The 72,089-nt window shown below is 42.8% G+C and overlaps 4 protein-coding genes across 4 annotated transcripts; all 4 read left to right on the forward strand.

Moving 5' to 3' along the window:
* Window positions 1-1,169: 1,169 nt before the first annotated feature.
* Window positions 1,170-28,263, forward strand: LOC308299557 (uncharacterized protein). The gene is made up of 16 exons (XM_080743354.1): window positions 1,170-1,294; window positions 3,125-4,212; window positions 17,452-17,590; window positions 18,477-18,624; window positions 18,719-18,809; window positions 19,814-19,950; window positions 20,540-20,612; window positions 20,969-21,099; window positions 21,713-21,776; window positions 22,203-22,342; window positions 23,445-24,461; window positions 24,877-25,119; window positions 25,251-25,353; window positions 26,471-26,638; window positions 27,430-27,534; window positions 27,817-28,263. The coding sequence occupies exons 2-16, from the start codon at window positions 3,128-3,130 to the stop codon at window positions 27,944-27,946; spliced, it is 3,774 nt and encodes a 1,257-aa protein (XP_080599480.1). The 5' UTR covers window positions 1,170-1,294; window positions 3,125-3,127; the 3' UTR covers window positions 27,947-28,263.
* Window positions 28,264-29,743: 1,480 nt separating this feature from the next.
* Window positions 29,744-32,790, forward strand: LOC308299558 (G-protein coupled receptor 182-like; the record flags this gene model as incomplete). Its single annotated transcript, XM_080743355.1, has 2 exons — window positions 29,744-29,868; window positions 31,699-32,790. Exon 2 carries the CDS (start codon window positions 31,702-31,704, stop codon window positions 32,788-32,790), a length of 1,089 nt encoding a protein of 362 aa, XP_080599481.1. The 5' UTR covers window positions 29,744-29,868; window positions 31,699-31,701.
* Window positions 32,791-38,857: 6,067 nt separating this feature from the next.
* LOC308299560 (uncharacterized protein) lies at window positions 38,858-56,909 on the forward strand (the record flags this gene model as incomplete). Its single annotated transcript, XM_080743357.1, has 16 exons — window positions 38,858-38,879; window positions 44,415-44,481; window positions 45,990-46,128; window positions 47,023-47,170; window positions 47,265-47,355; window positions 48,353-48,489; window positions 49,095-49,167; window positions 49,524-49,654; window positions 50,206-50,269; window positions 50,696-50,835; window positions 51,939-52,928; window positions 53,148-53,495; window positions 53,685-53,787; window positions 54,431-54,598; window positions 55,390-55,494; window positions 56,576-56,909. 16 exons carry the CDS (start codon window positions 38,858-38,860, stop codon window positions 56,703-56,705), a joined length of 2,856 nt encoding a protein of 951 aa, XP_080599483.1. The 3' UTR covers window positions 56,706-56,909.
* A 3,687-nt stretch (window positions 56,910-60,596) lies between these two features.
* Window positions 60,597-61,685, forward strand: LOC308299561 (G-protein coupled receptor 182-like; the record flags this gene model as incomplete). Its single annotated transcript, XM_080743358.1, has 1 exon — window positions 60,597-61,685. The coding sequence occupies one exon, from the start codon at window positions 60,597-60,599 to the stop codon at window positions 61,683-61,685; it is 1,089 nt and encodes a 362-aa protein (XP_080599484.1).
* Between the last annotated feature and the right edge of the window lie 10,404 nt (window positions 61,686-72,089).

Consider the following 72,089-nt stretch of genomic DNA (forward strand, 5'->3'; position numbering starts at 1 on the left):
ATATTGCACAAAACAACATATCACACAGAAAACTAAATTGGGGGTGTTCAGTGTTTTTATATTATTAAAAAACACATTTGAAGGATCCGATGAAATGTACTAAGTAAACATGACTTGTACCAAATGGCATTAACTCCTGGTTTTAACCTTCTGACTGCAGCTGCATCTTTAGTATAATATCTACCCTAGCTTTAACTGCCTGACCCGTGCAACATCTTGCAGACATACTGTAGCGCAGAGCTATTTTCACTACTTTTTCATTAATATTTTTAAATTTATGGAATTTCTTAGATTTGTTTTTAGTTTTTAATCTTCTGAAATATATGTATATTTTTAATGTAGTAAAAAAAAGTTTTTGTTTGTTTGGGAAACAGTGCTGTAGTGTAGAGTGCAACAATATGAACGAATGGCCCTCTGTTTAGACTGAGGGAAACTTGTCTGCGAATATTTTGTGTGAGATCTAATCAGAAAATGGTAAAGGACACTAGACGTTTAACAAGTGAGGTGGCCTTGAAGGTTGAATTCATTGAGTCTAAGTCTACTCTTCAAACGTCACGTCCCCTGCCCTCCCTCTGGTCTGGTGACGCCAACATCCTTGAGGTCCCCAGGACAAAGTACTGTACCTGGGGCGATGGAGCTTTTGCTGCCCCAGCCCTGTGGAATGCACAATAGAGATTCTGCTCTGGTATCCAGGGAGAGTTTGTGCACAGCTTTTCACAGACCGATGGATGGATGGATGGACGGACGGACGGACGGACGGACGGACGGACGGATAATAATATAGAGATAATAATGTAGCATGCACTGAATGACCAAGCTCCATTTACCTCTTGTGACATGTAACAAAATATACACTGCCATCAAGTGGCTACTGGGTGTATGTGGGTTTAGAGTGGCTTGTGCTGTTTATGAATGTGGAGTGTACTACTCCATAAACAGAACCTATAGAAAAACAGTATAAACTCATGTCAACAATTCAACAGCCAGGAACTGTGTAGGTCAAGAAAGCAAAACCTAGACATGTATTTGTGTTGGCTTTCCTGCTGCTCTGTAGCACTCCCCCAAGTCACCGAGGATGTCCTGTTAGATCTTGTGTGTGTGTGTATGTGAGTGAGAGTGTCCGAATGTGTGCTAATGCGCAATAGGAGGGGAGAATCTCAGGCTGACTGCTCAGATTGTCCAGGACAGTAGAGTTGGTGGAATTGTGTAACTGTGACACAAAACCCGAGCTGCTCATTCTGAGACGAGCCCTCCCTCTTCATCGTTGATCCTCTCCACACACCAACTTATCAAGGTAATAATATGACCAATGCACTGCTTCAAATTCATACTTCGATACCTTTCTGAATGATACATTTGTTTGTGTAGACTTATATTGATTGTGTAAAGTGGGGACATTTCAGTCCTGTCACTGTGTTTTGCAACTGCTTTCATCCTCATGTAGAATGAATGATAAGAGATCACAAAGGAAATATACTCAACCCAGTAAAGCGAGCAATTCAAATTAGAATTATGATTACTATTTGAAGCATGCACTGACTAGGGCTGTCACGATATGACATTTTACATGACGATTAATTGTCACTCAAATAATTGGCGATTATCGATTTAATTGTGTTTTTGTCGTTGATGATTACATTTCTGTTTAGCTTTTAGGCGTTGAAGTTGTACATGGTAGATATGACACATAACCTAAATATACAAATAGATTACTGACATATTTGACAACCTACTACTTAAAACTTTGATAGTGGAAATAGCCGATCTACAAGCTCACAACGTGAGCTTGTAGATCTGCTATTTCCACTATTTCGGAAATTTTTCAACATTCACGATTATGACAAAATAATTGCGATAATGTCAAATAATCACGATTAGACGATTATGTAATAATTGTGACAGCCCTAGCACTTGACTCCACTGAGTTCCAAACAAGTCCACAGTAGATTCACACAATCTGCAAAACCACCCCTGGCGAAACAGGGCTCCATCTGCCTTTTTTAACTGCACTACTAGTATAAGCCACTATCCTGGAAACACTTTCAAATAGACTTAGATTTTAGAAAACAGAGAGTTAAGGAGTGCATCTGTTTGGCTGTAGAGTAAAACATCTCCCAGGAAAGGTGCTCTTTGGTAGTCCGGTGACAAAATTGATGCGAAAAAAGTTAGACCAAGGCACTCTTGAGGGACAGTTAAAAATCCTTTATTTTAGGGCTAATTCATGGAAAGAATAAAACATTCACACATAATGCCTTCTTCGGGGTGACCGAGTCACCCTTTAAAGGACAACTTTAGTTTTTTACAACAAGGGTTCATATTTTAGATTGTAATTAGAGAAAAGAAAAAGTGAGGGTTAAAATGTTTTCATTTGCTTCGTTCTATTGTTTTATCGCGTTTACCGTGTTAAAATGTGGGGCATGCGTACGCATTGGGGCATGTGTACAAGTGGCTAAATATGTCTTTTTAGAGACAATAAGCCAGCAGTTTCTCTATTGCCATTTACAGTAACACTTCTAGCCCCCATAAGTCACATCCAACCATGAAAGGTTGCGTTGTATCTTGGGAATGGACTTATTCTGTGTACAATGACATATTTAGCCACTTGTACGCATGCCCCCAACCACTGAAATAAGAATCTCTAAAACAATAGAAAGAAGTAAATGAAATAATTTGAACACTCATCTTTTATATTCTTTAATTACAATCTAAAATATGAACCCTTGTTGTAAAAAACTAAAGTTGTCCTTTAACTGTCCCTCAAGAGTGCCTTGGTCTAACTTTTTTTGCAGACTTAGATTTTATTTTATCTTCTACACTACAGGATTTAGCAGGTCACACAATGGACCATTGATATGCATCCAGGGTCATTCCTGTGTTAATTCATTCTTTTGACACCGGGCAGTGGGCAGCTTTTTTTTAGGTGTTTTAGGTTGTTTTTGATCGATGCACATGCGCGCATTGTGCTCCTGCTCAAAAGACTGCCCGTACCGCCGTGGCACCGTGTGCAATGAGCACTGCACCACTAGTCCTTGACCCTCCTATTGTGCTGTGCTTTTATTATGTAATGTTTGAAAACATAATCAACCACTTTGAGTCTGAAACAAAGTTTTGCTTTTAATTCCAGACCATGTCGCTTGAAGACCACAGCAACCACTCCATCCACAATGACACTCCGTGGTACACAGAGTGCACTCTCCACCTCAACACAGATGACCGGCGCATTGCACTCTTCCTCCTCTACCTGTTCATCTTCACGGTGGGCCTGTTGGCGAACACTGTGGTCGTCTGGGTCAACTGGCGCCGCCGCCACTCGGCCAACGGGGTCCTCTTCTGCATCATCAACATGAGCCTGTCGGACCTCATGGTGATCGTGGTTTTGCCCTTCTTCATGATGGAGGTGACCATGGACCATGTGTGGTTGTGGGGTCACTTCCTCTGCAAGGTCACCAACCTCATCTACCTGGTCAGTTCCTACAGCAGCTGTATCTTCCTGGCCTTCATGACCCTGGAGCGTTACTTGTCCCTGACCAGGCCTTCATCTGCCACCTGCTTCCCTGTGGTGGGCCGGCGCCGCTGGTTGCTCTGCGGAGGCCTGTGGCTGCTATCCTTCCTCCTGGCACTGTTGGAGAATGTTCATGTGGACCTCCTGGAATGGGACGAGCCAGGCTGTTACGTGATCCCGCAGCAAAATTACACAGCGTGGTACGCAGTGATTGATTTTTCCTTGTTGGTGTTCCAGTTCCTGGGCCCTGCGGCCGTCATCATCACCTTCAACATCCTCATAGCTCGTGCGGTTCGCACGGCTCCGGATGTGCAGGGCCGGCGAGAAGTGTGGCTGGTGCACGTTTACTCACTGGTGTTTTTGTTGTGTTGGCTGCCATTCCACCTGGTAAATATGATGATACTCATGGAATTCCTAAGTCTCTACGGAGACGACAATAACCCCTTTAGTCTTTTTAGCTGTAATACGTTTGAGGTGCTCCAATACTCACACACAGTGTTGCAGGGTTTGAACCTCTTCCACTGCATCGCCAACCCCATTCTCTACAACTTCCTTAGTAAGAGCTTCCGCTACAACCTGATCAATACAGTGATGAACTTCATACCCAGAGAGGAGGCTGGGGTTCCTAACATGGCTGACACAGGGGGGAAAGAGGCCGGGAAGCAGCAGAGGATAAGCGACGTGAGCACCAGTCACTCAGATGTTGAATCGTAAGAAGTCCAGTGATGTAATTGGTAGAATGGGACATCTGTCATATCTATGCAAAAATACAGTTCAAAGACTTTCTCTAAATGATAAAAACCTGTGGAAATGAAAGTAACATTCTGTGGTAATCTGAAGCCACGTTGTCTTTGATGCCTCGGAAATGCAGAGGCTGTAGATTATACACTGTATTATGACGTAGTAGTGTCTCCTTTCCAAGACTCATTGTACCGTTTGTTGTGTAAGAATGATGGGCTTACCATCAGCTTCCCCTTATAATACACATCATGTTTTGCTTTTCAAGACATCAGAATGTAGGAGGAAAGAAAACAATTATTTTCCCCCACTCCCACAGGAACTCACAACACCAGTGGGCCAGTGCAAGATAAGACCTTTTTACTATTTAGCCATTTGCAAATGTGGAAATGTTGTAATTAGTGGCCAAGGCCACGAAGTGGCAATGCCTTGGCCACTCATTGTTATTGGACTTCATCACTATTATTATTATTATTATTATTATTCCGCCACTTTTGCTCTAGCGGCTAGACCGTGCAGTCGCTTTTTACGAAACTCGGCAGTATGGCAGAGGCCTATGCCAAACGGCTAAAACGCGAAGCTCGCAACAATCGGCCAAAGGGTGGCGCTGTAGGAAGCCTTCGAAAGTGCAAACTTTGAACTGGTGTAGCTCATGCCCTGTTTCAGGTACAGCAATGAAACCTGTATACACTTATGCGTCTCCTCATGCCGAACAACTTTTACGCTCTGACTTTTGACCTCTGACCTTTACCTCTCTCACAATTTTGAATTATATGCAAAACAGTCAAAATCTATCTCCTCCTGGGATTTTCGCGTAATGTGCGCGAAACTTTTTTTACATGAACTTTGGACCAACACGGTCATCGCACAGCGGCCGGATTTTCTTTAAAGCGAAACATTATTTTTTAATAATTAACCGTATAATGCAGTTTCATGCAAATTATTCTTCTGCCTCTAAATCATACATGCAAAGTGACACGTTCATGGCAGTATGGCAGAGGACTATGCCAAACGGCTAAAACGCGAAGCTCGCAACAATCGGCCAAAGGGTGGCGCTGTAGGAAGCCTTCAAAAGTGCAAACTTTGAACTGGTGTAGCTCATGCCCTGTTTCAGGTACAGCAATGAAACCTGTATACACTTATGCGTCTCCTCATGCCGAACAACTTTTACGCTCTGACTTTTGACCTCTGACCTTTACCTCTCCCACAATTTTGAATTATATGAAAAACAGTCAAAATCTATGTCCTCCTGGGATTTTCGCATAACGTGCGCAAAACTTTTTTTACATGAACTTTGGACCAACACGGTCATCGCACAGCGGCCGGATTTTCTTTAAAGCGAAACATTATTTTTTAATAATTCACTGTATAATGCAGTTTCATGCAAATTATTCTTCTGCCTCTAAATCATACATGCAAAGTGACACATTCATGGCATTTGGAAAATATGTAGATGGTTAGTCCAAATATCACTGAAAGCAATCTTACTCCAATTGGCCAAAGGGGGGCGCTATACAAAGCGTTTGAAAACTCAAACTTTAAAGGGGCATAAGTCATGCCTCGTTTCGTTTGAAGACATGCAACTTGCTTACACGCGTGCCTTGACTCAAGCTGAAGACATCTGTGTCTTTGTTAAGTAAGCTCCGCCCTTCGATTTTCCGCCTTTTGGAGCAGTTCGTAAAACACTTAAACCATCTTTTATTCCGGAACTTTCGCGTCACGTGCACAGAACTTTTTTTACATGAACTTTGGACCAATATCTAAAGATCTGTCAGATCGGATTTTTTAAAAATTGAAACATGCTTTTTTAATAATTCTATCAACATTGCAAGTTTTATGCAAATTATTCTTCTGCTTCTAAAACAAACATTTAAAGTAATATTTTCTCACTGTGCAGAGCTGTGCATAGCTCACATGGTAAGGCCTTTGTCTATCATTCCAGAAGTCCCCTGTTCAAGCCTTACCTCATGCATTTAAAATACATTTTACAACATTTTGCCGTGAAAACCCTGGTACTGCAACTGAACATGGCAACCCGACCAAACATGGCAACCTTCTTAAGCAAGGGTATAAATAGTGGTTGAGTTGAGGCCACTCCCCCCCTCTCAGATTGTTTGAAGCCGCATGGTGCTGGTGGTTGCTGCTACTCACTGCTACATTATGCAGCAGCTGCAGGTCTGTACACTGTTCATTATTCCAACAACTATTCCAATTTCTAACAGTTTCATTCATTATACTTACCCATACTATAATTTGTCTTTTAGATTTACCTCACCTGAACATACCTACCTGATCCACTCGATACACTGGCTGTGTATGATGGAGGAACAATGTGTCACTTGGTAAGCTGACCATGTGCTCTGAAATGTTATGTTGTTTTTGGTTTTGGTATCTAAATGTTAAACGATTTCTTTTGGAATGTAATGCTTGTATGTTAGCTGCAACGTTGATTATTGAATTGATGTATTTTGAGTTTAATGCCAATGCCTAGTTGGGGAGATTAATGGAATTATTTTGTTTCAAGCCTGTAGTGCAGCAGATTATTTGAATTTGTTGTTTTTCTATTCATTTGGCCTTTTTCTTTGATCCAGGCCAGGTTTATTGCCTAGAACTGAATCTGAAAGATGGCGAGCCTGCAGAAAGACTGACACAATCCTGTCTGACCTATGGTTATGGGTAGGAAAAAGCAGCCGCAGTGACACTCATTCCTAGTTTGATTTGATTTTGAAGTAATGACTTTGAGTTTCTTTATAAAGTAATGATGTTTGAGTGCATTCATTTATTCGTTTATTGTTTCAAACCATGCAGGGGAAGCTCAGCCTCACACCTGAAGCCCATCTGACAATCAGCTGACAATCAGTACCAGCTCCCAGATTGCTTCATTGAAGCCAAAGAACGGCAGTGTAAGTGGGTTCATTATTCTGAATTGTGTGGAACGGGCAGATTGAACACCTCTTCTCTAACTTGTGGCTCAACTGTAATTATTCTGAAGCTCACCTCATTTCTCTCTCCCTCCCCCACCTAGGCTGGCTGGGTTCCAACACCCCCCAATTGGAATCCATAGTCTGCTCTGCCCACAGGACGGCAGCCCCATGTGAGCGTCTAAAGTTCCAAGTTTTGACCCCCAGCCGCCTTCCCCTCAACGTTTTTCAATAAAAACAATTTAAGTTTAGTTAAGTCTGACTCTGCTAGCCACTTACAGAAAATAATGCTGCCAAATATTTTGCAATTGCAAATCCTTTGTGTAAATAAACTGAAATTCATACTATTGCATGACTATTTCTTTATCATGTTTCACAAGCATCTGGGTCTACAATGCCAGGGGTGTAAAAGTGAGTACATTTACTCAAATACTATCCTTAGTATAATTTTGAGGTATTTTATACTTCACTTGTATAGTCTTACTTCTAGGCTACTCCAGTAAATGCTCATGCGTTGCATTGCATTGTGAGCTTGTAGATCTGCTATTTTCAAAAAAATTCAAGTTGATGCCAATACCTTCGTACTTTTATTCAGTATTACTATTTATCTCTATATATTCATGTTATTCCTGGCACCGCCCCTGTTATCCTGTTCATATCCTGAAAAAGGCGGGGGCTGAAAAAGCTGTCCTGAAAAACATCATTTGATTTCCTGTTGTCCTTGCATTAAAGTGTCAGTAGTTGGGTTCTGGGTTGCCATGTCTGCTTATAATAAGCAATTTGTGTCTCGTTAAGATTTTTATTTATCCAGCCCCCACCATGCAGTTGTACAGTGAAACCCAAAATTCAAAAATGGCAAAAATAAACTTTGCCAAAAATCTAAAAATGAAGAACTCGGGAACGGGAACAAAAGGCAAAACTCAAGAAAAAGGCAAAAATAACAAACACTGCACTAGGCTATGGGGCCCTTGCAACTCTCACTGAGATTTGTTCATCTCGCTCTGCAGCTATAGACAGAAAATCACACAAATCAGTACACAGTATCTCTACAGTGATGTGATCATGACGGATTTGTCCGATATCATATTCTATCTAATTGGCTAAAATTGAATTCCAAGGTTTGCAGGATTGCTCCTTTTTGAACAAATTGTCTCAAACGCAGCCTGCTATGTGTGTGAGATTTTGCACACACATTCCCACTAGGCCAAGGAACAGATGCCACCCTTCTCACATTGGCCTGTTATAGAGTCACCAGTGGGCCAAAAAAAACACCTGACCTGTTCGGAAGAACACTGCTTCTAGTTTCTCTTTGATGTCTTCTTTGCTTTCCCTTGATGCTTTTGCCTTGGCCACTTTATCGCTGCTTGCAGCTATATTTAATATTACTATTAGTATTTTAGACTACTTAACGTAAATCATTACGGGTGTGAATGCTGCTGTATAACACACAAGCTTGCCTGTATCATTCAATGAAATAACCTCAATGTGATCCAGTTTAACTGGGAAATGTAAGTAACTGTTGTAATTTGCTGTAGTTGCAGTACACTATCTCGCTTTGTGTTGCTTTGTGAGGAAGTCCAAGCTGATCCTGTGACTTCCATTTCAGCTGCCAGGGTGAGTTTCTTTCCACCTCTAATGACAATGTGGACTTGTTGATAAGAAGAGGGAGAACGAGGACGCAAGCTCATGTATCTGTCCACACCTGGGCTTAGAGAGGTCACAAACCTCTGGAAATGATGAGTGTAGAATACTTCAAATGCAAGGCATAAAGGGGACCAGAACTGATAGATACAGAGATCTCCATGGGCATAAAAGGGACAAACACTGACAGATACAGAGATCTCCATATATGGGCACATCAGTCAGATTGGTGGTGCGGACTGAGGACCGCCCTCACCTCTAGTAAAATAACACGGTGCAAGTTGGCACCTCGACAGATGTTTCCGGGCAACAGTACGCAGGGCCAATGAGGGAGCAGCGTACCTTACGGTTAAACATCTGCATGACTTAATTCACAAGAATCTACACAATTAGAGAAAGGAGAAATAATGTTACTTTGGTCAACGTTGGTCAACGTTTGCCTTTTATTTCTCCTATGTCTGTGGCTCAATTTTGTGTTGAAAATGAAATGTAGCCCAAGGAATGTTTTTTGTGCAAAACAAATGCTTGCAATGTATTCAGAATCATGAAGAACCCCTCGTTTGACCCCTCACATGCTGCTTAAAGCAGATTTCTTTCTTTTTTTAAATCTTTTTATTTTCCTGTAATAGTGGAGTCAATAGGACAGTGAATATACAAATGGCCATAACTTTTTTTCGCGATGTTTCCGGCAGAGCAGGCCTCTCATTCTGTGGACCTTAATGACCAAACTAATAGAAACAGAAACAGAAATAAAAAGTGCGGCATGGCATCACAGGTTCAACCCTATTCCTTGAGCTTTTGGGCCTGTCTGGCGGTAAACAGTCCATTCGTTTTGGAGAGCAGGACAGACAGACAAGCTGTGAACTGTCCTGGGCCAAAAATGTACGTACAGTAAATGGAATGCTTCTATCACTTTGAAATGTATATCTGTGCCATTCTGTCATACACAGAAGGAAACATTTTAAATGGTGCATTTATAGCCTATATACCGCCTTTATCCAAGGCACTTTACAGAGATTTTGCTGTGCATTAAACTCTGGGCAGGAATTTCAGGGAGGCCATGAAGGCCATGGCCGTCGTTGCCCCTCAGTTTGGCCTTGTGCCCCTCCAAAAAATGGCATGGCCTGTGGCCACAGTGGCCTTAATGCCCCAGCTGACTCTACCACTTTTTACTCTGTGTCTGTCTTGCCAACATGTAGACCAGTGTCTTTTGTTGAGTCCCCATTCTCAAACCAATCCAGTATCTTTGATTGGTGCAGGGCTGAGCATGGATCAGATTGTAAATACCAATTTATTTATTTCACAGCAGGTAGTCTTTCAAAGGACCAAAATCTTGTTTTATGTGATGGCCTTCCATCCCTGGCATTTGGCCTTTGTGCCCTCAAACAATGAACAACACCAAAGGCCAAGTGGCCTTGCCCCTAAAATGACGAAATTCCAGGCCTGCCACCCATTCACTTCACACACACATTCATACACCGATGGCAGAGGAAACCATGCAAGGTAACCTGCTCATCGGGTTCCAAGTCCCAAGGACACTTCAACAGTAACTCTGGGGGAGCCCGGGATTGAACTGGGAACCTTCCGTTGCCAAACGGCCACTCTGTATGACATTGTGACAAACTAACTATCTGAAGGTAGCAAAAAGGAACTAGAAAATATTGTTCCTTCGAAACAATTGTGGGCTCGCTTCAAGCCAGAAAACAATGTCTATAAAAGTACAAAATGTCAAGATCGCAGGCAGTGCTCTCTTTGACGTTACTGAAATTAGCTGCATGCATGATTTGAGGCATTTTGTTCCAAAAATGTGTTATGCAAAAGTTGACCCGCTGGTGGCGCTATAACAGGCCAATGTGAGAAGGGAGGCATCTGTTCCTTGACCTAGTGGGAATGTGCTTGCAAGATTTCACGCATATCGCAGGCTGTATTCATGAATTAATTAAAAAATAAAGTGTGCGTGCGTGCGTGCGTGCGTGCGTGCGTGCGTGCGTGCGTGCGTGCGTGCGTGCGTGAATGAATGAATGAATAAATAATAAAGTGTGCGTGCGTGCACGTGCGTTCGTTCGTTCGCTCGTTCGTTTGCACTTTATTTATTTATTCATTCATTCATTCATTCATTGAATGAATGCGTTCGTGGAACGAATGCTCACTACGGTCGTCTGTATTTTTTAAGCCCTGGGAAACCCACCTTAACGCCCTCATTAGCATAATGTATGCGAGCATAATCTATGCAAACCACGCCCACACGCATTTCCAAACCATGCCCCTCCCCCAATTTGCATATGTCGACTAAGCTCCTCCCCTTCATTTACATACGGTCGTCTGCATTTTTTACGCGCTGGGGAACCTACCTTAACACCCTCATTAGCATAATGTATGCGAGCATAATGTATGCAAACCACGCCCACACGCATTTCCAAACCATGCCCCGCCCCCAATTTGCATACTTCGACTAAGCTCCTCCCCTTCATTTACATACGGCCGTCTGCATTTTTTACGCGCTGGGAAACGCCACTTAACAGCCTCATTAGCATAATTTATGCGAACCACACCCACACACATTTCCAAACCATGCACCGCCCCCAATTTTCATACGTCGACTAAGCTCCTCCCCTTCATTTACATACGGTCGTCTGAATTTTTTACGCGCTGGGGAACCTACCTTAACACCCTCATTAGCATAATGTATGCGAGCATAATGTATGCGAACCACACCCAAACGCATTTCCAAACCATGCCCCGCCCCCAATTTGCATACTTCGACTAAGCTCCTCCCCTTCATTTACATACGGTCGTCTGAATTTTTTACGCGCTGGGAAACCTACCTTAACACCCTCATTAGCATAATGTATGCGAGCATAATGTATGCAAACCACGCCCACACGCATTTCCAAACCATGCCCCGCCCCCAATTTGCATACTTCGACTAAGCTCCTCCCCTTCATTTACATACGGCCGTCTGCATTTTTTACGCGCTGGGAAACGCCACTTAACAGCCTCATTAGCATAATTTATGCGAACCACACCCACACACATTTCCAAACCATGCACCGCCCCCAATTTTCATACGTCGACTAAGCTCCTCCCCTTCATTTACATACGGTCGTCTGAATTTTTTACGCGCTGGGGAACCTACCTTAACACCCTCATTAGCATAATGTATGCGAGCATAATGTATGCGAACCACACCCAAACGCATTTCCAAACCATGCCCCGCCCCCAATTTGCATACTTCGACTAAGCTCCTCCCCTTCATTTACATACGGTCGTCTGAATTTTTTACGCGCTGGGAAACCTACCTTAACACCCTCATTAGCATAATGTATGCGAGCATAATGTATGCAAACCACGCCCACACGCATTTCCAAACCATGCCCCGCCCCCAATTTGCATACTTCGACTAAGCTCCTCCCCTTCATTTACATACGGCCGTCTGCATTTTTTACGCGCTGGGAAACGCCACTTAACAGCCTCATTAGCATAATTTATGCGAACCACACCCACACACATTTCCAAACCATGCACCGCCCCCAATTTTCATACGTCGACTAAGCTCCTCCCCTTCATTTACATACGGTCGTCTGAATTTTTTACGCGCTGGGGAACCTACCTTAACACCCTCATTAGCATAATGTATGCGAGCATAATTTATGCGAACCACACCCACACACATTTCCAAACCATGCACCGCCCCCAATTTTCATACGTCGACTAAGCTCCTCCCCTTCATTTACATACGGTTGTCTGAATTTTTTACGCGCTGGGGAACCTACCTTAACACCCTCATTAGCATAATGTATGCGAGCATAATGTATGCGAACCACACCCAAACGCATTTCCAAACCATGCCCGCCCCCAATTTGCATACTTCGACTAAGCTCCTCCCCTTCATTTACATACGGTCGTCTGCATTTTTTACGCGCTGGGAAACCTACCTCAACACCCTCATTAGCATAATGTATGCGAGCATAATGTATGCGAACCACACCCAAACGCATTTCCAAACCATGCCCGCCCCCAATTTGCATACTTCGACTAAGCTCCCCTTCATTTACATACGGCCGTCTGCATTTTTTACGCGCTGGGAAACGCCACTTAACAGCCTCATTTACATAATTAATGCAGCCTCATTTACATAATTAATGCGGACCACGCCCCCAATTTCAATAATTACGCTAATTAGCTCCGCCCCCTGCATTCGCGTGTAATTAGCAACAAGACGCGCACGTCAAATGCATGTTGTGCAGTCTCATTTACATAATTAATGCAGACCACGCCCCAACCTCATTTGCATAATTAATGCAGACCACGCCCCCCAATTTAAATAATTACGCTAATTAGCTCCGCCCCCTGCATTCGCGTGTAATTAGCAACAAGACGCGCGCGTCAAATGCATGTTGTGCAGTCTCATTTACATAATTAATGCAGACCACGCCCCAACCTCATTTGCATAATTAATGCGGACCACGCCCCCAATTTCAATAATTACGCTAATTAGCTCCGCCCCCTGCATTCGCGTGTAATTAGCAACAAGACGCGCACGTCAAATGCATGTTGTGCAGTCTCATTTACATAATTAATGCAGACCACGCCCCAACCTCATTTGCATAATTAATGCAGACCACGCCCCCCAATTTAAATAATTACGCTAATTAGCTCCGCCCCCTGCATTCGCGTGTAATTAGCAACAAGACGCGCGCGTCAAATGCATGTTGTGCAGTCTCATTTACATAATTAATGCAGACCACGCCCCAACCTCATTTGCATAATTAATGCAGACCACGCCCCCCACTTTGAATAATTAGGCTAATTAGCTCCGCCCCCTGCATTCGTGTGTAATTAGCAACAAGACGCGCGCGTCAAATGCATGTTGTGCAGTCTCATTAACATAATTAACGCAGACCACTACTTTTCCTTTTTTTTGCTCATTAACATAATTAACGCAGACCACACCCCTCATTAACATAATTAACGCAGACCACGCCCCCAACCTCATTAACATAATTATTTATTTATTGAAGGAAGGAAGGAAGGAAGGAAGGAAGGAAGGAAGGAAGGAAAGGAAGGAAGGAAGGAAGGAAGGAAGGAAGGAAGGAAGGAAGGAAGGAAGGAAGGAAGGAAGGAAGGAAGGAAGGAAGGAAGGAAGGAAAGAAAGAATTTGCCTAAATTTACGGGGTTCTTAACGAGGAGGCAATTAATGAATGAATGAATTAATTAATTAATTAATTAATTGAGGCACGCACGCACGCACGCACCACGCCCACACGCATTTCCAAACCATGCCCTGCCCCCCCCATTTGCATAAGTCGGCTTAATTTACATAATTAATGCGTGCGACACCCACAAAACTCATTACGTTAGGCCCACTCGTTAAGTCAGACTCCTCCCTCTTGTTGAAACCACGCCCACTCGTTAAGTTCGACTCCACCCCTTGTATTTGCGTGTAATTAGCACGTCAGCGCGGTGACGAGAACGCTTGTCATGCGGCCTCATTTACAGGAAGGAAGGAAGGAAGGAAGGAAGGAAGGAAGGAAAGAAAGAATTTGCCTAAATGTGTGGGGTTCTTAACGAGGAGGCAGTAATTACGCACGCATGCATGCATGCATGCATGCACACACACTTTCTTTCTTTATTTATTTATTTATTTATTCATGTGTTCGTTCATTCATTATATATTTATTTATTTATTTATTTATTTATGTATTTATTTAAATAAATACTCTGTTGCTAGTATCCACAACTTTCCAACATCCCATAATGCATTGCGCAGAAGTTGGATGGAGCTTCCGTGAGCTTGTATGTGTTATTTAATTAAACCAGTAAGACTCCCTAATATATACTGACTGCGTAGCGATTTGCGTGATTTTAGGGCAAAATCTGGAGTAGTGTCCAAAAATGGGTTTTAAAAAATCGGCCTGAAGGTGGCGCTAAATGGGACAGATCCATGTTGATGACATGAGTGTAGAGCAAGTGTGTACCGATTTGTGTGATTTTAGACCAAGATTTGTAGGAGCAGTGTCCAGAAAGAGTTTCGGCCTCATGGTGGCGCTAGAAGAGGAGGGCCATGTGAGAATCGATGGGTGGAGGGCAAGGACTGTCTGTGCAAAATTTGGCACGGATCGGGTCAGACGGTTGCGGAGATATGAGCAGGGCAAAAGTGTGACGGACAGACAGACACCTGGTCGAGGTTTCGATAGTAACTGCGACCTGACGGTCGCAATTTATCAGTCAGTGGCGGCGCAGTTGGGCCTGGTGTGGAGACAGGGAAATAATTCATTCAATAAATGAATAAAGCTCCTTTTAGTTGAGCTTGTACCAGTGAACTGTACTGTCATGAAACTTGTCATAAAGTCTTCAATCAATCACTCGATAAAGGGATCAATACTGCATTAGATAAATAACCCACATTTACCCAAAACAGCTGATCCACAAGCCCACATGCAGCCTTGTAGATCGGCTGTTTTTATTGTTTTAGTTTTTAAATTGTTTCCCCCTTTTTTCCCCCTGACTTAGTCTTTTCTAGGATCACCTTTTAGTTGAGCTTGTACCAGTGAACTGTACTGTCAATGACACTGTATACCTATGACAGTCCTATATCAATAATTAGTTCATTCGTGAATGACTTCCCTGTGGAAATAAGCCAAAAACATTACTAGGATCTCCTTTTAGTTGAGCTTGTACCAAATCATGTTTATTACGTATCTATCTATCTATCTTCCTAAGTCACATGCATTCACATTGCACTGAACGAACGCACGCACGCACGCACGCACGCTGCGCAGGTCAGCTCAGCTCAGCAGCTGGCTTTTTTTTTTTTTTTTTTTTTTTTGTAAAGCTCCAGCCAGAGTCAGGCGCCGAGGTGGGGGGACGGCACCAAGCCGGACTTGCGAGCCCAGGCAGCGGCCGAAGGCCGCTGCCCCCCCCAACCCCCTGGAAGTGCGGTAGACTGCATGCCTCTAGAACCTATCAGTAGGTCCCCATCCATAGACGGCGCTGTAGCCAAGGAATTCTCCCCCAGTCACTCACCTGACACACCAGGAAGTGCAGTGCACCAGTCTGTGTTGGAGAAGCAACATGCATGTTGCACTGCTGCTGCTGCCTCGAGGTAGGAATCACTCATACAGTATGTGTGTTCACTAACAGGGTTAAACTGCTCCACGTTGTCACAGTAATCATTGCTATAGAGTGTTTGTTCAGTAACAGTGTTAAACGGCTCTATATTGTGACAGGAATCGTTCCCACCGAGTCTTTGTTCACTAACAGTGTTACAGTGTGATATGAAAGAATCCACATGAGGGCAGTGTTTCCATTCTCAACTCACTGCAGTTGAACAGAGGGCGGAACCCAATGCAATAACAAGTCCTATTATTTAGAAAGGAGTCACGTCAATGTCAGCATTTCTTTTCCCTCTCTTTTTGCCAACATTTTTTAAATCATTTTTTTTTAATCATTTCACAATGTAAAAACAAAAATCCTTTTGAGAAAAATGTAATGACCTATACACAGTATCTATAGGCTGTGTCTGTGTATCTGAGTGTATTATGTATTTTCAAAGCGAACGTTTGTAACTCAAATTTTGCTTCTGGGGGGTCCCTGGAACTAAATATTTTGAGATGGGGGTCCGTGGCCAAATAAATATCATTTTGGGGGTCCTTCACATGAAAAGGTTTGAGAGCCACTGACATAGTAGTCTCTCAAGAACAGACTAACTGAGCTCCAGTTAAGTGAAAAGGACCTTTTCTTTGACGATGGCTGGCCAGATTGCTGACACAGAAACATAGGTTTTTCAAAAAACCTTAGAAGGATTCAAAAGACACGTATAGAATCTAATTTTCAAAATGTTTCAAAAATAGCAGATCTACAAGCTCGCAGCGCTGTGAGCTTGTGCTATTTTTCAATAGTTAAAGCATTCAATAATTCTAGGCCTAAATTTTAATTATCATGATAAAAACACTTGCGATATTCGTTCCGTTCGAGTTTTAATTTATCGTGAAATCGTCCTCCGTCATGCACTGGGATCAATTTACCTTTTATTTGTCGAGCTGCATATCCGGTACCATTTAAAACACTCTATTGCAGGGGTCTTCAACGCTTTCAGGCCAAGGACCCCTTAGTTGAGAGAGAGATGAAGCAGGGACCCCCACAACCTGTTCAGAGATTCCATATAGTTTCATTGTTTGACAGCACGATCATCAGTGTATTTTGGATTCATGTCAATTTGTGTTTTCAGATATTTAACCACTTGACCTTTCACTCTGTACTTAGTCTGCTCTTTTTCCCCTCTACACCAAAGCTCTTTCCTGAAAATGGCCCATCTACAAGATTGTGAGCTTGTAGATCTGCTATTTTTGGCTAAAGTTCTCGGAATATGGACACTAGGGTTCAAGTGGTTAATGTAAAAAAGGAGAAAAAACTGTTTCTATCAATCAAAGATTTGGAGGACCCCCTGTAGTAACTCTGAGGATCCCCTAGGGGTCCCGAACTCCCTGTTGTAGACCCCTGCTCTTTTGGTAAAAACGTTCTATAATATTACCTACTTGATACAGTCTTTTTTTTTTTCACTTTATCAAATGTCTTTGGCAAATGTTCCGCCCCAGGATAATTGATTTTCATTTGATGAAATTTTCGCATCATCCCATTCCTACCTAGCGCCAGGTTGCGGAGTGACACTGGTGGATCCCAGAGCTCCAGCAACAGTCCACAGCAAAGCGTCAGGTTGAGGAGAGAAGCCGGTGCCCCTACCCCGCAGGAGGCCTTGAAACGCACCCTGAAACAGAAGCTGCATGAGGTCAGGAAGAAGCATTGTTTAGATTTGGGGGGTTAACGTAAAGGGGTACTGTCACCTAAAGGGGTTGAGGGGCAGATTACACTGTGACTTGATCTCTGAAAATGGTCTGAAACAGTCTGAAGCTCATGTCACAGTGTGATCTGCCCCTCGCCCCCCAACAACAGCTGACCTGTACAGTAAGTAAGTAGTCATACAGTCAGGCTATACAGACAATTAATTTGATTGGCTTATATTAACTTGTTTTTTAAGATGATGCTTTAAGTGACAGTAACCCTTTAGGTGACAGGCCCCCTTTAAGATAGATTAAGCTAAAACTAGCAGATCTACTAGCTCACAAGGTGTCGCGACTCGCGATGCAACGCGTTGTGAGCTTGTAGATTTGCTGGTTGATTAATTTAATCTATTAGTTGATTTATATAAAACTAGTCCTGTGCCCGGGGTTGTGTGATTAGTCTCAGAAGTAATGTTGGATAACCCAGACTGGTGCCCGTTGGGCAGAATGGTCACCGTTGACCACTTGTGCAATACCCGTTGTATCCGTCTGTCTGGCTGACACTCTTTTATACCCATATATGGTGTTCCATGTACAGGCCAGTCTGTGATGTCATCTCCAAATTTGGGCACTAGTGTTTTCAGTCAGTGATGTCAGTTGGGCATTGTTACCATTAGTATCAGTGATGTCAGCATGACAGACAGTCAGACGGCGGACGGACGGACAGACAGACAGACATTCGTTAAATTAATGGTTATAGATTAAATAATTCCTGTTATGTAAAAAAGATAAGGACACGCTTTTCGATTAATTGAAAAATGTATCAATAGGATAATTGCTGTTGCAGCTCTAAACTCAACCTAGATGTTGTTCATCGATCTACGATTTCTCTAGAGAACGGCCAGGATATCGCTGCCTAGGATATCGCTGCCTGTCGGAAACCGAAGGACCACCACACACGTGATGAGGAAGTCGTCCAGAGTTTCTGCTCTGCAAGATGACCTCACTCCAAGGCACATCCTCAGGAACATTTTGCAGACGGGTGAACATGGCGGTTTCTCATTGCTTGCATCAGATTTAGATTGTGTTTGTTCTCTCCGTTCCTCTAACCCTGGCCTCTTTGTTATGTCATTCAGAGCCTGAGGTGTCTCTCCTGGTCCAGGAGGAAGCTGTGGGGAAGGAGCCAGAGCCTGCAGCTACTTCCAGCGTGGGCAGAAGCCGTCGCAGGTAAGCTGTGTGTGTCAACTAGGGCATTCACCAAATATTCGAATATTCGAATATCAAAGTCACTATTTGACGTTTTTCACCGAAGTCGAATATTCGCTTATTTTTATTTTTGTATCGTTTTCTCTTTAAAAAAAATATATAGTTTATAAAGCTTGGCTAGATAGGAAGTAATAAGAATGAGTTGTCAATGCCCCTGGTGGATGAATTTGTTAATTTGAACCAGGGGTTCTCAAACCTTTTTTAGGCCGTGACCCCCAAAATAAACATATTTGAACTGGGGACCCCCACCCTGACAAGCACTTGGAATGTAGGTATTACATTTAATGTGACTCGGTTCCGCAGATAAATATTGTGAAAATAGCAGATCTACATGCTCACAACGCCTCGCAGCATGAGGCGTTGTGAGCATGTAGATCGGCTATTTTCACAATGTTCGCCTCTTGCGTACTTAATATTTGACAGTTTGGCCAGTCCTGTCGAATATTCGACTATTCGAATACTTTGAAGTCGAATAATTCGAATACTAAAAATCACTATTCGTGAATGCCCTAGTGTCAACCATAGCTCCTTTTCCACTACAGGGCTGAACTAGAACCCAGAAGTTTCAAGAACCTATGAAGTTCCGGGACTATGTTCTGCTTACGTTTCCATATAACCAGACCCAACCGGGAAGGTAAAAAAACAAAACAAAAAAAAGTGTTTGTAGTCAACAAAAAACAGCCGAGAGCAGCTTCGCTGCTGGCCCTGTCCATGGGTTCCCAGAACTCAAGTTTAGTACTACCTCAAGAGCAGGACCGAAAAAAAAGGTTCCAGGAACCTTGTCTGAAACCGGGCAGTGCGCTATGGAGACTAAACCACAGCCCAAAAAAATAGGTTCAGGTTCTGGTACCACCTTGTTGTTGAAAAGGGGCTCATGCATATAGTACTGTATTTCTGTCAGCAAATCCCTACCCCTATCTGTGTCTCTTGCTATTCCCATTGGTTCATCAATGCTTGTGTTTCAGTTCTAGGCTGTCGGATTTGGAATTTTCCAGTGTGACTTTGGCCGCCGCAGACCAGTCGGTGAGGGGACTGAGCAGAAAGAGACCAACTCGTGTCTTGGATGTAACCGCGTTTGAGAAACGACTCAATCTAGGTGATGGTAAGGTTTAAAATGTACCAATGAATTATGTGCCTTCATTCCCGCATGGTTGGTTCTTGTCCCATTTAGACCTGAAAAAAACTACAAACTAAATCCTCATCCAAGTTTTCTGAAAAACGTCTAATACAAATTACAACAAAATGAATAGTATTGATACAAATACATATATGTAAACATATTTGTACAATGTACATCTCAAAAGCGTAGAAACAAAAAAGCTTGCGCTTATTTCCATTGTTGTCCATCCATCGCGCCACCGAGAGTATCTGTTCAGAGAACCCCAGACTTCCCTTTCCTGATGCGGTCCTTGCGTGCAAAATGTGTGTGTAAATGGAGTGAGTGCCATGTGTTGGGGCGATCTTAACACATGACATAAGGTCTTACTGTTGACACTAGTTTACTCTTACCTCAACCTGTGTTTCACTCTTGCTGTTGCTGCTATGACCTGAATTTCCAAGGCTATGTGCCTCAGGAACATTTTGCAGACAGGTGAACTTGGTCTTTTCACGTGTTTGTTGAGACTTGATTGATTGACCATTTGTTTTCCAAGTGTTTCCCTAACCCTTGCCACTATGGTCATGTCATTCAGAGCCCGCGGCGTCCCTGGAGGAAGCTGCGAGGAAGGAGCCAGCGATGACTGCAGCTGGCAGCATCAGTCCTAGGTAGGCTGTCGACCATGACATGCTCAAAATCGTTGGGAATTGGATTGGGATTTGGGAATATCAATATTATTGTATATCAATATTGTGATATGAGGCTATATATTGTCTGGAATTTAGTAGGCTGCATTACAGTAATGTCATGTTGTGTTCTTGCTTTTTACCCACATAGTGTCATTATCCAAAATCTCTTTATCTTTGATCAAAAATATCCTGCTTTAGTTTAGATTGCCCAGCTCTAGGAGCGAACATCTAATGATTAGATTAATGTGTGTCTAGTTTTTTTTCCTCCTCTGAATATATTGACACATTTCTTTCTGTAAATCCCTGACGTGTTAATTTATTTGCTTGTGTTTCAGTTCTGGGATGTCGGACCTGGATTTATCCAATTTTACCATGGCCGTCGCAGACCAGTCGGTGAGGGGACTGAGCAGAAAGAGACAACCTCGTATCTTAAACGTGACTGCCTTTGAGAAAAGACTCAATCAAGGTGAGGTTAGAGGTTAACCACTGATCACCACTTTCATTCCCTTATGGTCAATTATGACATTTTGTTATTTAATGCAGTGGTTCTCAACCTTTTCAGGCCGCGACCTCCAAAATAATCACATTTGAACTGGGGACCCCCCCCCCCACCCACCCCACCCTGACGAGCACTAAGAGATGAGGCATTACATTTTGTATAACACAGTTCTATTGTGAAAATAGCAGATCTACCGCATTGCGAGGCGTTGTGAGCATGTAGATTGGCTATTTTCACAATTTCTGCCTCTAATATATGACAATTTGGCCAATGTTTAACTTGTCATTTTAGAGGTATTAAAAAGTCCTTAAATTGTCACTTTAGAAATGTGCATACTATTTACCCTCTATACACTTAAAACTTCATATTGGTTTGTTCACTCATTTCATCATTAGAAAAACCTTGATTCCCGGGGGGGAATCAGGTGGAATACTTCAGCAGAAGGGATAAGGAATATGAGCTTGAGGTCTTACAATTAGGGCTTGGTGTTCTTACGACACAACCGCAAACATGACTGCTGTAGTGTTAATGAAGATTTTTTCGCATACGTTTTCTTTTTACCTGGTGTTTCTGTTTGCAGACATTGAAGATAGACCAGCAAGAGAGTCTTCACCCTCCTCTTCAGCCTCTACCAGTTTGTCAGGGTAATGGGATATCTAACGTCATCGTAATTTTCCTACGGTTAAAAGCTTCTCTCAGATCCAGGCATCCAACATACTGTATGACTTCATATTCACATACATAGTTCCCCTGAGTGCCCTAATTTCAAACTGGCTATAATATAGTACGATTATTTTGTTCGGTCACAATTATTTTTGGTTAATTGATCCATGTCGAAAGATTTTCATACATTTTCAAAACATGGCAAAAACCATTTTAACATGGGATTAAATATTAGTCAGAAACCCTGTGGAATTATTGTTTACAAAGCCTAAAAACACAATGGATCATTATGTAATTGTTGTTTGTATTAAACAAATAAATACAAATACAGTTAAATTAAACAATTAATCGTCAAGTACAATTTCATGATCGTGATAGCCTTACATATTGTCTAATATCTTTTGCAGTGAAACATTAAGCTTGAAAACACCATACATGGATGCTCGCACTGAGAAAAAGTCACTTCAGAGAAAGGCACCTCAGCACCGCCAGTTCAGCGTGGAGGCGTTTGAAGAAGGTGTTAAAAGGCAGAGGGTTGGTGACGCTGGTAAGTGTCTGGTGTTGTTGTATTAGAACCTGGGCCAGCTGCTGGAAGGAATATAGCCTGTTATGTGGTATGCATTCGAGCCACGAGCATCTCTTTTCATGGTATGTCTCTGTAGGCCCAGAGGCCTTCTAGTGTGTTGTCTGGGGCTAATCTCACAAACCTCACTGGCAAATGTCTTGTACTTGCCATTAGAACAAGAACCTACCTCAACCCGTTAATCATGTATAAAAGAATTTAAATATTTATAGCCATTGGATCGGGCTGAAACCCTGCCCAAATACGCAGTTGTATGTACTAAACATATTCTATTGTAACAAAGTTAAATAGTTTTAAGTGGGTTCCAGACGGTATGTGGTCACCGCCTCCAAGTAATTCATTTTCAATGAGAGGCGGGCGGCTATTTCGGCCGCGCAGCGAAGTTTAGAGACGGCGAGGCAAGCAGGCGCAGTCCCGTCAAAATCCCCGCGAGCGTGCTCGTTCGTGCATGCACACGCGGGCGGTGAGAGATGGATTGTGTTCATCTTTGTGATACCGCGCTGCATTTACTCGCTGAGCGAGTGTGTTTGTCTCGCGGTCCCCGCGGATCCAAGCGGGAGCCCCTGTGGCAACCGCTGCCCGTCTGTAGAGCGCCTATTACAGTATAACATAGCTTAATAGTATATTACTATAGTATAACATAGTTTAATAGTATATTTCAGTATAACATATTTTAATGGTATATTACAGGGATTACATGTTATTATAGGGATCTATGCAGAGCCCTATGACAACATGCTTTGTTTTGGTATGTTTTTGTCTTGTTTTGATTACTTTTCAAACATATTATTGTAACTAAGGACACGTACAGTATATACTGTAGGATAGGCAGTAATTATTAGCTCTATAGCTTCAGCCTATTCCCTTTGATCACTTCAGACAGTGTTTCTTTTTTTTCTTTTGTGGTTGTATGATTTGTAAAATGCATGACACTGTGAAAGATGATCAACTAAACTGAACTAAATATACGTCATCGACTGGCCACATGAAGCCATGTCATTCTTAGACCCCATGAAGTTTGATATCACCACTAAACCTGCTTTCCTGTTAATGTTCACCCTCTCAGATGTGGCAACTGGCGGAGTGAGTCGGTTCCTCAATAAAACCGAATGCGCTGATGGCCTTACCCTGAATCTGAGTGATGCTGGACCTGAATGCACCAGTAACCTCTATGTCGACCATCCCACCGCCCTTTACGCCCAGCCATCTGTCATGGGCTCATGGTCAGCCATCACTGCCGCACAGGACAAAGCCACGGCCCTGGCATCGCAGACGCAGAGAGACACCGGGTGTGAGGCGGAGGGAGAGATGAGCCAAGACGAGCAAATGGAAGAGGAGTGCAGCGAGTCGATAAGAAAACGACCCGCCTCTTATCCTCCAGCCGAGGGGGAAGAGCAGGTCTCTGCGGAATCTCGACCCGAAGAAGAAGAGGATGCTGCCGCAGCTCCGTCTCAGCCAGACGAAGCGGAGTCTCAGACCAAAGACGAAGCAGTGCAGACAAACCAAGAAGACAAACCGGTCAAGACCGAAGACGAAGCAGTGGAAGTGCAGCCTGAAGAAGACAAACCGGTCGAGTCCCAATCAGAAGAAGAGGCAGAGTCCCAACCAGAAGAAGGAGTCGTATCCAAAATGGATGAAGAGGCAGCAGAGTCCCAACCAGAAGAGGAAGTTGGATCCCAAACGGATGAAGAGGCAAATGAGGTGGCCCCTGATTCCCAATTGGAAGAAGAGGCCCCTGAGTCCCAAATGGACGAGGAGGAGCCAGAGGCCCCTGAGTCCCAAACGGACGAGGAGGAGCCAGAGGCCCCTGAGTCCCAAACAGACGAGGACGAGGAGTCCCGACCAGAAGAAGTGGTCCCCGCACACCAAACGGAAGAAGAGGCAGTTCCTGAATCTCAGTCAGAAGAGGAGAACGGGAAGCCAGAAGCTGCGATGGAGGGAACGCCGGGGCAGCTGTCACATGTTGCAGAGAAGGTCGGTCACAGGGCCTTTCGCTCTGAAGGTGGTGGACATGTGCCCGTTGCAGTGGATGGCGGAAGGGACTACAGGAGCTTGGGGGCAGTACCCAAGGCCACAGAGGCTGGTGAGTGAGCATGTAAAATAAATGTTTCTGTGCTCTCACACTATGGATGTGTGATGCCACTGTATGTCATTTGTTAGTATTGTATTAATTTGTATAGTAAACTACTGACACTACCTACCTGTGTAAAATGATAACAAATCACACACAGTCTCTGACGGCCGGGCTACACCAAGCCGTTTTGTGCGCGTTCTATTTTTTAAGGACGCGTATGCATTTTGTGCACAGACTATCTGGTCTTCCTCACATATACTCCCTTCTTGGTGTAGCCTGGAGCGTTTACGCATACGCGAGCGGCTTCACGGACAGTACGCGCGTATGTGCGCATTTTTTGTTGTAGTCCGGCCGTAAGGCATGCAAGGCAACTTGAGCTTTGATAATATATCAAGTAAAAGGATTTGCGTTTCTTCACCTGTAGACTGGACGGGAGACGCGTCTGCAGGAGACGGTCCGAGTGAGAGGCACAGTGGTCCCCCTCCTGTTGGGCCAGGTACTTCTGCACAGTCTGCTGAGGACCCAGAAGACCAAGAGGACCCTGCTGCAGACCAAGAAGATCCTGCAGACCAAGAAGATCCTGCAGACCAAGAAGATCCTGCAGACCAAGAAGATCCTGCTGCAGACCAAGAAGAGTGGGAGGATGAAGAAAATGATGAGAATGAAGGTTGTGTGTGTGTGTGTGTGTGTGTGTGTGTGTGTGTGTGTGTGTGTGTGTGTGTGTGTGTGTGTGTGTGTGTGTGAATTATTTGAATATAATGGAATTATTTTATTGACTTGTTTTCTAATGTCCTTTAGAACTCTCCATGAAGACTCCTACATTCGTTCGAGCCATAAGGAAGGGTGTGGTCAATAAACCACGGCCCTCACCTACTATGGGGCTTAAAAATGTTCAACCCAGGCAAGTTAAACTCACTAACCTGACTCCGCCAGATGGTGGCAGCAGTGCGTACCGCACTACTTTACCATCTGAGACCGCTCGGGGAGAGTTGATATCACTCCCAGTCCGGACGAATCAGCGGCAGCTACGAGGTGGATTCTGGGTGTAACGTCATGCAGACAGGCCAATATGAGTGGTTGGAGTTGGCACTCCCAGACTGATAGACAGACGGCCCCATCCAATCACCTGCAAAAGAACTTGAAAAAAATGGCCCGCCCCTTACATCGGGTCTGCTCGAGCAATCCCAGATGGTAAAAGTAGGGTGGAATATGCAGTATACGCACTACTGCCACCATTCAGAGTCAGGTTATAAATAGGGATGTCCCGATACCACTTTTTTGCTGACCGAGTACAAGTACGAGTACTTCATTTTGAGTACTCGCCGATACCGAGTACCGATACGAGTACAATTAATGATACAAAATGTCTTTAAATTTCTTTTTTTTTCTTTTTTTTTATCAGATGTTCCTCACTTTCTGGCTGTATATAACACATTACATTGCATTGCTTTCCCAGAACATGCCACAACTGCCACACATTTCACTTTTTTTTCAGGTTTAGCCCATGGAAATTCCTGTACTGTGCATGATCTTCTAGATCTGCTATGCTCAAACATTTTGTATTTTTACTTTTGATACTTTGAGAGAGAGAAAGGCGAAGTGGCAGAACACACAGGGTACTCGGGCGCTTTGTGAGCAGTATCGGACGAGTACCGATACCGGAAAATAGGCCGGTATCGGGGCGAGTACCGATACCACGAGTACCGATACCGCATCCCTAGTTATAAACTCACTGTTGCAGCAGAAGATGCATGTCATTGTCATTAATCACATGAGTTATAAAGCTTGCATGGTGTGAGTGTTTTGAAAGTATGGTGTATGACAAGAACATGTAACCCATGCTTTCTACTGCTGCATGGTGGAAGATTTTCTAGTGCAAGACAACTTCTAACTTGAAATGAATGGCAGTTCTAATGATCTGGATTTTTTTTTAAACATCCAGTTTCTTCATTGACATGATGGTGCCGCTTTAACATGAAGTGACATATTGATTATTTAAATGTACTTTGTTCCTTCAGTATTGAAGATGTGGTTCCAGTTAAACCAAAGAAGCGCACTGCGAAGACGGCTGGACAGAAAAAGCAGGAGCCCCCCTCCATTTTCACCAAGAACTACTGCATGGGCAACTTCAAACACTTTGCTAAGACCAAGGTTTCCTCGGACGTGTACCCTGTCGTTAAACAAACGTAAGTAACTATACTTATACAAGTCTAAAGGCCAGTCCACACCAATGCAACTCCTTGCAAAGAAAACTTTTGAGGCCATTTTAGCTATGTTATTTAATATAATGTGGTAAGACTAGAAATTAATACAGCCAGTCCTTAATGTGTTCGAATACAAACTCTTGAAATGAATGAATGTGACCTGCAGCATCATTTCTGTAGTTCTCTGAGTAGATTAACAGGATACGAAGGAGGATTAAGAGGATGCAGATTTAAGGGAGAAGTGGTGAAATAATTGTACTATATTCAGCAGCTAGTTTGTCACATTTTTCTTACGGTTGTCAAGGTAAGGTGACAATAAAAGTATGCCTTGTCAGCTGTTTACACCATACATATTTTTGTAGATCTGCTATTTTCAGAGTGCAACACCCAAGCACAACCAAACATAAAATTACTTGTTTTTTAGTTCTACTGGATCTCTTCTCCTCTAGTCCCTCCATAACATTTTAGTCTACTTTTGTTGACGAAAGTATATCTCAGTATTACTCTCTCATCATAGCTTAGTTTTTATTTAGGTTTTATTTAGTTTTCGTCAGTGAAAAAAGGTAGTCAAGAAACAATCAACACTGGTCTACCGTCACTTTCAGTTAGCGCTTGATGTATTAATTCTACTGGAACTGATAAATGGGAGGATAACTTGGAAGCTTCCTGGGTTAATTCCATCTGCTCCTCCCAGCCCATGGCGCAGTGTAGGAGGCTTCCAAACAGGAAATTGCAGGTGTTAAAATGTTCTGTTTTCCCTGTTTGTTTAATAGAATGGAGAAGTTCTTTGACCGGATGGTGGAAGACTTGGAGACGTATGCCAAACATGCCAAGAGGAAAACCATTGAAGTGGAAGATGTTATCCTTCTGCTGAAAAGGTGTGTATTGAGTATTGTACCATATTAAGGGCAGGACCAACACGTGGCCTGAATATTTGCTGTTCAATTAGACGAATCTCTACAGACCAATATGTGCCAACCCAGTGTTTTCTTCCCCTATTTAAATTATTTTGTTTAAGACATAGGGCTGCCCTCTCCAAGCCCATGCCAAGCAGATTTGTTGAACCACATTGGCACCTTCTCCCTCTTTAAAATTCCCACCATCACGTTTCTTTTATTCATCTATGTCTATGCATGTGTTGGTGTCTTTGCTCTCTCCAGACAGGGGCATGTGACTGACAAGGTGCCAGTGGAAGTCCTCATAGAAAAATATCTGGACATGGGTGCTCGGAAACAACTGATCCCTTGTGCCTCAAGTGGGAATGTCGTCTTCCCCAAGAGTCTTCCCTAAGCTGGGAACGCTGTTCGTAATTGTCGTGGGTTTTTTCCCCTCTTTGGTTTTTAAAGCTTTAATAGTTAAAGCTCAATTTTGTGATGGCTAATATTGCTATATAGCTGTGGTTCTCAAACTTTTTTATTTCATTTTATTTTTTTCAAGGACCCCCAACTCAGAGTTGCAGAACTGTAATGGTCCATTTAGAACCCCATTTAGCAGCACCATAATGGATAAAAAAAAGAATGGTATTGTTTTGTATCTGCCTTTGTTTCAGAGACATGTTCAGCTTGGCAAACATTTGTGCCTTTTTTCTTCTTTTTTTTTTCCTCCAATGGTTGTGGCCCATTGAAAATAAAGGTTTATTTTCATTGTCAAACCTAACCTCAGTGCCTGGACCTGGATGTTTTTAATACCCTTTGGTCATTTAAACTTTCTCCTGAATATTACTCATCGGTAGCATCGGTGGATTGAGGGATACCAGTAGTGCTCCTTTCTTCATGAGGTTATTATCTCTGCTAAATTCACGATTCTTTGTATTATGAAACCTAACAGACTATATTAATATTAATGCTAATCTTTATTGTCCCCGAAAGATTATTTGTCTTCTTCAGCCTGTTCAATAATGACAACAAAAAACACAACCATATTGCACAAAACAACATATCACACAGAAAACTAAATTGGGGGTGTTCAGTGTTTTTATATTATTAAAAAACACATTTGAAGGATCCGATGAAATGTACTAAGTAAACATGACTTGTACCAAATGGCATTAACTCCTGGTTTTAACCTTCTGACTGCAGCTGCATCTTTAGTATAATATCTACCCTAGCTTTAACTGCCTGACCCGTGCAACATCTTGCAGACATACTGTAGCGCAGAGCTATTTTCACTACTTTTTCATTAATATTTTTAAATTTATGGAATTTCTTAGATTTGTTTTTAGTTTTTAATCTTCTGAAATATATGTATATTTTTAATGTAGTAAAAAAAAGTTTTTGTTTGTTTGGGAAACAGTGCTGTAGTGTAGAGTGCAACAATATGAACGAATGGCCCTCTGTTTAGACTGAGGGAAACTTGTCTGCGAATATTTTGTGTGAGATCTAATCAGAAAATGGTAAAGGACACTAGACGTTTAACAAGTGAGGTGGCCTTGAAGGTTGAATTCATTGAGTCTAAGTCTACTCTTCAAACGTCACGTCCCCTGCCCTCCCTCTGGTCTGGTGACGCCAACATCCTTGAGGTCCCCAGGACAAAGTACTGTACCTGGGGCGATGGAGCTTTTGCTGCCCCAGCCCTGTGGAATGCACAATAGAGATTCTGCTCTGGTATCCAGGGAGAGTTTGTGCACAGCTTTTCACAGACCGATGGATGGATGGATGGACGGACGGACGGACGGACGGACGGACGGACGGATAATAATATAGAGATAATAATGTAGCATGCACTGAATGACCAAGCTCCATTTACCTCTTGTGACATGTAACAAAATATACACTGCCATCAAGTGGCTACTGGGTGTATGTGGGTTTAGAGTGGCTTGTGCTGTTTATGAATGTGGAGTGTACTACTCCATAAACAGAACCTATAGAAAAACAGTATAAACTCATGTCAACAATTCAACAGCCAGGAACTGTGTAGGTCAAGAAAGCAAAACCTAGACATGTATTTGTGTTGGCTTTCCTGCTGCTCTGTAGCACTCCCCCAAGTCACCGAGGATGTCCTGTTAGATCTTGTGTGTGTGTGTATGTGAGTGAGAGTGTCCGAATGTGTGCTAATGCGCAATAGGAGGGGAGAATCTCAGGCTGACTGCTCAGATTGTCCAGGACAGTAGAGTTGGTGGAATTGTGTAACTGTGACACAAAACCCGAGCTGCTCATTCTGAGACGAGCCCTCCCTCTTCATCGTTGATCCTCTCCACACACCAACTTATCAAGGTAATAATATGACCAATGCACTGCTTCAAATTCATACTTCGATACCTTTCTGAATGATACATTTGTTTGTGTAGACTTATATTGATTGTGTAAAGTGGGGACATTTCAGTCCTGTCACTGTGTTTTGCAACTGCTTTCATCCTCATGTAGAATGAATGATAAGAGATCACAAAGGAAATATACTCAACCCAGTAAAGCGAGCAATTCAAATTAGAATTATGATTACTATTTGAAGCATGCACTGACTAGGGCTGTCACGATATGACATTTTACATGACGATTAATTGTCACTCAAATAATTGGCGATTATCGATTTAATTGTGTTTTTGTCGTTGATGATTACATTTCTGTTTAGCTTTTAGGCGTTGAAGTTGTACATGGTAGATATGACACATAACCTAAATATACAAATAGATTACTGACATATTTGACAACCTACTACTTAAAACTTTGATAGTGGAAATAGCCGATCTACAAGCTCACAACGTGAGCTTGTAGATCTGCTATTTCCACTATTTCGGAAATTTTTCAACATTCACGATTATGACAAAATAATTGCGATAATGTCAAATAATCACGATTAGACGATTATGTAATAATTGTGACAGCCCTAGCACTTGACTCCACTGAGTTCCAAACAAGTCCACAGTAGATTCACACAATCTGCAAAACCACCCCTGGCGAAACAGGGCTCCATCTGCCTTTTTTAACTGCACTACTAGTATAAGCCACTATCCTGGAAACACTTTCAAATAGACTTAGATTTTAGAAAACAGAGAGTTAAGGAGTGCATCTGTTTGGCTGTAGAGTAAAACATCTCCCAGGAAAGGTGCTCTTTGGTAGTCCGGTGACAAAATTGATGCGAAAAAAGTTAGACCAAGGCACTCTTGAGGGACAGTTAAAAATCCTTTATTTTAGGGCTAATTCATGGAAAGAATAAAACATTCACACATAATGCCTTCTTCGGGGTGACCGAGTCACCCTTTAAAGGACAACTTTAGTTTTTTACAACAAGGGTTCATATTTTAGATTGTAATTAGAGAAAAGAAAAAGTGAGGGTTAAAATGTTTTCATTTGCTTCGTTCTATTGTTTTATCGCGTTTACCGTGTTAAAATGTGGGGCATGCGTACGCATTGGGGCATGTGTACAAGTGGCTAAATATGTCTTTTTAGAGACAATAAGCCAGCAGTTTCTCTATTGCCATTTACAGTAACACTTCTAGCCCCCATAAGTCACATCCAACCATGAAAGGTTGCGTTGTATCTTGGGAATGGACTTATTCTGTGTACAATGACATATTTAGCCACTTGTACGCATGCCCCCAACCACTGAAATAAGAATCTCTAAAACAATAGAAAGAAGTAAATGAAATAATTTGAACACTCATCTTTTATATTCTTTAATTACAATCTAAAATATGAACCCTTGTTGTAAAAAACTAAAGTTGTCCTTTAACTGTCCCTCAAGAGTGCCTTGGTCTAACTTTTTTTGCAGACTTAGATTTTATTTTATCTTCTACACTACAGGATTTAGCAGGTCACACAATGGACCATTGATATGCATCCAGGGTCATTCCTGTGTTAATTCATTCTTTTGACACCGGGCAGTGGGCAGCTTTTTTTTAGGTGTTTTAGGTTGTTTTTGATCGATGCACATGCGCGCATTGTGCTCCTGCTCAAAAGACTGCCCGTACCGCCGTGGCACCGTGTGCAATGAGCACTGCACCACTAGTCCTTGACCCTCCTATTGTGCTGTGCTTTTATTATGTAATGTTTGAAAACATAATCAACCACTTTGAGTCTGAAACAAAGTTTTGCTTTTAATTCCAGACCATGTCGCTTGAAGACCACAGCAACCACTCCATCCACAATGACACTCCGTGGTACACAGAGTGCACTCTCCACCTCAACACAGATGACCGGCGCATTGCACTCTTCCTCCTCTACCTGTTCATCTTCACGGTGGGCCTGTTGGCGAACACTGTGGTCGTCTGGGTCAACTGGCGCCGCCGCCACTCGGCCAACGGGGTCCTCTTCTGCATCATCAACATGAGCCTGTCGGACCTCATGGTGATCGTGGTTTTGCCCTTCTTCATGATGGAGGTGACCATGGACCATGTGTGGTTGTGGGGTCACTTCCTCTGCAAGGTCACCAACCTCATCTACCTGGTCAGTTCCTACAGCAGCTGTATCTTCCTGGCCTTCATGACCCTGGAGCGTTACTTGTCCCTGACCAGGCCTTCATCTGCCACCTGCTTCCCTGTGGTGGGCCGGCGCCGCTGGTTGCTCTGCGGAGGCCTGTGGCTGCTATCCTTCCTCCTGGCACTGTTGGAGAATGTTCATGTGGACCTCCTGGAATGGGACGAGCCAGGCTGTTACGTGATCCCGCAGCAAAATTACACAGCGTGGTACGCAGTGATTGATTTTTCCTTGTTGGTGTTCCAGTTCCTGGGCCCTGCGGCCGTCATCATCACCTTCAACATCCTCATAGCTCGTGCGGTTCGCACGGCTCCGGATGTGCAGGGCCGGCGAGAAGTGTGGCTGGTGCACGTTTACTCACTGGTGTTTTTGTTGTGTTGGCTGCCATTCCACCTGGTAAATATGATGATACTCATGGAATTCCTAAGTCTCTACGGAGACGACAATAACCCCTTTAGTCTTTTTAGCTGTAATACGTTTGAGGTGCTCCAATACTCACACACAGTGTTGCAGGGTTTGAACCTCTTCCACTGCATCGCCAACCCCATTCTCTACAACTTCCTTAGTAAGAGCTTCCGCTACAACCTGATCAATACAGTGATGAACTTCATACCCAGAGAGGAGGCTGGGGTTCCTAACATGGCTGACACAGGGGGGAAAGAGGCCGGGAAGCAGCAGAGGATAAGCGACGTGAGCACCAGTCACTCAGATGTTGAATCGTAAGAAGTCCAGTGATGTAATTGGTAGAATGGGACATCTGTCATATCTATGCAAAAATACAGTTCAAAGACTTTCTCTAAATGATAAAAACCTGTGGAAATGAAAGTAACATTCTGTGGTAATCTGAAGCCACGTTGTCTTTGATGCCTCGGAAATGCAGAGGCTGTAGATTATACACTGTATTATGACGTAGTAGTGTCTCCTTTCCAAGACTCATTGTACCGTTTGTTGTGTAAGAATGATGGGCTTACCATCAGCTTCCCCTTATAATACACATCATGTTTTGCTTTTCAAGACATCAGAATGTAGGAGGAAAGAAAACAATTATTTTCCCCCACTCCCACAGGAACTCACAACACCAGTGGGCCAGTGCAAGATAAGACCTTTTTACTATTTAGCCATTTGCAAATGTGGAAATGTTGTAATTAGTGGCCAAGGCCACGAAGTGGCAATGCCTTGGCCACTCATTGTTATTGGACTTCATCACTATTATTATTATTATTATTATTATTCCGCCACTTTTGCTCTAGCGGCTAGACCGTGCAGTCGCTTTTTACGAAACTCGGCAGTATGGCAGAGGCCTATGCCAAACGGCTAAAACGCGAAGCTCGCAACAATCGGCCAAAGGGTGGCGCTGTAGGAAGCCTTCGAAAGTGCAAACTTTGAACTGGTGTAGCTCATGCCCTGTTTCAGGTACAGCAATGAAACCTGTATACACTTATGCGTCTCCTCATGCCGAACAACTTTTACGCTCTGACTTTTGACCTCTGACCTTTACCTCTCTCACAATTTTGAATTATATGCAAAACAGTCAAAATCTATCTCCTCCTGGGATTTTCGCGTAATGTGCGCGAAACTTTTTTTACATGAACTTTGGACCAACACGGTCATCGCACAGCGGCCGGATTTTCTTTAAAGCGAAACATTATTTTTTAATAATTAACCGTATAATGCAGTTTCATGCAAATTATTCTTCTGCCTCTAAATCATACATGCAAAGTGACACGTTCATGGCAGTATGGCAGAGGACTATGCCAAACGGCTAAAACGCGAAGCTCGCAACAATCGGCCAAAGGGTGGCGCTGTAGGAAGCCTTCAAAAGTGCAAACTTTGAACTGGTGTAGCTCATGCCCTGTTTCAGGTACAGCAATGAAACCTGTATACACTTATGCGTCTCCTCATGCCGAACAACTTTTACGCTCTGACTTTTGACCTCTGACCTTTACCTCTCCCACAATTTTGAATTATATGAAAAACAGTCAAAATCTATGTCCTCCTGGGATTTTCGCATAACGTGCGCAAAACTTTTTTTACATGAACTTTGGACCAACACGGTCATCGCACAGCGGCCGGATTTTCTTTAAAGCGAAACATTATTTTTTAATAATTCACTGTATAATGCAGTTTCATGCAAATTATTCTTCTGCCTCTAAATCATACATGCAAAGTGACACATTCATGGCATTTGGAAAATATGTAGATGGTTAGTCCAAATATCACTGAAAGCAATCTTACTCCAATTGGCCAAAGGGGGGCGCTATACAAAGCGTTTGAAAACTCAAACTTTAAAGGGGCATAAGTCATGCCTCGTTTCGTTTGAAGACATGCAACTTGCTTACACGCGTGCCTTGACTCAAGCTGAAGACATCTGTGTCTTTGTTAAGTAAGCTCCGCCCTTCGATTTTCCGCCTTTTGGAGCAGTTCGTAAAACACTTAAACCATCTTTTATTCCGGAACTTTCGCGTCACGTGCACAGAACTTTTTTTACATGAACTTTGGACCAATATCTAAAGATCTGTCAGATCGGATTTTTTAAAAATTGAAACATGCTTTTTTAATAATTCTATCAACATTGCAAGTTTTATGCAAATTATTCTTCTGCTTCTAAAACAAACATTTAAAGTAATATTTTCTCACTGTGCAGAGCTGTGCATAGCTCACATGGTAAGGCCTTTGTCTATCATTCCAGAAGTCCCCTGTTCAAGCCTTACCTCATGCATTTAAAATACATTTTACAACATTTTGCCGTGAAAACCCTGGTACTGCAACTGAACATGGCAACCCGACCAAACATGGCAACCTTCTTAAGCAAGGGTATAAATAGTGGTTGAGTTGAGGCCACTCCCCCCCTCTCAGATTGTTTGAAGCCGCATGGTGCTGGTGGTTGCTGCTACTCACTGCTACATTATGCAGCAGCTGCAGGTCTGTACACTGTTCATTATTCCAACAACTATTCCAATTTCTAACAGTTTCATTCATTATACTTACCCATACTATAATTTGTCTTTTAGATTTACCTCACCTGAACATACCTACCTGATCCACTCGATACACTGGCTGTGTATGATGGAGGAACAATGTGTCACTTGGTAAGCTGACCATGTGCTCTGAAATGTTATGTTGTTTTTGGTTTTGGTATCTAAATGTTAAACGATTTCTTTTGGAATGTAATGCTTGTATGTTAGCTGCAACGTTGATTATTGAATTGATGTATTTTGAGTTTAATGCCAATGCCTAGTTGGGGAGATTAATGGAATTATTTTGTTTCAAGCCTGTAGTGCAGCAGATTATTTGAATTTGTTGTTTTTCTATTCATTTGGCCTTTTTCTTTGATCCAGGCCAGGTTTATTGCCTAGAACTGAATCTGAAAGATGGCGAGCCTGCAGAAAGACTGACACAATCCTGTCTGACCTATGGTTATGGGTAGGAAAAAGCAGCCGCAGTGACACTCATTCCTAGTTTGATTTGATTTTGAAGTAATGACTTTGAGTTTCTTTATAAAGTAATGATGTTTGAGTGCATTCATTTATTCGTTTATTGTTTCAAACCATGCAGGGGAAGCTCAGCCTCACACCTGAAGCCCATCTGACAATCAGCTGACAATCAGTACCAGCTCCCAGATTGCTTCATTGAAGCCAAAGAACGGCAGTGTAAGTGGGTTCATTATTCTGAATTGTGTGGAACGGGCAGATTGAACACCTCTTCTCTAACTTGTGGCTCAACTGTAATTATTCTGAAGCTCACCTCATTTCTCTCTCCCTCCCCCACCTAGGCTGGCTGGGTTCCAACACCCCCCAATTGGAATCCATAGTCTGCTCTGCCCACAGGACGGCAGCCCCATGTGAGCGTCTAAAGTTCCAAGTTTTGACCCCCAGCCGCCTTCCCCTCAACGTTTTTCAATAAAAACAATTTAAGTTTAGTTAAGTCTGACTCTGCTAGCCACTTACAGAAAATAATGCTGCCAAATATTTTGCAATTGCAAATCCTTTGTGTAAATAAACTGAAATTCATACTATTGCATGACTATTTCTTTATCATGTTTCACAAGCATCTGGGTCTACAATGCCAGGGGTGTAAAAGTGAGTACATTTACTCAAATACTATCCTTAGTATAATTTTGAGGTATTTTATACTTCACTTGTATAGTCTTACTTCTAGGCTACTCCAGTAAATGCTCATGCGTTGCATTGCATTGTGAGCTTGTAGATCTGCTATTTTCAAAAAAATTCAAGTTGATGCCAATACCTTCGTACTTTTATTCAGTATTACTATTTATCTCTATATATTCATGTTATTCCTGGCACCGCCCCTGTTATCCTGTTCATATCCTGAAAAAGGCGGGGGCTGAAAAAGCTGTCCTGAAAAACATCATTTGATTTCCTGTTGTCCTTGCATTAAAGTGTCAGTAGTTGGGTTCTGGGTTGCCATGTCTGCTTATAATAAGCAATTTGTGTCTCGTTAAGATTTTTATTTATCCAGCCCCCACCATGCAGTTGTACAGTGAAACCCAAAATTCAAAAATGGCAAAAATAAACTTTGCCAAAAATCTAAAAATGAAGAACTCGGGAACGGGAACAAAAGGCAAAACTCAAGAAAAAGGCAAAAATAACAAACACTGCACTAGGCTATGGGGCCCTTGCAACTCTCACTGAGATTTGTTCATCTCGCTCTGCAGCTATAGACAGAAAATCACACAAATCAGTACACAGTATCTCTACAGTGATGTGATCATGACGGATTTGTCCGATATCATATTCTATCTAATTGGCTAAAATTGAATTCCAAGGTTTGCAGGATTGCTCCTTTTTGAACAAATTGTCTCAAACGCAGCCTGCTATGTGTGTGAGATTTTGCACACACATTCCCACTAGGCCAAGGAACAGATGCCACCCTTCTCACATTGGCCTGTTATAGAGTCACCAGTGGGCCAAAAAAAACACCTGACCTGTTCGGAAGAACACTGCTTCTAGTTTCTCTTTGATGTCTTCTTTGCTTTCCCTTGATGCTTTTGCCTTGGCCACTTTATCGCTGCTTGCAGCTATATTTAATATTACTATTAGTATTTTAGACTACTTAACGTAAATCATTACGGGTGTGAATGCTGCTGTATAACACACAAGCTTGCCTGTATCATTCAATGAAATAACCTCAATGTGATCCAGTTTAACTGGGAAATGTAAGTAACTGTTGTAATTTGCTGTAGTTGCAGTACACTATCTCGCTTTGTGTTGCTTTGTGAGGAAGTCCAAGCTGATCCTGTGACTTCCATTTCAGCTGCCAGGGTGAGTTTCTTTCCACCTCTAATGACAATGTGGACTTGTTGATAAGAAGAGGGAGAACGAGGACGCAAGCTCATGTATCTGTCCACACCTGGGCTTAGAGAGGTCACAAACCTCTGGAAATGATGAGTGTAGAATACTTCAAATGCAAGGCATAAAGGGGACCAGAACTGATAGATACAGAGATCTCCATGGGCATAAAAGGGACAAACACTGACAGATACAGAGATCTCCATATATGGGCACATCAGTCAGATTGGTGGTGCGGACTGAGGACCGCCCTCACCTCTAGTAAAATAACACGGTGCAAGTTGGCACCTCGACAGATGTTTCCGGGCAACAGTACGCAGGGCCAATGAGGGAGCAGCGTACCTTACGGTTAAACATCTGCATGACTTAATTCACAAGAATCTACACAATTAGAGAAAGGAGAAATAATGTTACTTTGGTCAACGTTGGTCAACGTTTGCCTTTTATTTCTCCTATGTCTGTGGCTCAATTTTGTGTTGAAAATGAAATGTAGCCCAAGGAATGTTTTTTGTGCAAAACAAATGCTTGCAATGTATTCAGAATCATGAAGAACCCCTCGTTTGACCCCTCACATGCTGCTTAAAGCAGATTTCTTTCTTTTTTTAAATCTTTTTATTTTCCTGTAATAGTGGAGTCAATAGGACAGTGAATATACAAATGGCCATAACTTTTTTTCGCGATGTTTCCGGCAGAGCAGGCCTCTCATTCTGTGGACCTTAATGACCAAACTAATAGAAACAGAAACAGAAATAAAAAGTGCGGCATGGCATCACAGGTTCAACCCTATTCCTTGAGCTTTTGGGCCTGTCTGGCGGTAAACAGTCCATTCGTTTTGGAGAGCAGGACAGACAGACAAGCTGTGAACTGTCCTGGGCCAAAAATGTACGTACAGTAAATGGAATGCTTCTATCACTTTGAAATGTATATCTGTGCCATTCTGTCATACACAGAAGGAAACATTTTAAATGGTGCATTTATAGCCTATATACCGCCTTTATCCAAGGCACTTTACAGAGATTTTGCTGTGCATTAAACTCTGGGCAGGAATTTCAGGGAGGCCATGAAGGCCATGGCCGTCGTTGCCCCTCAGTTTGGCCTTGTGCCCCTCCAAAAAATGGCATGGCCTGTGGCCACAGTGGCCTTAATGCCCCAGCTGACTCTACCACTTTTTACTCTGTGTCTGTCTTGCCAACATGTAGACCAGTGTCTTTTGTTGAGTCCCCATTCTCAAACCAATCCAGTATCTTTGATTGGTGCAGGGCTGAGCATGGATCAGATTGTAAATACCAATTTATTTATTTCACAGCAGGTAGTCTTTCAAAGGACCAAAATCTTGTTTTATGTGATGGCCTTCCATCCCTGGCATTTGGCCTTTGTGCCCTCAAACAATGAACAACACCAAAGGCCAAGTGGCCTTGCCCCTAAAATGACGAAATTCCAGGCCTGCCACCCATTCACTTCACACACACATTCATACACCGATGGCAGAGGAAACCATGCAAGGTAACCTGCTCATCGGGTTCCAAGTCCCAAGGACACTTCAACAGTAACTCTGGGGGAGCCCGGGATTGAACTGGGAACCTTCCGTTGCCAAACGGCCACTCTGTATGACATTGTGACAAACTAACTATCTGAAGGTAGCAAAAAGGAACTAGAAAATATTGTTCCTTCGAAACAATTGTGGGCTCGCTTCAAGCCAGAAAACAATGTCTATAAAAGTACAAAATGTCAAGATCGCAGGCAGTGCTCTCTTTGACGTTACTGAAATTAGCTGCATGCATGATTTGAGGCATTTTGTTCCAAAAATGTGTTATGCAAAAGTTGACCCGCTGGTGGCGCTATAACAGGCCAATGTGAGAAGGGAGGCATCTGTTCCTTGACCTAGTGGGAATGTGCTTGCAAGATTTCACGCATATCGCAGGCTGTATTCATGAATTAATTAAAAAATAAAGTGTGCGTGCGTGCGTGCGTGCGTGCGTGCGTGCGTGCGTGCGTGCGTGCGTGCGTGCGTGAATGAATGAATGAATAAATAATAAAGTGTGCGTGCGTGCACGTGCGTTCGTTCGTTCGCTCGTTCGTTTGCACTTTATTTATTTATTCATTCATTCATTCATTCATTGAATGAATGCGTTCGTGGAACGAATGCTCACTACGGTCGTCTGTATTTTTTAAGCCCTGGGAAACCCACCTTAACGCCCTCATTAGCATAATGTATGCGAGCATAATCTATGCAAACCACGCCCACACGCATTTCCAAACCATGCCCCTCCCCCAATTTGCATATGTCGACTAAGCTCCTCCCCTTCATTTACATACGGTCGTCTGCATTTTTTACGCGCTGGGGAACCTACCTTAACACCCTCATTAGCATAATGTATGCGAGCATAATGTATGCAAACCACGCCCACACGCATTTCCAAACCATGCCCCGCCCCCAATTTGCATACTTCGACTAAGCTCCTCCCCTTCATTTACATACGGCCGTCTGCATTTTTTACGCGCTGGGAAACGCCACTTAACAGCCTCATTAGCATAATTTATGCGAACCACACCCACACACATTTCCAAACCATGCACCGCCCCCAATTTTCATACGTCGACTAAGCTCCTCCCCTTCATTTACATACGGTCGTCTGAATTTTTTACGCGCTGGGGAACCTACCTTAACACCCTCATTAGCATAATGTATGCGAGCATAATGTATGCGAACCACACCCAAACGCATTTCCAAACCATGCCCCGCCCCCAATTTGCATACTTCGACTAAGCTCCTCCCCTTCATTTACATACGGTCGTCTGAATTTTTTACGCGCTGGGAAACCTACCTTAACACCCTCATTAGCATAATGTATGCGAGCATAATGTATGCAAACCACGCCCACACGCATTTCCAAACCATGCCCCGCCCCCAATTTGCATACTTCGACTAAGCTCCTCCCCTTCATTTACATACGGCCGTCTGCATTTTTTACGCGCTGGGAAACGCCACTTAACAGCCTCATTAGCATAATTTATGCGAACCACACCCACACACATTTCCAAACCATGCACCGCCCCCAATTTTCATACGTCGACTAAGCTCCTCCCCTTCATTTACATACGGTCGTCTGAATTTTTTACGCGCTGGGGAACCTACCTTAACACCCTCATTAGCATAATGTATGCGAGCATAATGTATGCGAACCACACCCAAACGCATTTCCAAACCATGCCCCGCCCCCAATTTGCATACTTCGACTAAGCTCCTCCCCTTCATTTACATACGGTCGTCTGAATTTTTTACGCGCTGGGAAACCTACCTTAACACCCTCATTAGCATAATGTATGCGAGCATAATGTATGCAAACCACGCCCACACGCATTTCCAAACCATGCCCCGCCCCCAATTTGCATACTTCGACTAAGCTCCTCCCCTTCATTTACATACGGCCGTCTGCATTTTTTACGCGCTGGGAAACGCCACTTAACAGCCTCATTAGCATAATTTATGCGAACCACACCCACACACATTTCCAAACCATGCACCGCCCCCAATTTTCATACGTCGACTAAGCTCCTCCCCTTCATTTACATACGGTCGTCTGAATTTTTTACGCGCTGGGGAACCTACCTTAACACCCTCATTAGCATAATGTATGCGAGCATAATTTATGCGAACCACACCCACACACATTTCCAAACCATGCACCGCCCCCAATTTTCATACGTCGACTAAGCTCCTCCCCTTCATTTACATACGGTTGTCTGAATTTTTTACGCGCTGGGGAACCTACCTTAACACCCTCATTAGCATAATGTATGCGAGCATAATGTATGCGAACCACACCCAAACGCATTTCCAAACCATGCCCGCCCCCAATTTGCATACTTCGACTAAGCTCCTCCCCTTCATTTACATACGGTCGTCTGCATTTTTTACGCGCTGGGAAACCTACCTCAACACCCTCATTAGCATAATGTATGCGAGCATAATGTATGCGAACCACACCCAAACGCATTTCCAAACCATGCCCGCCCCCAATTTGCATACTTCGACTAAGCTCCCCTTCATTTACATACGGCCGTCTGCATTTTTTACGCGCTGGGAAACGCCACTTAACAGCCTCATTTACATAATTAATGCAGCCTCATTTACATAATTAATGCGGACCACGCCCCCAATTTCAATAATTACGCTAATTAGCTCCGCCCCCTGCATTCGCGTGTAATTAGCAACAAGACGCGCACGTCAAATGCATGTTGTGCAGTCTCATTTACATAATTAATGCAGACCACGCCCCAACCTCATTTGCATAATTAATGCAGACCACGCCCCCCAATTTAAATAATTACGCTAATTAGCTCCGCCCCCTGCATTCGCGTGTAATTAGCAACAAGACGCGCGCGTCAAATGCATGTTGTGCAGTCTCATTTACATAATTAATGCAGACCACGCCCCAACCTCATTTGCATAATTAATGCGGACCACGCCCCCAATTTCAATAATTACGCTAATTAGCTCCGCCCCCTGCATTCGCGTGTAATTAGCAACAAGACGCGCACGTCAAATGCATGTTGTGCAGTCTCATTTACATAATTAATGCAGACCACGCCCCAACCTCATTTGCATAATTAATGCAGACCACGCCCCCCAATTTAAATAATTACGCTAATTAGCTCCGCCCCCTGCATTCGCGTGTAATTAGCAACAAGACGCGCGCGTCAAATGCATGTTGTGCAGTCTCATTTACATAATTAATGCAGACCACGCCCCAACCTCATTTGCATAATTAATGCAGACCACGCCCCCCACTTTGAATAATTAGGCTAATTAGCTCCGCCCCCTGCATTCGTGTGTAATTAGCAACAAGACGCGCGCGTCAAATGCATGTTGTGCAGTCTCATTAACATAATTAACGCAGACCACTACTTTTCCTTTTTTTTGCTCATTAACATAATTAACGCAGACCACACCCCTCATTAACATAATTAACGCAGACCACGCCCCCAACCTCATTAACATAATTATTTATTTATTGAAGGAAGGAAGGAAGGAAGGAAGGAAGGAAGGAAGGAAGGAAAGGAAGGAAGGAAGGAAGGAAGGAAGGAAGGAAGGAAGGAAGGAAGGAAGGAAGGAAGGAAGGAAGGAAGGAAGGAAGGAAGGAAGGAAAGAAAGAATTTGCCTAAATTTACGGGGTTCTTAACGAGGAGGCAATTAATGAATGAATGAATTAATTAATTAATTAATTAATTGAGGCACGCACGCACGCACGCACCACGCCCACACGCATTTCCAAACCATGCCCTGCCCCCCCCATTTGCATAAGTCGGCTTAATTTACATAATTAATGCGTGCGACACCCACAAAACTCATTACGTTAGGCCCACTCGTTAAGTCAGACTCCTCCCTCTTGTTGAAACCACGCCCACTCGTTAAGTTCGACTCCACCCCTTGTATTTGCGTGTAATTAGCACGTCAGCGCGGTGACGAGAACGCTTGTCATGCGGCCTCATTTACAGGAAGGAAGGAAGGAAGGAAGGAAGGAAGGAAGGAAAGAAAGAATTTGCCTAAATGTGTGGGGTTCTTAACGAGGAGGCAGTAATTACGCACGCATGCATGCATGCATGCATGCACACACACTTTCTTTCTTTATTTATTTATTTATTTATTCATGTGTTCGTTCATTCATTATATATTTATTTATTTATTTATTTATTTATGTATTTATTTAAATAAATACTCTGTTGCTAGTATCCACAACTTTCCAACATCCCATAATGCATTGCGCAGAAGTTGGATGGAGCTTCCGTGAGCTTGTATGTGTTATTTAATTAAACCAGTAAGACTCCCTAATATATACTGACTGCGTAGCGATTTGCGTGATTTTAGGGCAAAATCTGGAGTAGTGTCCAAAAATGGGTTTTAAAAAATCGGCCTGAAGGTGGCGCTAAATGGGACAGATCCATGTTGATGACATGAGTGTAGAGCAAGTGTGTACCGATTTGTGTGATTTTAGACCAAGATTTGTAGGAGCAGTGTCCAGAAAGAGTTTCGGCCTCATGGTGGCGCTAGAAGAGGAGGGCCATGTGAGAATCGATGGGTGGAGGGCAAGGACTGTCTGTGCAAAATTTGGCACGGATCGGGTCAGACGGTTGCGGAGATATGAGCAGGGCAAAAGTGTGACGGACAGACAGACACCTGGTCGAGGTTTCGATAGTAACTGCGACCTGACGGTCGCAATTTATCAGTCAGTGGCGGCGCAGTTGGGCCTGGTGTGGAGACAGGGAAATAATTCATTCAATAAATGAATAAAGCTCCTTTTAGTTGAGCTTGTACCAGTGAACTGTACTGTCATGAAACTTGTCATAAAGTCTTCAATCAATCACTCGATAAAGGGATCAATACTGCATTAGATAAATAACCCACATTTACCCAAAACAGCTGATCCACAAGCCCACATGCAGCCTTGTAGATCGGCTGTTTTTATTGTTTTAGTTTTTAAATTGTTTCCCCCTTTTTTCCCCCTGACTTAGTCTTTTCTAGGATCACCTTTTAGTTGAGCTTGTACCAGTGAACTGTACTGTCAATGACACTGTATACCTATGACAGTCCTATATCAATAATTAGTTCATTCGTGAATGACTTCCCTGTGGAAATAAGCCAAAAACATTACTAGGATCTCCTTTTAGTTGAGCTTGTACCAAATCATGTTTATTACGTATCTATCTATCTATCTTCCTAAGTCACATGCATTCACATTGCACTGAACGAACGCACGCACGCACGCACGCACGCTGCGCAGGTCAGCTCAGCTCAGCAGCTGGCTTTTTTTTTTTTTTTTTTTTTTTTGTAAAGCTCCAGCCAGAGTCAGGCGCCGAGGTGGGGGGACGGCACCAAGCCGGACTTGCGAGCCCAGGCAGCGGCCGAAGGCCGCTGCCCCCCCCAACCCCCTGGAAGTGCGGTAGACTGCATGCCTCTAGAACCTATCAGTAGGTCCCCATCCATAGACGGCGCTGTAGCCAAGGAATTCTCCCCCAGTCACTCACCTGACACACCAGGAAGTGCAGTGCACCAGTCTGTGTTGGAGAAGCAACATGCATGTTGCACTGCTGCTGCTGCCTCGAGGTAGGAATCACTCATACAGTATGTGTGTTCACTAATCATTGCTATAGAGTGTTTGTTCAGTAACAGTGTTAAACGGCTCTATATTGTGACAGGAATCGTTCCCACCGAGTCTTTGTTCACTAACAGTGTTACAGTGTGATATGAAAGAATCCACATGAGGGCAGTGTTTCCATTCTCAACTCACTGCAGTTGAACAGAGGGCGGAACCCAATGCAATAACAAGTCCTATTATTTAGAAAGGAGTCACGTCAATGTCAGCATTTCTTTTCCCTCTTTTTGCCAACATTTTTTAAATCATTTTTTTTAAATCATTTCACAATGTAAAAACAAAAATCCTTTTGAGAAAAATGTAATGACCTATACACAGTATCTATAGGCTGTGTCTGTGTATCTGAGTGTATTATGTATTTTCAAAGCAAACGTTTGTAACTCAAATTTTGCTTCTGGGGGGTCCCTGGAACTAAATATTTTGAGATGGGGGTCCGTGGCCAAATAAATATCATTTTGGGGGTCCTTCACATGAAAAGGTTTGAGAGCCACTGACATAGTAGTCTCTCAAGAACAGACTAACTGAGCTCCAGTTAAGTGAAAAGGACCTTTTCTTTGACGATGGCTGGCCAGATTGCTGACACAGAAACATAGGTTTTTCAAAAAACCTTAGAAGGATTCAAAAGACACGTATAGAATCTAATTTTCAAAATGTTTCAAAAATAGCAGATCTACAAGCTCGCAGCGCTGTGAGCTTGTGCTATTTTTCAATAGTTAAAGCATTCAATAATTCTAGGCCTAAATTTTAATTATCATGATAAAAAACACTTGCGATATTCGTTCCGTTCGAGTTTTAATTTATCGTGAAATCGTCCTCCGTCATGTACTGGGATCAATTCACCTTTTATTTGTCGAGCTGCATATCCGGTACCATTTAAAACACTCTATTGCAGGGGTCTTCAACGCTTTCAGGCCAAGGACCCCTTAGTTGAGAGAGAGATGAAGCAGGGACCCCCACAACCTGTTCAGCGATTCCATATAGTTTCATTATTTGACAGCACGATCATCAGTGTATTTTGGATTCATGTCAATTTGTGTTTTCAGATATTAACCACTTGACCTTTCACTCTGTACTTAGTCTGCTCTTTTTCCCCTCTACACCAAAGCTCTTTCCTGAAAATGGCCCATCTACAAGATTGTGAGCTTGTAGATCTGCTATTTTTGGCTAAAGTTCTCGGAATATGGACACTAGGGTTCAAGTGGTTAATGTAAAAAAGGAGAAAAAACTGTTTCTATCAATCAAAGATTTGGAGGACCCCCTGTAGTAACTCTGAGGATCCCCTAGGGGTCCCGAACTCCCTGTTGTAGACCCCTGCTCTTTTGGTAAAAACGTTCTATAATATTACCTACTTGATACAGTCTTTTTTTTTCACTTTATCAAATGTCTTTGGCAAATGTTCCGCCCCAGGATAATTGATTTTCATTTGATGAAATTTTCGCATCATCCCATTCCTACCTAGCGCCAGGTTGCGGAGTGACACTGGTGGATCCCAGAGCTCCAGCAACAGTCCACAGCAAAGCGTCAGGTTGAGGAGAGAAGCCGGTGCCCCTACCCCGCAGGAGGCCTTGAAACGCACCCTGAAACAGAAGCTGCATGAGGTCAGGAAGAAGCATTGTTTAGATTTGGGGGGTTAACGTAAAGGGGTACTGTCACCTAAAGGGGTTGAGGGGCAGATTACACTGTGACTTGATCTCTGAAAATGGTCTGAAACAGTCTGAAGCTCATGTCACAGTGTGATCTGCCCCTCGCCCCCCAACAACAGCTGACCTGTACAGTAAGTAGTCATACAGTCAGGCTATACAGACAATTAATTTGATTGGCTTATATTAACTTGTTTTTTAAGATGATTCTTTAAGTGACAGTAACCCTTTGGGTGACAGGCCCCCTTTAAGATAGATTAAGCTAAAACTAGCAGATCTACTAGCTCACAAGGTGTCGCGATGCAACGCGTTGTGAGCTTGTAGATTTGCTGGTTAATTAATTTAATCTATTAGTTGATTTATATAAAACTAGGTTGTGTGATTAGTCTCAGAAGTAATGTTGGATAACCCAGACCGGTGCCCGTTGGGCAGAATAGTCACCGTTGACCACTTGTGCAATACCCGTTGTAACCGTCTGTCTGGCTGACACTCTTTTATACCCATATATGGTGTTCCATGTACAGGCCAGTCTGTGATGTCATCTCCAAATGTGGGCACTAGTGTTGTCAGTCAGTGATGTCAGTTGGGCATTGTTACCATTAGTATCAGTGATGTCAGCATGACAGACAGTCAGACGGCGGACGGACGGACAGACAGACAGACAGACAGACAGACAGACAGACAGACAGACAGACATTCGTTAAATTAATGGTTATAGATTAAATAATTCCTGTTATGTAAAAAAGATAAGGACACGCTTTTCGATTAATTGAAAACTGTATCAATAGGATAATTGCTGTTGCAGCTCTAAACTCAACCTAGATGTTGTTCATCGGTCTACGATTTCTCTAGAGAACGGCCAGGATATCGCTGCCTAGGATATCGCTGCCTGTCGGAAACCGAAGGACCACCACACACGTGATGAGGAAGTCATCCAGAGTTTCTGCTCTGCAAGATGACCTCACTCCAAGGCACATCCTCAGGAACATTTTGCAGACGGGTGAACATGGCGGTTTCTCATTGCTTGCATCAGATTTAGATTGTGTTTGTTTTCTCCGTTCCTCTAACCCTGGCCTCTTTGCTATGTCATTCAGAGCCTGAGGTGTCTCTCCTGGTCCAGGAGGAAGCTGTGGGGAAGGAGCCAGAGCCTGCAGCTACTTCCAGCGTGGGCAGAAGCCGTCGCAGGTAAGCTGTGTGTGTCAACTAGGGCATTCACCAAATATTCGAATATCAAAGTCACTATTTGACGTTTTTCACCGAAGTCGAATATTCGCTTATTTTTATTTTTGTATCGTTTTCTCTTTAAAAAAAATATATCGTTTATAAAGCTTGGCTAGATAGGAAGTAATAAGAATGAGTTGTCAATGCCCCTGGTGGATGAATTTGTTAATTTGAACCAGGGGTTCTCAAACCTTTTTTAGGCCGTGACCCCCAAAATAAACATATTTGAACTGGGGACCCCCACCCTGACAAGCACTTGGAATGTAGGTATTACATTTAATGTGACTCGGTTCCGCAGATAAATTATTGTGAAAATAGCAGATCTACATGCTCACAATGCCTCGCAGCATGAGGCGTTGTGAGCATGTAGATCGGCTATTTTCACAATGTTCGCCTCTTGCGTACTTAATATTTGACAGTTTGGCCAGTCCTGTCGAATATTCGACTATTCGAATACTTTGAAGTCGAATAATTCGAATACTAAAAATCACTATTCGTGAATGCCCTAGTGTCAACCATAGCTCCTTTTCCACTACAGGGCTGAACTAGAACCCAGAAGTTTCAAGAACCTATGAAGTTCCGGGACTATGTTCTGCTTACGTTTCCATATAACCAGACCCAACCGGGAAGGTAAAAAAACAAAACAAAAAAAAGTGTTTGTAGTCAACAAAAAACAGCCGAGAGCAGCTTCGCTGCTGGCCCTGTCCATGGGTTCCCAGAACTCAAGTTTAGTACTACCTCAAGAGCAGGACCGAAAAAAAAGGTTCCAGGAACCTTGTCTGAAACCGGGCAGTGCGCTATGGAGACTAAACCACAGCCAAAAAAAATAGGTTCAGGTTCTGGTACCACCTTGTTGTTGAAAAGGGGCTCATGCATATAGTACTGTATTTCTGTCAGCAAATCCCTACCCCTATCTGTGTCTCTTGCTATTCCCATTGGTTCATCAATGCTTGTGTTTCAGTTCTAGGCTGTCGGATTTGGAATTTTCCAGTGTGACTTTGGCCGCCGCAGACCAGTCGGTGAGGGGACTGAGCAGAAAGAGACCAACTCGTGTCTTGGATGTAACCGCGTTTGAGAAACGACTCAATCTAGGTGATGGTAAGGTTTAAAATGTACCAATGAATTATGTGCCTTCATTCCCGCATGGTTGGTTCTTGTCCCATTTAGACCTGAAAAAAACTACAAATTAAATCCTCATCCAAGTTTTCTGAAAAACGTCTAATACAAATTACAACAAAATGAATAGTATTGATACAAATACATATATGTAAACATATTTGTACAATGTACATCTCAAAAGCGTAGAAACAAAAAAGCGTAGAAACAAAAAAGCTTGCGCTTATTTCCATTGTTGTCCATCCATCGCGCCACCAAGAGTATCTGTTCAGAGAACCCCAGACTTCCCTTTCCTGATGCGGTCCTTGCGTGCAAAATGTGTGTGTAAATGGAGTGAGTGCCACGTGTTGGGGCGATCTTAACACATGACATAAGGTCTTACTGTTGACACTAGTTTACTCTTACCTCAACCTGTGTTTCACTCTTGCTGTTGCTGCTATGACCTGAATTTCCAAGGCTATGTGCCTCAGGAACATTTTGCAGACAGGTGAACTTGGTCTTTTCACGTGTTTGTTGAGACTTGATTGATTGACCATTTGTTTTCCAAGTGTTTCCCTAACCCTTGCCACTATGGTCATGTCATTCAGAGCCCGCGGCGTCCCTGGAGGAAGCTGCGAGGAAGGAGCCAGCGATGACTGCAGCTGGCAGCATCAGTCCTAGGTAGGCTGTCGACCATGACATGCTCAAAATTGTTGGGAATTGGATAGGGATTTGGGAATATCAATATTATTGTATATCAATATTGTGATATGAGGCTATATATTGTCTGGAATTTAGTAGGCTGCATTACAGTAATGTCATGTTGTGTTCTTGCTTTTTACCCACATAGTGTCATTATCCAAAATCTCTTTATCTTTGATCAAAAATATCCTGCTTTAGTTTAGATTGCCCAGCTCTAGGAGCGAACATCTAATGATTAGATTAATGTGTGTCTAGTTTTTTTTCCTCCTCTGAATATATTGACACATTTCTTTCTGTAAATCCCTGACGTGTTAATTTATTTGCTTGTGTTTCAGTTCTGGGATGTCGGACCTGGATTTATCCAATTTTACCATGGCCGTCGCAGACCAGTCGGTGAGGGGACTGAGCAGAAAGAGACAACCTCGTATCTTAAACGTCACTGCCTTTGAGAAAAGACTCAATCAAGGTGAGGTTAGAGGTTAAACCACTGATCACCACTTTCATTCCCTTATTATGACAATTTGTTATTTTGTTCTCAACCTGTTCATGCCGCGACCCCCCCAAAATAATTACATTTGAACTGGGGACCCCCCCCCCCCCCACCCTACGAGCACTAAGAGTTGAGGCATTACATTTTGTATAACACAGTTCTATTGTGAAAATAGCAGATCTACCGCATTGCGAGGCGTTGTGAGCATGTAGATCGGCAATTTTCACAATTTCTGCCTCTAATATATGACAATTTGGCCAATGTTTAACTTAAATTGTCACTTAACAAATGTGCATATACACTCTATACACTTAAAACTTCATATTGGTTTGTTCACTCATTTCATCATTAGAATCCCAGGGGGAATCAGGTGGAATACTTCAGCAGAAGGGATAAGGAATATGAGCTTGAGGTCTTACAATTAGGGCTTGGTGTTCTTACGACACAACCGCAAACATGACTGCTGTAGTGTTAATGAAGATTTTTTTCGCATACGTTTTCTTTTTACCTGGTGTTTCTGTTTGCAGACATTGAAGATAGACCAGCAAGAGAGTCTTCACCCTCCTCTTCAGCCTCTACCAGTTTGTCAGGGTAATGGGATATCTAACGTCATCGTAATTTTCCTACGGTTAAAAGCTTCTCTCAGATCCAGGCATCCAACATACTGTATGACTTCATATTCACATACATAGTTCCCCTGAGTGCCCTAATTTCAAACTGGCTATAATATAGTACGATTATTTTGTTCGGTCACAATTATTTTTGGTTAATTGATCCATGTCGAAAGATTTTCATACATTTTCAAAACATGGCAAAAACCATTTTAACATGGGATTAAATATTAGTCAGAAACCCTGTGGAATTATTGTTTACAAAGCCTAAAAACACAATGGATCATTATGTAATTGTTGTTTGTATTAAACAAATAAATACAAATACAGTTAAATTAAACAATTAATCGTCAAGTACAATTTCATGATCGTGATAGCCTTACATATTGTCTAATATCTTTTGCAGTGAAACATTAAGCTTGAAAACACCATACATGGATGCTCGCACTGAGAAAAAGTCACTTCAGAGAAAGGCACCTCAGCACCGCCAGTTCAGCGTGGAGGCGTTTGAAGAAGGTGTTAAAAGGCAGAGGGTTGGTGACGCTGGTAAGTGTCTGGTGTTGTTGTATTAGAACCTGGGCCAGCTGCTGGAAGGAATATAGCCTGTTATGTGGTATGCATTCGAGCCACGAGCATCTCTTTTCATCGTATGTCTCTGTAGGCCCTGAGGCCTTCTAGTGTGTTGTCTGGGGCTAATCTCACAAACCTCACTGGCAAATGTCTTGTACTTGCCATTAGAACAAGAACCTACCTCAACCCGTTAATCATGTATAAAAGAATTTAAATATTTATAGCCATTGGATCGGGCTGAAACCCTGCCCAAATACGCAGTTGTATGTACTAAACATATTCTATTGTAACAAAGTTAAATAGTTTTAAGTGGGTTCCAGACGGTATGTGGTCACCGCCTCCAAGTAATTCATTTTCAATGAGAGGCGGGCGGCTATTTCGGCCGCGCAGCGAAGTTTAGAGACGGCGAGGCAAGCAGGCGCAGTCCCGTCAAAATCCCCGCAAGCGTGCTCGTTCGTGCATGCGCACGCGGGCGGTGAGAGATGGATTGTGTTCATCTTTGTGATACCGCGCTGCATTTACTCGCTGAGCGAGTGTGTTTGTCTCGCGGTCCCCGCGGATCCAAGCGGGAGCCCCTGTGGCAACCGCTGCCCGTCTGTAGAGCGCCTATTACAGTATAACATAGCTTAATAGTATATTACTATAGTATAACATAGTTTAATAGTATATTTCAGTATAACATATTTTAATGGTATATTACAGGGATTACATGTTATTATAGGGATCTATGCAGAGCCCTATGACAACATGCTTTGTTTTGGTATGTTTTTGTCTTGTTTTGATTACTTTTCAAACATATTATTGTAACTAAGGACACGTACAGTATATACTGTAGGATAGGCAGTAATTATTAGCTCTATAGCTTCAGCCTATTCCCTTTGATCACTTCAGACAGTGTTTCTTTTTTTTCTTTTGTGGTTGTATGATTTGGAAAATGCATGACACTGTGAAAGATGATCAACTAAACTGAACTAAATATACGTCATCGACTGGCCACATGAAGCCATGTCATTCTTAGACCCCATGAAGTTTGATCCCACCACTAAAACCTGCTTTCCTGTTAATGTTCACCCTCTCAGATGGGACAACTGTCGGAGTGAGTCGGGTCCTCAATAAAACCGAATGCGCTGATGGCCTTACTCTGAATCTGAGTGATGCTGGACCTGAATGCACCAGTAACCTCTATGTCGACCATCCCACCGCCCTCTACGCCCAGCCATCTGTCATGGGCTCATGGGCAGCCATCACTGCCACACAGGACAAAGCCACAGCCCTGGCATCGCAAACGCAGAGAGACACCGGGGATGAGGCGGATGGAGAGATGAGCCAAGACGAGCAAATGGAAGCGGAGTGCAGCGAGTCGATAAGAAAACGACCCGCCTCTTATCCTCCAGCTGAGGGGGAAGAGCAGGTCTCTGCGGAATCTCGACCCGAGGAAGAGGATGCTGCCGCAGCTCCGTCTCAGCCAGACGAAGCGGAGTCTCAGACCAAAGACGAAGCAGTGCAGACAAACCAAGAAGACAAACCGGTCAAGACCGAAGACGAAGCAGTGGAAGTGCAGCCTGAAGAAGACAAACCGGTCGAGTCCCAATCAGAAGAAGGAGTCGTATCCCAAATGGATGAAGAGGCAGCAGAGTCCCAACCAGAAGAGGAAGTTGGATCCCAAACGGATGAAGAGGCAAATGAGGTGGCCCCTGATTCCCAATTGGAAGAAGAGGCCCCTGAGTCCCAAATGGACGAGGAGGAGCCAGAGGCCCCTGAGTCCCAAATGGACGAGGAGGAACCAGAGGCCCCTGAGTCCCAAACGGATGAGGACGAGGAGTCCCAACCAGAAGAAGTGGTCCCCGCATACCAAACGGAAGAAGAGGCAGTTCCTGAATCTCAGTCAGAAGAGGAGAACGAGAAGCCAGAAGCTACGATCGAGGGAACGCCGGGGCAGCTGTCACATGTTGCAGAGAAGGTCGGTCACAGGGCCTTTCGCTCTGAAGGTGGTGGACATGTGCCCGTTGCAGTGGATGGCGGAAGGGACTACAGGAGCTTGGGGGCAGTACCCAAGGCCACAGAGGCTGGTGAGTGAGCATGTACAAGAAATGTTTCTGTGCTCTCACACTATGGATGCGTGATGCCACTGTATGTCATTTGTTAGTAATGTATTAATTTGTATAGTAAACTACTGACACTACCTACCTGTGTAAAATGATAACAAATCACCCACAGTCCCTAAGGCATGCAAGGCAACTTGAGCTTTGATATATCAAGTAAAAGGATTTGCGTTTCTTTACATGTAGACTGGACGGGAGACGCATCTGCAGGAGACGGTCCGAGTGAGAGGCACAGTGGTCCCCCTCCTGTTGGGCCAGGTACTTCTGCACAGTTTGCTGAGGACCCTGCAGAGTCAGACCAAGAGGACCCTGCTGCAGACCAAGAGGGCCCTGCAGAGTCAGACCAAGAGGACCCTGCTGCAGACCAAGAGGACCCTGCAGAGTCAGACCAAGAGGACCCTGCTGCAGACCAAGAGGACCCTGCAGAGTCAGACCAAGAGGACCCTGCTGCAGACCAAGAAGATCCTGCAGACCAAGAGGACCCTGTTGCAGACCAAGAAGAGTGGGAGGATGAAGAAAATGATGAGACTGAAGGTTGTGTGTGTGTGTGTGTGTGTGTGTGTGTGTGTGTGTGTGTGTGTGTGTGTGTGTGTGTGTGTGTGTGTGTGTGTGTGTGTGTGTGTGTGTGTGTGTGTGTGTGTGTGTGTGTGTGTGTGTGTGTGTGTGAGAATTATTTGAATATAATGGAATTATTTTATTGACTTGTTTTCTAATGTCCTTTAGAACTCTCCATGAAGACTCCTACATTCGTTCGAGCCATAAGGAAGGGTGTGGTCAATAAACCACGGTCCTCACCTACTATGGGGCTTAAAGATGTTCAACCCAGGCAAGTTAAACTCACTAACCTGACTCCGCCAGATGGTGGCAGCAGTGCGTACCGCACTACTTTACCATCTGAGACCGCTCGGGGAGAGTTGATATCACTCCCAGTCCGGACGAATCAGCGGCAGCTACGAGGTGGATTCTGGGTGTAACGTCATGCAGACAGGCCAATATGAGTGGTTGGAGTTGGCACTCCCAGACTGATAGACAGACGGCCCCATCCAATCACCTGCAAAAGAACTTGAAAAAAATGGCCCGCCCCTTACATCGGGTCTGCTCGAGCAATCCCAGATGGTAAAAGTAGGGCGGAATATGCAGTATACGCACTACTGCCACCATTCAGAGTCAGGTTATAAACTCACTGTTGCAGCAGAAGATGCATGTCATTGTCATTAATCACATGAGTTATAAAGCTTGCATGGTGTGAGTGTTTTGAAAGTATGGTGTATGACAATGACATGTAACCCATGCTTTCTACTGCTGCATGGTGGAAGATTTTCTAGTGCAAGACAACTTCTAACTTGAAATGAATGGCAGTTCTAATGATCTGGATTTTTTTTTAAACATCCAGTTTCTTCATTGACATGATGGTGCCGCTTTAACATGAAGTGACATATTGATTATTTAAATGTACTTTGTTCCTTCAGTATTGAAGATGTGGTTCCAGTTAAACCAAAGAAGCGCACTGCGAAGACGGCTGGACAGAAAAAGCAGGAGCCCCCCTCCATTTTCACCAAGAACTACTGCATGGGCAACTTCAAACACTTTGCTAAGACCAAGGTTTCCTCGGACGTGTACCCTGTGGTTAAACAAACGTAAGTAACTATACTTATACAAGTCTAAAGGCCAGTCCACACCAATGCAACTCCTTGCAACAAAAACTTTTGAGGCCATTTTAGCTATATTATTTAATATAATGTGGTAAGACTCGAAATTAATACAGCCAGTCCTTAAAGTGTTCGAATACAAACTCTTGAATTGAATTAATGTGAACTGCTGCATCATTTCTGTAGTTCTAGTAGATTAACAGGATACGAAGGAGGATTAAGAGGATGCAGATTTAAGGGAGAAGTGGTGAAATAATTGTACTATATTCAGCAGCTAGTTTGTCACATTTTTCTTACGGTTGTCAAGGTAAGGTGACAATAAAAGTATGCCTTGTCAGCTGTTTACACCATACATATTTTTGTAGATCTGCTATTTTCAGAGTGCAACACCCAAGCACAACCAAACATAAAATTACTTGTTTTTTTAGTTCTACTGGATCTCTTCTCCTCTAGTCCCTCCATAACATTTTAGTCTACTTTCGTTGGCGAAAGTATATCTCAGTATTACTCATACTCATCATAGCTTAGTTTTTATTTAGGTTTTATTTAGTTTTCGTCAGTGAAAAAAGGTAGTCAACAAACAATCAACACTGGTCTACCGTCACTTTCAGTTAGCGCTTGATGTATTAATTCTACTGGAACTGATAAATGGGAGGTTAACTTGGAAGCTTCCTGGGTTAATTCCATCTGCTCCTCCCAGCCCATGGCACAGTGTAGGAGGCTTCCAAACAGGAAATTGCAGGTGTTAAAATGTTCTGTTTTCCCTGTTTGTTTAATAGAATGGAGAAGTTCTTTGACCGGATGGTGGAAGACTTGGAGACGTATGCCAAACATGCCAAGAGGAAAACCATTGAAGTGGAAGATGTTATCCTTCTGCTGAAAAGGTGTGTATTGAGTGTATTGTACCATATTAAGGGGAGGACCAACACGTGGCCTGAATATTTGCTGTTCAATTAGACAAATCTCTACAGACCAATATGTGCCAACCCAGTGTTTTCTTCCCCTATTTAAATTATTTTGTTTAAGACATAGGGTTGCCCTTTCCAAGCCCATGCCAAGCAGATTTGTTGAACCACATTGGCACCTTCTCCCTCTTTAAAATTCTGTGGCTGACTATATAGGAGTCTTCACAGTGTGCATATGATTTCTCACAACAGCAATATGAAATATTGTTTTGCCTAACTAACATTTATAGTTGGGGAGTCTCTCTGTGTTGCACACACCGAAATGTGTTTGATAACCAACATTAAAGGCTGTAGTGTACTCCGCAAATATATTTCATCAGCAGCAACATTGAAGGGCCTGTTTCTGGGACCTTTTAATTTTGAGATGAGATTCCCATTTTGGTGTGTGTGCCCCCCCCCCCCCCCCCCCAATCGCCTTTCTTTTATCAGGGTTCCCACGGTCATGAAATTCCTGGAAATATTTTGAAATTAGAAAAATATTTTTCCAGTAGTGGAAAAGTTTTGGAATTGATCAAGGGTCCTGGAAGGTCCTGGTCAAAATAACTATGCATTGTCTTTCGTTATAGATTTTGTTAATACTGAAATGACAAATTAAACATTGGCCAAATGATCAAATATTAGAGGCAGACATTATGAAAATAGCCGATCTACATGCTCACAACGCCTCGCAACGCGAGGCGTTGTGACAACTTGTGAGCATGTAGATCGGCTATTTTCAAAATAAAACCGTGTTATACAAAATTCCTCAACTCTCTTCAAATATGATTATTTCGGGGGTCATGGCCTGAAAAGGTTGAGAACCACTGGCATACACTACCTGTCTTTGGGCATTGCGCATAGGAGTAAGCGACTCGTTATTGAGCTGAATTATTGTTATATAGTCCTGGAAATCGGGTTAAATATTCTGGAAAAGTTTTGGAAATTAATTGGTAAAGATGTGTGGGAACCCTGTTTTATTCATGTTTGTCTATGCATGTGTTCGTGTCTTTGCTCTCTCCAGGCAGGGGCATGTGACTGACAAGGTGCCAGTGGAAGTCCTCATAGAAAAATATCTGGACATGGGTGCTCGGAAACAACTGATCCCTTGTGCCTCAAGTGGGAATGTCGTCTTCCCCAAGAGTCTTCCCTAAGCTGGGAACGCTGTTCGTAATTGTTGTGTTTTTTTTTCCCCCTCTTTGGTTTTTAAAGCTTTAATAGTTAAAGCTCAATTTTGTGATGGCTAATATTGCTATATAGCTGTGGTTCTCAAACTTTTTTATTCAATTTTATTTTTTTCAAGGACCCCCAACTCAGAGTTGCAGAACTGTAAGGGTCCATTTAGAACTCCATTTAGCAGCACCATAATGGATAAAAAAAAGAATGGTATTGTTTTGTATCCACCTTTGTTTCAGAGAGATGTTAAGCTTGGCTCTTCAAGCAAACATTTGTGCTTTTTTCTCCAATGGTTGTGGCCCATTGAAAATAAAGGTTTATTTTCATTGTCAAACCTAACCTCAGTGCCTGGACCTGGATGTTTTTAATACCCTTTGGTCATTTTTATTTTCTCCTGAATATTACTCATCGGTAGCATCGGTGGATTGAGGGATACCAGTAGTGCTCCTTTCTTCATGAGGTTATTTTCTCTGCTAAATTCACGATTCTTTGTATTATGAAACCTAACAGACTATATTAATATTAATGCTAATCTTTATTGTCCCCGAAAGATTATTTGTCTTCTTCAGCCTGTTCAATAATGACAACAAAAAACACAACCATATTGCACAAAACAACATATCACACAGAAAACTAAATTGGGGGTGTTCAGTGTTTTTATATTATTAAAAAACACATTTGAAGGATCCGATGAAATGTACTAAGTAAACATGACTTGTACCAAATGGCATTAACTCCTGGTTTTAACCTTCTGACTGCAGCTGCATCTTTAGTATAATATCTACCCTAGCTTTAACTGCCTGACCCGTGCAACATCTTGCAGACATACTGTAGCGCAGAGCTATTTTCACTACTTTTTCATTAATATTTTTAAATTTATGGAATTTCTTAGATTTGTTTTTAGTTTTTAATCTTCTGAAATATATGTATATTTTTAATGTAGTAAAAAAAAAGTTTTTGTTTGTTTGGGAAACAGTGCTGTAGTGTAGAGTGCAACAATATGAACGAATGGCCCTCTGTTTAGACTGAGGGAAACTTGTCTGCGAATATTTTGTGTGAGATCTAATCAGAAAATGGTAAAGGACACTAGACGTTTAACAAGTGAGGTGGCCTTGAAGGTTGAATTCATTGAGTCTAAGTCTACTCTTCAAACGTCACGTCCCCTGCCCTCCCTCTGGTCTGGTGACGCCAACATCCTTGAGGTCCCCAGGACAAAGTACTGTACCTGGGGCGATTGAGCTTTTGCTGCCCCAGCCCTGTGGAATGCACAATAGAGATTCTGCTCTGGTATCCAGGGAGAGTTTGTGCACAGCTTTTCACAGACCGATGGATGGATGGATGGACGGACGGACGGACGGACGGATAATAATATAGAGATAATAATGTAGCATGCACTGAATGACCAAGCTCCATTTACCTCTTGTGACATGTAACAAAATATACACTGCCATCAAGTGGCTACTGGGTGTATGTGGGTGGCTTGTGCTGTTTATGAATGTGGAGTGTACTACTCCATAAACAGAACCTATAGAAAAACAGTATAAACTCATGTCAACAATTCAACAGCCAGGAACTGAGATATATGAGATACTTCAATGGTTTCCAGTGGAAATAAGCTTAGTCTTTTCATGGATCTCCTTTTAGTAGACCTTGTACCAGTGAACTGTACCGTCATGAAACTGTACCTTTTCCTATGCAAACTTCTAATAAAGTCTTCTTCAATCAATGTAGGAGATCCTTCAAGAAAGCAAAACCTAGACATGTATTTGTGTTGGCTTTCCTGCTGCTCTGTAGCACTCCCCCAAGTCACCGAGGATGTCCTGTTAGATCTTGTGTGTGTGTGTATGTGAGTGAGAGTGTCCGAATGTGTGCTAATGCGCAATAGGAGGGGAGAATCTCAGGCTGACTGCTCAGATTGTCCAGGACAGTAGAGTTGGTGGAATTGTGTAACTGTGACACAAAACCCGAGCTGCTCATTCTGAGACGAACCCTCCTCCTCTTCATCGTTGATCCTCTCCACACACCAACTTATCAAGGTAATAATATGACCAATGCACTGCTTCAAATTCATACTTCGATACCTTTCTGAATGATACATTTGTTTGTGTAGACTTATATTGATTGTGTAAAGTGGGGACATTTCAGTCCTGTCACTGTGTTTTGCAACTGCTTTCATCCTCATGTAGAATGAATGATAAGAGATCACAAAGGAAATATACTCAACCCAGTAAAGCGAGCAATTCAAATTAGAATTATGATTACTATTTGAAGCATGCACTGACTAGGGCTGTCACGATATGACATTTTACATGACGATTAATTGTCACTCAAATAATTGGCGATTATCGATTTAATTGTGTTTTTGTCGTTGATGATTACATTTCTGTTTAGCTTTTAGGCGTTGAAGTTGTACATGGTAGATATTGACACATAACCTAAATATACAAATAAATTACTGACATATTTGACAACCTACTACTTAAAACTTTGATAGTGGAAATAGCCGATCTACAAGCTCACAACGTGAGCTTGTAGATCTGCTATTTCCACTATTTCGGAAATTTTTCAACATTCACGATTATGACAAAATAATTGCGATAATGTCAAATAATCACGATTAGACGATTATGTAATAATTGTGACAGCCCTAGCACTGACTCCACTGAGTTCCAAACAAGGCACAGTACGTTCACACAATCTGCAAAACCACCCCTGGCGAAACGGGGCTCTATCTGCCTTTTTTAACTGCACTACTAGTATAAGTCACTATCCTGGAAACACTTTCAAATAGACTTAGATTTTAGAAAACAGAGAGTTAAGGAGTGCATCTGTTTGGCTGTAGAGTAAAACATCTCCCAGGAAAGGTGCTCTTTGGTAGTCAGGTGACAAAATTGATGCGAAAAAAGTTAGACCAAGGCACTCTTGAGGGACAGTTAAAAAGCCTTTATTTTAGGGCTAATGCATGGAAAGAATAAAACATTCACACATAATGCCTTCTTCAGGGTGACTGAGTCACCCTTTAAAGGACAACTTTAGTTTTTTTACAACAAGGGTTCATATTTTAGATTGTAATTAGAGAAAAGAAAAAGTGAGGGTTAAAATGTTTTCATTTGCTTCGTTCTATTGTTTTATCGCGTTTACCGTGTTAAAATGTGGGGCATGCGTACGCATTGGGGCATGTGTACAAGTGGCTAAATATGTCTTTTTAGAGACAATAAGCCAGCAGTTTCTTTATTGCCATTTACAGTAACACTTCTAGCCCCCATAAGTCACATCCAACCATGAAAGGTTGCGTTGTATCTTGGGAATGGACTTATTCTGTGTACAATGACATATTTAGCCACTTGTACGCATGCCCCCAACCACTGAAATAAGAATCTCTAAAACAATAGAAAGAAGTAAATGAAATAATTTGAACACTCATCTTTTATATTCTTTAATTACAATCTAAAATATGAACCCTTGTTGTAAAAAACTAAAGTTGTCCTTTAACTGTCCCTCAAGAGTGCCTTGGTCTAACTTTTTTTGCAGACTTAGATTTTATTTTATCTTCTACACTACAGGATTTAGCAGGTCACACAATGGACCATTGATATGCATCCAGGGTCATTCCTGTGTTAATTCATTCTTTTGACACCGGGCAGTGGGCAGCTTTTTTTTAGGTGTTTTAGGTTGTTTTTGATCGATGCACATGCGCGCATTGTGCTCCTGCTCAAAAGACTGCCCGTACCGCCGTGGCACCCTGTGCAATGAGCACTGCACCACTAGTCCTAGACCCTCCTATTGTGCTGTGCTTTTATTATGTAATGTTTGAAAACATAATCAACCACTTTGAGTCTGAAACAAAGTTTTGCTTTTAATTCCAGACCATGTCGCTTGAAGACCACAGCAACCACTCCATCCACAATGACACTCCGTGGTACACAGAGTGCACTCTCCACCTCAACACAGATGACCGGCGCATTGCACTCTTCCTCCTCTACCTGTTCATCTTCACGGTGGGCCTGTTGGCGAACACTGTGGTCGTCTGGGTCAACTGGCGCCGCCGCCACTCGGCCAACGGGGTCCTCTTCTGCATCATCAACATGAGCCTGTCGGACCTCATGGTGATCGTGGTTTTGCCCTTCTTCATGATGGAGGTGACCATGGACCATGTGTGGTTGTGGGGTCACTTCCTCTGCAAGGTCACCAACCTCATCTACCTGGTCAGTTCCTACAGCAGCTGCTTCTTCCTGGCCTTCATGACCCTGGAGCGTTACTTGTCCCTGACCAGGCCTTCATCTGCCACCTGCTTCCCTGTGGTGGGCCGGCGCCGCTGGTTGCTCTGCGGAGGCCTGTGGCTGCTATCCTTCCTCCTGGCACTGTTGGAGAATGTTCATGTGGACCTCCTGGAATGGGACGAGCCAGGCTGTTACGTGATCCCGCAGCAAAATTACACAGCGTGGTACGCAGTGATTGATTTTTCCTTGTTGGTGTTCCAGTTCCTGGGCCCTGCGGCCGTCATCATCACCTTCAACATCCTCATAGCTCGTGCGGTTCGCACGGCTCCGGATGTGCAGGGCCGGCGAGAAGTGTGGCTGGTGCACGTTTACTCACTGGTGTTTTTGTTGTGTTGGCTGCCATTCCACCTGGTAAATATGATGATACTCATGGAATTCCTAAGTCTCTACGGAGACGACAATAACCCCTTTAGTTTTTTTAGCTGTAATACGTTTGAGGTGCTCCAATACTCACACACAGTGTTGCAGGGTTTGAACCTCTTCCACTGCATCGCCAACCCCATTCTCTACAACTTCCTTAGTAAGAGCTTCCGCTACAACCTGATCAATACAGTGATGAACTTCATACCCAGAGAGGAGGCTGGGGTTCCTAACATGGCTGACACAGGGGGGAAAGAGGCCGGGAAGCAGCAGAGGATAAGCGACGTGAGCACCAGTCACTCAGATGTTGAATCGTAAGAAGTCCAGTGATGTAATTGGTAGAATGGGACTTCTGTCATATCTATGCAAAAATACAGTTCAAAGACTTTCTCTAAATGATAAAAACCTGTGGAAATGAAAGTAACATTCTGTGGTAATCTGAAGCCACGTTGTCTTTGATGCCTCGGAAATGCAGAGGCTGTAGATTATACACTGTATTATGACGTAGTAGTGTCTCCTTTCCAAGACTCATTGTACCGTTTGTTGTGTAAGAATGATGGGCTTACCATCAGCTTCCCCTTATAATACATCATGTTTTGCTTTTCAAGACATCAGAATGTAGGAGGAAAGAAAAAAATTATTTTCCCCCACTCCCACAGGAACTCACAACGCCAGTGGGCCAGTGCAAGATAAGACCTTTTTACTATTTAGCCATTCACAAATGTGGAAATGTTGTAATTAATATTACTATTAGTATTTTAGACTACTTAACGTAAATCATTACGGGTGTGAATGCTGCTGTATAACACACAAGCTTGCCTGTATCATTCAATGAAATAACCTCAATGTGATCCAGTTTAACTGGGAAATGTAAGTAACTGTTGTAATTTGCTGTAGTTGCAGTACACTATCTCATTTTGTGTTGCTTTGTGAGGAAGTCCAAGCTGATCCTGTGACTTCCATTTCAGCTGCCAGGGTGAGTTTCTTTCCACCTCTAATAACAATGTGGACTTGGTGATAAGAAGAGGGAGAACGAGGACACAAGCTCATGTATCTGTCCACACCTGGGCTTAGAGAGGTCAGGGGTCACAAACCTCTGGAAATGATGAGTGTAGAATACTTCAAATGCAAGGCATAAAGGGGACCAGAACTGATAGATACAGAGATCTCCATGGGCATAAAAGGGACAAACACTGACAGATACATATATCTCCATATACAGGCATTGACACTAAGGCTTGCCCACCTGCCCCCGGTAGGTAAATAAAACTTTCGGGCAGGTGAAGTTTTCTTTCAGGTTGCCCGACTGGGCAAGTGCACATTTGAGAGGGGACACAACCATCACACAAGATATCTGTCTGAACACTTGAACACTTCTTGTATGTGGAATGTAACAAGTGTGAAACTATAGACATATTCAATCATAGCTATGTAGGTATTTGGATTTGGAGGTATTGAGGTATGACATTTTTTATCGCACAGCCCCAGAAAGTAAAGAAATAAGTGTTAAATTGAGCGCTAATTAAAATCTTGCCTATCATTTTATAATGGACAATTTACTTTTCGGGCAAGTGGGCATGACCTTTGGGCAAGTAGAACATGACCTGCACTTGCCCGATGGACAAGTGCCTCTGAGACCTTAGTGTCAACCCCTGATATATGGGCACATCAGTCAGATTGGTGGTGCAGACTGAGGGCCGCCCTCACCTCTAGTAAAATAACAAGGTGCAAGTTGGCACCTCGACAGATGTTGCCGGGCAACAGTACGCAGGGCCAATGAGGGAGCAGCGTACCTTACGGTTAAACATCTGCATGACTTAATCATAAGAATCTACTCAATTAGAGAATGTAGAAATAATGTTACTTTGGTCAACGTTTGCCTTTTATTTCTCCTATGTCCGTGGCTCAATTTTGGGGGGCTGACATTTAGCCCAAGGAATGTTTTTCATGCAAAACAAATGCTTGCAATGTATTCAGAATCATGAAGAACCCCTCGTTTGACCCCTCACATGCTGCTTAAAGCAGATTTCTTTCTTTTTTTTTTTATCTTTTTCTTTTCCTGTATAGTGGAGTCAATAGGACAGTGAATATACAAATGGCCATAACTTTTTTTCGCGATGTTTCCGGCAGAGCAGGCCTCTCATTCTGTGGACCTTAATGACCAAACTAATAGAAACAGAAACAGAAATAAAAAGTACGGCATGACATCACAGGTTCAACCCTATTCCTTGAGCTTTTGGGCCTTTGACTCCCTGACTAGTAACAAAAGTCTGGCGGTAAACAGTCCATTAGTTTTGGAGAGCAGGACAGACAGACAAGCTGTGAATTGTCCTGGGCCAAAGATGTACGTACAGTAAATGTAATGCTTCTATCACTTTGAAATGTATATCTGTGCCATTCTGTCATACACAGAAGGAAAACATGTAAATGGTGCATTTATATATACCGCCTTTATCCAAGGCACTTTACAGAGATTGTGCTGTGCATTACACTCGGGGCAGGAAAATGAAATAGTGTCATTGTATCATGTGGCAAAGTGTAAATCTGGCTATGCTGTTGTCTTATAAACAAGCCACATTGTTTTCTTGAGTTTACATCCCATTAGACCTTTTATCTGAATTGTACTGTACTGTGCTTTTCCTATGCAAACTGATAATAAAGTAATTAATCAGTCAATCAACTGTGAAATCCACATGAAATGGAAATTACAAATCTCTCAATCATGAATATTTGAAGACATTTACTGGTTAACTGTACCAATATCTTAACCATTTACTGTAACAGAATTATTTATAGACTATCTTTGTCCCAGAGAAATGTAAATCCTATCATGCATCCACGATAAAGGACATGATGTGTGTCCTGTGAGCATAACATCACCACAAAGTATGCCTCATTGCCACTAGATGGCACTGGTTATCCATAAGTGGCAGACCATTCATTTTGTAAGATTCATTCCTGGCATTTGAATCGCTTCAATTGAACATTCCTATTGGAAAATCTGTATCAAATTGATTTACACATTTTAAATGAAACCTCTAAATAACGGGTCATCAATGTTTCTCAGGCCAAGGAGGGACTTAGCTAAAAGAGAGATGAAGCATGCAAGACACAACATAATTGCATAATATTGTGTTGCAGATAAAACTTTTTCAGATTTCATAGATAGCTTCATACTTGTTTGATATAGTGTTGATCAGTGTTGTGTATAAATGCATGTTTATTTTTTGTTGTTTGTTTGATTATACATGACCTTTTCTACATGGGTTCATGTTGATTTGTCTTTGTCAGATAGTTAACCACTTCATCTCAATGCAAACAACAAACATGACCTTTGGCTCTGAATTTAGTTAGCTCTTTTCCCCTCTAAACCAAATCTCTTAGCAGAAAATAGCCGATACACATTATACATGCGTTGTGAAGTTGTAGATATAGGCTACCTTTGGCAAATGTTCTGGGTGGTTAATGTAAAAAGTAAAAACTAAAAGTTCCTATCACACAAAGATTTGGCACCTTTCCTGTAGAAATTCTGAGGACCCCTGAGGGGCCCCGGATCCCCCGTTGAAGTACTTTCATAAGTAAAAGAATTAGGCCAGGATGGACCTGTTATTTCTTTTTTATGAATAAGATTTTGTATGTTTTGTGTAGAGATGTTTGCCTTACATTTGCAGCATGGGGGGGAAAGCCCAAGCCAAATGTCTCACTTGTGAGACAATAAAGCTGACCTTGCCCTTCATGACATTAACATTTAGTGGTTTACTATTTTATATTCATGGTCACCTGCTTTCTTTTACTAGTACATGTGAGATTAAAGATAAACCCAGCAGCTTTTTACATTATAAATGCAGCCAACACTTATAGGCCTATTCTAAGCTCCTTCACTGACTAGGGAGTGATAGAAAAATCACACCCAGTGTGAAGTGAGCGATGCTATTTATTAGTTAATTTCGCGAAGCTTGGTCAGTGTGACCCTGGGCGTACAAACAGACACCAATTGACCTAGATGTAGGAGCGGTTAGCAGTAGCGACCCGCTCAAAAATACCAAATCTGTATTTTAAGGTTTTGACATAATTGCAGAAGTGGAGCCTATATATTTCTGAAACAAACTAAAGACATTGGAATGGGTTAAAGTAGGCTACTCCTTGAACAAGTTAAGTGTGTTGCAATGCCAATTAATCATTATTGACAATTCAGAGAAAAAACACCTGGCAGCAGTGCATAGTAATAACACCAGAGAAGCAAACCGCAACCCACTTGTAGCATCTCTGTGAATCAAAGATCGTATTGTATTCAGCCCCTCCACCCCCCGCACAATAACACACAAGGGTCGGTCTGTCTTTCCTTCCGCGTGTTTTGAGTGTTGGAAAAAGTTACATAGCCTTTGCTCAATGGCAATCACCTTTTGAACTCTCAACTGACGGAATCCACAGAGAATCCCCTCAGCATAAAAAAGCAAAAGAAAGTCACTGTAGCCTAAATATAATCAATTTACAAAACAAAAAACTAGGATGTCAATACATGCCGATGCAGAAGAGACTGCATTATTCTCACTTTGTGTCTCTCTTCAAGTCTCTTGTGATCCATTTTTGGGGGTTGTGATTTTTGTCTCTGCCAAGCCGAAAGGCAAGGCAGAGACAATGTTCCGAGACAATGTTTTGCACCCTGTCTGTCCGTCCGTCCGTCCGTGACCATGTGTCTGTCCGCCCGTCTGTTACCAGCTAATCTCTGGCACCATTGGTGCAGTCACTGCCTAACTATGCACACACACTCCCTGAATGCAGAACCGCTGCCCCACATTTTTCACATGGGCCTCTTCCAGCACCACCATGAGGCAGATGCGGATTTGTACAAAACATATTTTTGATAGTAGGCTACTCCTATATAGATTTTGTCCAAGAATCACACACATCGGTGCACAGTATCTCTATGTGATCAAGTCAGAGCTGTCAGATATTTCATATTCCATCCTAATTGGCTAACATTGGCTTCCAAAGTTTGCAAACTTTGGAATTGGTGCTGGATTTGGATTTGTCCTTTTTGAACAAAATGCCTCAAATCATGTACACAGCGTGCGATTTCCGAATGCAGCACATGCCACCCTTTTCACATTGGCCTATTATAGCGCCACCATGAGGCCACTATAGTATACCTGACCTGGCGGAGACCTGTGCTCGGAAGAGCACTGCTTCTAGTTTTCTTCTTTTTTTGACTAGAAATTCGATGAGCAAACTGAAGAAAACTCCCGAAGCTTGCCTTGTGGTTTCTGCAGAAACAGTAACTTTTACAGTATATTTTGTAAACTATCTACAAATGTAACCAAAATGGACCCCATTTGGACAATCTCAGACTCGGAGTTGAGTTTAGTTGTCTCACTGAGTGGGAACTTGATCTGCTTGCTACCTTGGTTACTTGCAATGCACTCACGCCCACCCTGCGCCCACCCCCTCTCTCCCTCCGTCCCTATCTCTGAGTGTGTGTAAAGTGTTTGGTGATTCACAGAGGTTTGAATCCCCCCGTCCAGCCGCCATGCTTCGCTGAGCCCGAGCCGAGCGACACACCAAACCACCAAACTTGTCACGCTCCTCCTTGCTTCGCAGTGCACACTCACTGACAAAACTCATCTCTCTACGGCCGGCGACACACAAAGAGGAGGATATCTCTCACCGGGGTGAGTGCGATGGTTCGTTCGTTTCCTTCGGTGTGTGTACACGAATGCACCGATCGTCTTGTGGCTAAAAAGAATGGCTAAAAAACGTTTTATTTATTCCAACCAAGTTGTTCTCTTTACTCCTGGTTGCTCTCTCCCGGTGGGACAGAGTCACAGAGTAGACAGCCAGGACAGGCGTGCTGTCGCATAGTCCCGGCGGCTGTTTTTGCAGACTTCGGTCTCGGAGTTGTTGCACTTGTTGCTCTGTAGTAGTTACTAACACTAGAGATTGAGAAGTAGGTATCATAGCTACAGTTTGTTATAATAGTCTATAATGCGTTTTAACATGATTACGGGCTATATTATGACGATTTGAATTGTCTATCTATCTATGGGTTTACTGCTGCTGGTGGTGGTGGTGGTGGTGGCGGATTTGTTGTTGCGCTCACTCTCAAGCTGAAAGTTTATTGCCGCAGTTGCTGTCAGTCCGTGTGTCCTTGAAGCTTGTTGGAATCATTCCTGAACAGTTTGTCTCTCACGACCACGATCGGCACGGCTGTCTAAATGCCAGACTGCCTGGCACTCAGAGGTCACCGAGGGGCTTCTACCCTTGGCACGCATAAATAAAGGGCGCTCTTTCATTGCAACAACAAAAGCGCTTTTATTGAAATGAGTGAAGAGCCTATCCTACCTAACCACAGTTTATATTATGGGGGTTGTTTGGAGAAGGGAGAGCTGCAGGCGCTGGCAGCAAGAGCACCTGTAAGCTCACTCTGACTGTCTCTACCTTTACTAGGCCCATAATACAGTGGTTCAAACCTTTTTCCTGTCAAGTACCCGGGTCCTTGGACTAATTGTGTCAATTGGGCGCCCCAAATTGACACTTTTTAGCCCACGGACCACCATTTGAAAATGTATGCCAGGGACCCACCCCACATAAGAGAAGATTTGTAAGGTTCTAGCAGTGATTCTCAACCAATTTATATTGTAAAATCTGTTAATTTAACTGAGTTTGTACACTCCCTGAGTTACATACCCATAAGGGTCCATTTGGTTCTTAACTATCATTTAGCTGGGGAACCCCTGGAACTCCCTTAAGGACCCCTGGGGGTCCCCGGACCCCACTTTGAGAACCATTAATAAAGTCCACCCTGGCTTCTCTCAAGGCTTTTGTGAATTTTACCAATCAAGTAAAAAGGGCTCATGAAAGCTGGGTCAATATTTCTACATCCTGATATGAAACTATTGGGATTTTGTTGTCCTTTTCCTGTGTTTTTTATGTATTTGTCGCCCCATTTTATACTTAGAAATCAAATTGTTTTTGAACATACAAAAGATATGATCTCAATATGATATTATGATCACAATATTCATATTGAGTTATTAAAAGAGTATTGTGATAACTTTTGTCCATATCACCCAGCCGCACATGATATTTGAGGAGATGTGGGCAGTAGTGTGCATCTTAGGTCAATGTTTTACGAATAAACCTTCACCTTTGGGCATGATGTCTAGCATATTATGTGTAAATCAACATGAAGTTGTCGTGTGTACACTATGAATTGGGAGGAATTAGAAGTTATGGAAGTTCTTCACCTCATTCCAACTTGCCCTCTGTCCTAAAGAGTGCAGTCTGGTGGCTCTCAGCCACTGTAGCTAGGCTATGTTCTCTATTCATTCCGCTTTCTTTCTGCCTGGCTTTCTTTTCCCTCTCAAGTTCACCTCCCTCTCAAATTAGGGACACTATTTTGAGAAGCTACGGGTTGTGTTGAATCATTGGTGGTGGTGATATTGTCTGAGGAGTCTTCTTTTGCAGTTTTGCTGTTGGTTGGACATCAAACGATAGTGATGCATTAGCCTACAAACACACTTGTCATCATGACATTATCTACGCTTATGGGCATGCATTGATGAATGACCAGTTTATAGAGGTTTTGCTTTCCCTGTTGTATTGTAATTTGATTCTTGTATCTAAAGCAATTTGCGCCCCCAAAAGACCTGTTGCCTCAAGGCATGTGAAGACGCCAAGACCGTGTTCGGGTCCTTCTATATTATCTGCTCTACAAACAGACCTGTCTCTGAGCTGTTTAACGGATGTGCAAAACTTTGTTTTACCGGCCAAATAAAGAAAAATGTGTACAGGGATAAAGGTAGGAGGCCAAGTACAGACCCCTGGGGGACCCTGGTCAACAAAGTATATAGGGTTTAAGTGGTTAATAATGTCTCAAAGCTTATTTTTTGTTAAGCATATTGAATTGCTTTCTTGTTGAAATGTGCTATACAAATATACTGGGATGGCCTCGCCTAGCCTAGCCTTACATTCAAGTTAAATAAATGCATTCCAGCACCGCTACAGATTTAGTTTCCCCTTACTTAAGCAGTGTGGGAGAGTTGGAGACTATGCGAGCTATTCAGCGTTTGACTAAACTGGAGCTACTTTGTTGTCTAAATCTATTTTCCAGTTTCATTAGTGACATTCAAATCCTCCCCACTCTCCTATACTTCCCTCAACGAGTCGCCAAATGCAGCGCTATATATGACTGGCCTTCCCTCAGGGCCTCAATAAGTAATTATTCTGCCTCATCAAGCTGGATTCCACAGGTCCTTGGCTGGGTCATATGAGGCGTGGGGCAGCAGCTACCAGGACCGTGTCGATATGATGGCTGCCTGGCACTGTGGACAGGAGGAGAGGGCATGCCAGAATCATGTCAGCCAGAGCCCTGGGGGCCTGGATCGCTGGCTAGGACAGGATATTGCTGTGTGATCATTCACCAGCTGGAGACAAATCATTAAACCACTGGCTGCGTGCTGTCGAGCTGTAGCTATATAGGCACTGCGGTCCGGCAGCCACTTGTCTTAAGACTGGCTTTGTCTTAAGGCTGTATGCCTTTTGGTCTTATCACTGAACACTCAATCAGGAGACATTTTTGCAATTCCTCCTCCTTTTGTTACGGTGATGCTGTTTCCTGTTTGTGTAAGCAACAATTATCTTGATATGTAGGTAGGAGTTGTGCAAAGATGAGCCCTGATTGTGACACTAATGCATGTTGTTAGTTGTGAAATGTATGATTTGCCTACTAGTGTTAATCCATGTTGTAAAATATTACGCTATGCTCAAAATGTTTCAAAAAGTAGCCTACGGAAGTACAGAACTAGAACTTATTTTTGTATTATATTCACATCCGTTTGGCTGGAGTAAAAATCCCCTACAAGGTGCTCTTTGGTTCAAATAGGAGACAACATTGATTTGCGAAAAAGGGATAAGAGCACGTTGAGGCAACAAGGCCTACTTCTTGTTTAGTTTAGTTTTTGTTTTGTCATGGGGAAACGGTAGTGAATGTTACTATTTAATGGGACCTTCTATTTTAAGAATGCTAAGCAATACATTAGTTTTTGAGCCTATAATTAGTTTGCTTCTGTATTTAATTTGTAATTGAATTTTATTTGCGGCAAAGCTATCCTGTCTTAAAGTTGCTTTTCATGTCATTCATTGGAAGCACAGGATTCACATTTAGATTGAATTACTTGGAACACTCCAACCGTACATAGGCACATTAACTCCTGCCGTGCATAGGCACGCAAACCAGCGCTAGCCTCTTTATTCTTCTCAACCAATAATCAATTTAAAATGCGCGGGGAATGAGGGAATTCAGTCGGGAACTGCTTGGCTGAAAAGGAGCTTTGTTTTGAACGTGAACTTTGTGCAGAAGTGGAACATGTTTTGATGTCAGAAGGATTATTTACTTGGCATGCCTTGTTTAGGTCTTGGTGTCTAAGGTCTCTATGGAAGAAAACATTTCATGTTGATTATTGAGAGCCAAATCAGTGTTGTATGGCACATGTTATTACACATGCATCATGTATGTATAATATATAAACGTAATGAATCAGTTTCCCATGTTAATTACATCTCGTTTTTCCTGTGCTTACAGGTAATTTAATAAAGACTAATGGATTTGAGACGATTCGTTACCACGATGGTTTCCTCACAGACTGCACGGCTCTTATTAACTACATGAAACCTAACCTACCCAGTAGCATCCTTATTCTGGGGTCCAAATATAATAGAACTCTCAGCTCAACATGTCACATTGTGAGATTGTAGACCTGCTATTTTCAGTGAAGCTATTTGGCGTACAGGCAAGAAGAGGGGGCTGCTATAATAGACACCAACGAAGCGCAGGCTATAGTATAGGTCGGTATTTAAAGCCCCAACACACCAAGCAGACAACGGGCAGTCAGGCCGACATGTGAGCATGAAAACTGGCTGTAGTTTTTTAGCTATGTCCAGCCCTGTTGCCGGTAGTCAGCTATTTGTGTGGACCCGATCACCTGACTGAGTATGGTGAATTGGCAGCGGCGACTGAAGAGAAAAGAAAGAGCCAGTCAGAGCACGAGAAGAAGTGCACAGAAAGCCAACCACACATAGACAAACGGACACACGGATGCTTTATTGACGTGAAGGTGGCATGGTCAGTTTGTTCTGGTCTTTCCAGTTGAGGTGCAGTGATAACTCCATCCATTCAAGGCTATAGAGCAGGGGTTTTCAAACTTTTTTGACTGGGGTCACCCCTCTAAATAACTTTTTCATCCACGGCACCCCTGAATTAAATTGTTAATTTTTAGAATCTTGCATCATACTACGTGACGTAAATACAGATGTTTCCTGTTGAGATTGGCACATTTCACCCAGGTTTTTTCATCTCACTCACGCCACTTTGTCTGCTGACCTCACTCAGTTGGGGTAGATGGAAAAATAACTCATCAAGTACAATGCAAATCATGTCTGTTTTACTAAGCATAGTGTATTAGTGAAGTGATATTGATGAATTCCAAATATTATCAAATAATTCTGTGGCACCCCTGGACTGGCATCACGACGGCACCCTAGGGTGCCACGGCACCCATTTTGGGAAACCCAGATTTTGAGAATATATAAAACTGATAACGTTAATGCACACAGTGAGTTAAACAGCTGTAGATTCTGTTGGGCCCATCACCCCCAGCTTGGTGGGCCTTTATCCTACAAGTTGACCCTGCGAGGGTATTTGGCATCGGTCAACTTACCTGGTAT

The sequence above is a fragment of the Nannobrachium achirus genome (assembly GCF_963921795.1).
Source record: "Nannobrachium achirus genome assembly, chromosome: 15".
NCBI classification, from domain to species: domain Eukaryota; kingdom Metazoa; phylum Chordata; class Actinopteri; order Myctophiformes; family Myctophidae; genus Nannobrachium; species Nannobrachium achirus.

What these genes read in the sequence shown, in the direction of transcription:
- LOC308299557 (XM_080743354.1), top strand. Translation starts at nt 3,128, where the DNA reads ATGTCGCTTGAAGACCACAGCAACCACTCCATCCACAATGACACTCCG. An exon ending in CAGGAACATTTTGCAGACGG is followed by an intron (nt 18,625 to 18,718) that starts GTGAACATGGCG and finishes TATGTCATTCAG; the next exon opens with AGCCTGAGGTGTCTCTCCTG. An exon ending in TACCCTGTCGTTAAACAAAC is followed by an intron (nt 26,639 to 27,429) that starts GTAAGTAACTAT and finishes TTTGTTTAATAG; the next exon opens with AATGGAGAAGTTCTTTGACC.